Source organism: Macaca fascicularis, chromosome 20, assembly GCF_037993035.2.
Source record: "Macaca fascicularis isolate 582-1 chromosome 20, T2T-MFA8v1.1".
In the NCBI taxonomy this organism is placed as follows: Eukaryota; Metazoa; Chordata; class Mammalia; order Primates; family Cercopithecidae; genus Macaca; species Macaca fascicularis.
The window spans coordinates 3685196-3746143 of NC_088394.1; the positions used below are offsets into that span (position 1 = coordinate 3685196).

General features: G+C 51.4%; 1 protein-coding gene and 1 long non-coding RNA gene across 22 annotated transcripts; one reads left to right on the plus strand and one right to left on the minus strand.

Moving 5' to 3' along the window:
- Positions 1–919: 919 nt before the first annotated feature.
- Positions 920–4855, minus strand: LOC135968806 (uncharacterized). The gene is made up of 3 exons (XR_010583769.2): positions 4105–4855; positions 2019–2159; positions 920–1316 (listed from the first exon to the last, which is right to left on the minus strand). It is a non-coding gene; the product is annotated as an uncharacterized lncRNA (long non-coding RNA).
- On the plus strand, positions 4145–57671 carry FLYWCH1 (FLYWCH-type zinc finger 1). Of its 21 annotated transcripts, none has more exons than XM_005591006.4 (11): positions 4145–4366; positions 6708–6822; positions 26278–26528; positions 32301–32723; positions 33132–33614; positions 36415–36879; positions 37015–37278; positions 41718–41981; positions 42806–43078; positions 44289–44349; positions 56926–57671. In XM_005591006.4, exons 4-11 carry the CDS (start codon positions 32399–32401, stop codon positions 56963–56965), a joined length of 2175 nt encoding a protein of 724 aa, XP_005591063.3. In that variant the 5' UTR covers positions 4145–4366; positions 6708–6822; positions 26278–26528; positions 32301–32398; the 3' UTR covers positions 56966–57671. The 21 variants fall into 21 exon arrangements, with proteins under 21 accessions (XP_005591063.3, XP_073884751.1, XP_073884749.1 ...); XM_074028650.1 differs by having other exon boundaries at positions 44289–44343; XM_074028648.1 differs by having other exon boundaries at positions 33135–33614.
- Positions 57672–60948: the final 3277 nt, after the last annotated feature.

Here is a 60948-nt window from a genome sequence, read left to right on the forward strand (position 1 = left end):
GCAGGGGATGTGGACGGACTCAGGGAAGGAAGGGCTCCCAGAGAGGACGCGGGCGGCTGCAGAACACAAGAGGTGCGGGACGCAGGAGGCCGTGGGTCGTGCGGGAACCCAGGGCACCTGGACATGGACCCACCAGACCTGGGGCTCCTCCAGCGGCCGCTTTAGAGTGAGAGGAGATGGGCAGGCAGTGAGGCGGGGGCGCGGGGTCTCCCAGGGTGGAGCGGCGCCCTCCGCGAGCCAGCGGATGACGCGCAGCCAGAGGGAGGCTTGGGCGGGGAGAAGGGTGCAAGCGGACGGTGATGACCCCGGGATGATAGGAGAGCCGCAGTGAGCCCAGGGCGCGGTGCTGGGGCCGCTCTGGCCGCCGCCGCCAAGCGTCACAGGAAAACAGTAACCAGGACCCTGCGGCTCCTCGCACTTGGAGTCAACCCGGTACCGCACCGCGTTGCTGGAGAATGCCGAGTGTATTCTCCTTGCTGGAGAATGGCGCGTGGTGGGCCAGGGACGCGCAGCGGCGAGGGCGGGGCCTGTGGGTGGGGGTGGGACCAATGGGCGAGGGGTGAGCCAATGGTCGAGGGCTAAACCAATGGGCAAGGCCTGGACCAATGGGAGAGTGCTGGACATCAATGGACGGGGGCTGAACTAATGGGTGGGGCGGGGCCAAAGGGGGGCTGAGCCAATAGAAGGGAGCGGAACCAATGGGTGTAGGGCGGGGCTGAACCAATGGGCGGGGCTGGACCAATGGGCGAGGGATGGGCCGGGGCTGAACCAATGGGCGAGGGTTGGACCAACGGGAAAAGCAGGCTTTCACCTCGTGGAATGCTCGGGGGATGAAGGGAGTATTTCCTTTGTCCAGCTTCTACTTTGACATAATTTCTCACCTACAGAAAAGTTGCAAGAATCCCAAAAGGAGGCTGACTGGAGTGGCTCACGTCTGTTTTCCAGTGCTTCGGGAGGCCAAGGCGAGAGAATCGCTTGAGCTCAGGAGTTTGAGACCAGCCTCGGGAATAGGGAGACTACGTCTCTAGTAAAAATTGAAATTAAAATTAAGACCGGGCAGGGTGGCTTATGCCTGTAATCTCAGCACTTTGGGAGGCCAAGGCGGGCGGATCACTTGAGGTCGGAAGTTCAAGAACAGCCTGACCAACATGGAGAAACCCCGTCTCTGCTAAAAATACTAAACTAGCCAGGCGTGGTGGCGCCAGCTACTCGGGAGGCTGAGGCAGGAGAATCGCTTGAATCCGGGAGGCGGAGGTTGCGGTGAGCCGAGATCACGCCATTGCACTCCAGCCTAGGCAAGAAGAGCGAAACTTCGTCTGAAAAAAAAAAAATTAAAAAAATTAAAAACTTAGACGTGGCGGTGGTGCACACCTGTAATCCCAGCTACTCGGGAGCCTAAGGTGGAAGAATCGCTTGAACCCGGAGGCAGAGTTTGCAGTAAGCCGAGATCGCACTATTGCCCTCCAGCCTGGACAACAAAGCGAGACTCTGCCTCAAAATAATTATAATAATAATAATTGCAGTGGTCTCAATGATGTAAAATTAAAGGTAGTGATTCATTTTCACAAAGATTGACAAGAAAGATGACAACTAGAAACTCAAGAGACCCAGAGGTGGCAAAAATATTGAAAAGGAATAACAGGCAGATTGCAGTGGTTCATGCCTGTAATCCTAGCACTTTAGCAGGTCGAGGCGGGTGGATCACCTGAGGTCAGGAGACCATCCTGGCCAACGTGGTGAAACCTCGTCTCTACTAAAAATACAAAAATTAGCAGGGTGCTGTGTTGTGCACCTATAGTGCCAGCTAGTTTGGAGGCTGAGGCAAGAGGATCAATGGAACCCAAGAGTTTGATTGAGGCTGCAGTGAACTGTGATCTCACCACTGCACTCCACCCTGGACGACAGAGGGAGATTCTGTCTCAAAAACAAAACAAATAAACAAAAACAGCATCCTGGCCAGGCATGGTGGCTCATGCCTGTAATCCCAGCACTTTGGGAGACCAAGTCGGGCAGATTACCTGAGGTCAGGAGTTCGAGATCAGCCTGGACAACATGGTGGAACCCCGTCTCTCCTAAAAATACAAAAATCAGCCAGGCATGGTGGCGCAGGCATGTAGTCCCAGCTACTGGGGAAGCTGAGACAGGAGAATCGCTTGAACCTGGAAAGCAAAGGTTGCAGTTAGCCGACATAGCACCATTGTACTCCAGCCTGGGTGTGGCAGTCAGACTTCTCTCAAAAAAAGCTGGGCGTGGTGACAAGTGCCTGTAATCCCAGCTGCACAGGAGACTGAGGCAGGAGAATCGCTTGAACCCGGGAGGTGGAGGTTGCAGTGAGCTCAGATCGTGCCACTGCACTCCAGCCTGGGCGACAGAGCAAGACTCCATCTCAAGAAGAAAAAAAAACAAGTAATTAAGTTCTGCCACTTTTTTTTTTTTTTGAAAAACAGGGTCTTGCTCTGTCGCCCAGCCTGGAGTGCAGTAGCATGAGCGCAGCTCACTGCATCCTCAAACTCCCAAGCTCAAGCAATTCTTCCACCTCAGCCTCCTGAGTAGCTTGGACTACAGCGCATCACCACATCCAGTTAATTTTTTCTTGTTCCTCTTTTTTTTTTTTTTTTTCTGTAGAGAAAGAGTCTCACTGTGTTGCCTATGCTGGTCTCAAACTCCTGGGCTCAAACGATGCTCCTGTCTCAGCTTCCCAAAGTGCTGGGATTACAAGCACGAGTCACTGTACCTGGCCACCATGGATGAACTTTGAAAGTGCTATGCTAAGGCTAGGTGAAAGAAGTCAGTCACAAGAGACCACATATTTGTTGCATGATTTCATTTATACGAAATGTGCAGAATACGCAAATCTATAAAGACAAAAAATAGATCATATTACTTACGGCTGGGGTGATTAGCAAATTGGAGGGTGATGGCTAAAGGTTTCTTCTTGGAGTGATAAAAGGTTTTAAAACTGACTATGGTGCTGCTTGCACAACTCTGTGATTATACTAAATATCATTTAATTGTACACTTTAAATGGGAGAAATGTATGGTATGTGAATTATATTTCAATAAAGCTCTTACTAAAAAAAAAAACAAAACAGTAAACTGATTGTTAACATAACATAGTTTTATGGAAAACTACAATATTTTTCCAAAGAAATTTAGAGAGAACAGTGACATAGTTTTACATTTTTGCAAATATCTTTGTTGCTGGCGTAACAGAAGACTACTGGCTGTCATATCTGCTTCTACATTCTATGTGTTACATCACTCGTCATGCAGCCTTTGTAATACTATGTAATATTTCTGCTTTTATTTTTTATTTTTTATTTTTTTGACACAGTCTCACTGTTGCCCAGGCTGGAGTGCAGTGGCGCCATCTCAGCTCACTGCAACCTCCGCCTCCCGGGTTCAAGTGATTCTCCCGCCTCAGCCTCACGAGTAGCTGGGATTACAGGCGCCCACCACCACACCCGGCTAATGTTTGTATTTTTAGTAGAAACGGAGTTTCACCATGTTGACCAGGCTGGTCTTGAACTACTGACCTCAGGTGATCCACCCGCCTCGGCCGCCCAAAGTGCTGGGAATACAGGCAGGAGCCACCGCGCCCGGCCCAGGTATTTTTTTTTTGTTAGCTTTCTGATGTAAGAAAGAACTGTCCCTTCTCCCGCATTGACTTATTTCCTTCAGTTTGGACTCTTATTGTAGTCAAGGTTATAATCCGTTGCTATCGCTGTTTATTTGAATATCACACTGGCTCCGCTCTGGGGTAGGGTCACTGGGGGCGTCAATGAGATGCATGAGAATCGCCTTTCCACGGGCTCAGGAAACTGACAGACCCAAGGGTGCATCTCAGCAAGCGCTCCGCTTCCTGCGGGCATCCTCAGATCCTGGGGACCGTCCTGGGGTCTCAATTAAGCGCCCCCTACTCCAGCAACTTTACGCCAAGAGCGTCCCATCCAGCACCCCCATCCTAGCTCCGCCCCTGGACGCCGGCGTCCAATCTCGGGATGGCCCCGCCTTTTCAGTGAGTTTCGTCCCCGCCCCCATGCATTGATAGGCCAGGCCTGCGGCTCGGCGACGCGCAGGGAAGACCCGGAGGAGCGGATTTACCTGAGGAACGGGCCACGCGGTCTTGCTGCGCATGCTCGGAAGGAGCTCGCCTGGGCGTTCCGCAAGGCCGGCTGCCCGGCGGGGTCGCGCGCGCGGTCACGGGGCTCGCTCCCGCGGGGCAGGTCCGGGCTGGGAGCGGGCGCCGGGGTCGGCGTGGCGGCGACTGCCTGGGCCGCGAGGTCGACCCCCGCTGCTGCAGCGGCAGAGGCTGAGGGACCCGCCGCGGCGCTGTCGCCGGAGAGGGAGGGCCCCGCTGCCGTCGGTGAGGACGGGCCCCTGCGGGCCGGGAGAGTCCCGCGTCCCCGGCGTGGACGCGCCCCCGGCCCGGCTCTCCCGGGGGTCCCGAGGGCTGCGGGTGCTGGGGAGGGGTCTGCGTCCCGGCGCTCAGCCGCCTCCTGTGGGGTGTCCCGCGATTCCCCCCTTGCTCCTCGCCCCTCCTTCCTCACCCCACCCCCGTCCCCTGGCCTAAGCCCGACACCCCCACTTCAAGGACCCCAGCACTCGCCCTCCGTTCCCTGGCGGTGTCCGCCCCGCCCAGCGCTGCCTTCCTGAACCCGCAGCACCAGCCCCGTCCCACGGTTGCAGCTCGGGCGGTCCCAGTGACCTTGCACTTTTGCGGATCTGGACGCACCCCGCTCCGGCTTCTGACTCTATAGATCTCTGGTGACGGCTTTCGAACTTTGCTGACCCACAGCCGACACTGAGAAATGCCTTTTACGCGTGTACACTGCGCCTGTGGGTCTGGATGACTGAAGCACAAGTTTAAAGGGAGACGCTTGTTTAAGCTCACATGACGCAGCTGGATCTGTTCGGATTCAATTCCGTTCCATTCTCTTCCACCCGGTTCCAAAAGGCCGCGGCTAACCCATGGAGCCTGCACATAACGGGTCTGACGTAGTTGAAACTCTCGCTCGAAACCCTGCCCGTTGTTCCCTTTATTCCTTGTCCTGGGAGGAAACTGAACTTCTATAGTCAGATAATCATGTGCGAACTCCAATTCCGAAGAAACGGCTTATTTTTATTTTCATATTTCTGCTTTCCAGGGTCAATATGATTTCCAGGGCTTGATCTAGATTTTCTCGTGTGATTCTATCATGTTTCTCTTATTCCTCTCCCAAATGCTACTGGCGGCACGTGTGGAAGGAACAAGGCTGAGGTTGGGACTACATTGTGGAGCGTTTATGACACCCAGCTGATGATGCACTAAAGCTGGAGATGGAGATGATTTAACTGGGGAGAGACAGGCTGAAAGTTAAGCTTTAGGAAGAGTGGCCTGTCAGCACCCTATAGGGAGAATTGGAGTGGCTGCTTGCCAGAGCTGGCAAGATCGTTCAGAGGCTTTGGCTTGGGCTAAAGAGGTTGTGGTAAGGGATGATGTCCTGAGGTGGTGGGAATGGAAAGGAGAGGGAAGATGGGTATATCAGGCATAAAGGGAGAGAGATTTGAGGATGCATTAAGCTATGGGAAGGAGTAAATAAACTTCGCTAAGATTATGATGGAGGGTGATTGGGGAATACCCGGCTGGGGGGGGTCTCATTGGCCAAGCTCTCCCTTTCGGTGCCCTCTGATTTCTAAGTTGCTTTGGAGCTGTGGCTCTTGGGCAGTTTTGCACCCCAGGGAACATTCTGCAATGCTGATGGTCACAACGTGTGGTAAGGCATGACACTAGGATCTGGCAGGTAGAGACCGGGGATGCTGCTGAACACCCCACGCTGAACAGCACAGCCTCCCACAGCAGAATCATCCGGCCCAAAATGTCAACAGTGCTGAGATTGTGAAGCTCATTTTGAGTCAATTTTAATTATCTGGGCATCTCTGCCACCTTCAGCCTCTCCAGGAGGAAGGTCTGTGTGCACCCACTGAGCGTGTGCTATCACCATAGGGGTTCATGTCCAAGGCAAGTGCACCTCCAATGCTCATGGCTCAGTAGTGGGTAGGTGGGAGGTGGGTAGACATTGGAGTCTTCCAGGAGCGCTTTTTTTTTTTTAATTTTGTAGAAATGGTGTGTGTGGAGGGGTGGTCTCGAACTCTTGGGCTCAAACAGTTCTCTCACCTGAGTCTTTCAAACTGCTGAGATGACAGGTGTGAGCCACCTTGCCACCAGCCCATTCAGAAGCTTTTTTTTTTTTTTTTTTTTTTTTTTTTTTTTTTTTTTTTTTTTGAGACGGAGTCTCGCTCTGCCGCCCAGGCTGGAGTGCAGTGGCCGGATCTCAGCTCACTGCAAGCTCCGCCTCCCGGGTTCATGCCATTCTCCTGCCTCAGCCTCCCGAGTAGCTGGGACTACAGGCGCCCGCCATCTCGCCCGGCTAGTTTTTTGTATTTTTTAGTAGAGACGGGGTTTCACCGTGTCAGCCAGGGTGGTCTCGATCTCCTGACCTCGTGATCCGCCCGTCTCGGCCTCCCAAAGTGCTGGGATTACAGGCTTGAGCCACCGCGCCTGGCCCAGAAGCTTTTTAAACAAAGCGCCTTCCCTCCTCCTGCTCCTATCCCTCAGCACCCCTGCTGCACCTGGATGCAGAATGCCTTGTTCTTCTGTAACACTCGACAGTGCATGGAATAATTTCACTTGCGATATTTCATTTGCCACTTTTCTTTCTTCACAGGTGAAACCAGCCCAGAGAAGTTACGGGATTTTCCCCCGGGGTCTCCTGCCCAGCAAGCCAGTGCCGTGACCCAGGTGTGGGAGATGATGGTGGCGTCTCTCACTCACGTGTAAAGGTAATTCTGTTGCTCCTTCAGCTGCCAAAAGAGCCTCCTGGTTTTCCAGCCTTACTGATTAGAGTTTGGACCTGCTGGTGTCTGAAAGACACCTGACAGTTGCTGACATGTGACCCTTAGGTCTATACTGAGCCCTTGTGGCCACCAGCAGGACCTCAGTGTCCCAGCAGGCTACACTGAGCCCTTGTGGCCACCGGCAGGACCGCAGTGTCTCAGCAGGCCATCTGGCATTGCACTCAAATTGCTCCGCACCCACAGTTCTGGGAGATGGGGAGAGAGGATAAGAGTGATGCACCATAAACTGAGACTTTGGAGCTTTCCGTGCACATCTGCCAGCCCGTGCTCCATTCACTTAAGAAATCTGTACTGAGTGCGGCCAGGCATGGTGGTTCGTGTCTGTAATCCCAGCACTTTGGGAGGCCGAGGCGGGCAGATCACCAGAGGTCAGGAGTTTGAGACCAGCCTGGCTAATATGGTGAAACCCCGTCTCTACTAAAAATACAGAAAATGTAGCTGGGCGTGGTGGCGGGTGCCTGTAATCCCAGCTACTCAGGAGCCTTAGGAGCAGAATCGCTTGAACTCAGGAGGCAGAGGTTGCAGTGAGCTAGAATCGAGCCACTTCACTCCAGCCTAGGTGACAGAGTGAGACTGTCTCAAAAAAAAAAAAAGGCCGGGCGCGGTGGCTCAAGCCTGTAATCCCAGCACTTTGGGATGCCGAGACGGGTGGATCACGAGGTCAGGAGATCGAGACCATCCTGGCTAACACGGTGAAACCCCATCTCTACTAAAAAAATACAAAAAAATAGCCGGGCGAGGTGGTGGGCGCCTGTAGTCCCAGCTACTCGGGAGGCTGAGGCAGGAGAATGGCGTGAACCCGGGAGGTGGAGCTTGCAGTGAGCTGAGATCCGGCCACTGCACTCCAGCCTGGGCGACAGAGCGAGACTCCGTCTCAAATAAAAAAAAAAAAAAAAAAAAAATTTGTACGAATGAAGATTGAACATCACAAAAGAAACACATTAGGGCCCCTGTATCTACCACACAACATATCCACTGTAGAAAAAAAAAAAAAAAAAGTAACAAAAGTTTCATAAAATATACTTGTTTTTTGTTAAATGCACTGAAAATTTCTTTTTTTTTTTCCCCCTGAGACAGAGTCTCATTTTGTTGCCTAGGCTGGAGTGCAGTGGTGCGATCTTGGCTCACTGCAACCTCCTTCTCCCAGGTAGGTTCAATCAGTTCTGCCTCAGCCTCCTGAGCAGCTGGGATTACAGGCACGCACCACACTCGGCTAATTTTTTTGTATTTTTAGTAGAGACAGGGTTTCACCATGATGGCCAGGCTGCTCTCGAACTCCCGAGCTCCGGCTCACTGGCTCTTTAACAATAAGTGAAATCTTTAACATGTGTTTGTTTTACATGAGTATAAAACAGTTTTATTTCCTTTTTTTTGGTCTAGGGCACTGTTTTTCAAACTGCTTAGTCATTGGTGTTAAAATCATTAGGTTCCAGTCAGCAATTTTTAAAATTACATGGGCTGGTCGTGGTGGCTCATGCCTATAATCCCAGCACTTTGAGAAGCCAAGGTGGGCAGATCATGGGAGGCACAGGCAGGAGAATGACTTGAGCCCAGAAATCGGAGGTTGCAGTGAGCTGAGATATAGCCACTGCTCTCCAGCCTGGGAGACAGAAGAAGACTCTGATGGGGGGAAAAAAAAAAAAGAGAATCCAGAGAATAATCTGGAAGATTCTAGATCAGGAATATTGAAGTGAATGTGCAAATGGAGGCAAAACTGGCCTCTTCCACAGTGGGGGAATTTATTTACATGTCTGTATTTATTTTATTTATTTATTTATTTATTTATTTATTGAGACAGAGTCTTGCTCTGTTGCCCAGTGCAGTGCAGTGGTACGATCTCAGCTCACTGCAAGCTCTGCCTCCCAGGCTCACGCCGTTCTCCTGCCTCAGCCTCCCAAGTAGCTGGGACTACAGGTGCCCACCACCATGGCCGGCTAATTTTTTTGTATTTTTAGTAGAGACGGGGTTTCACCGTGTTCACCAGGATGGTCTCGATCTCCTGACCTCGTTATCTGCCCACCTTGGCCCCCCAAAGTGTTGGGATTACAGGTGTGAGCCACTGCGCCCGGCCGTATTTATTTAAATAGAAAAAGAGAAGCCAGGCCTGGTGGCTCACACCTGTAGTCTCAGCACTTCAGGAGGTCGAGGTGGGAGGATCGCTTGAGCCTGGGAGTTTGAGGCTGTAGTGATTGCACCACTGCACTCCAGCCTGGGCAGCAGAGCTAGACCCTGTCTCCTATATGCTAGAATTACTTTGCATTTTTCTCAGCTGTTCACAATTTACAGAGTTGTACAAATAGCTCAAAGAGGAGAATAAGATAATCTGGAAAGATGTGTTCTAAACAATGTATCATTTTCCACTGAAGCACACATTTTTCTTTTGATCTCATAATCAAGGAAAATTTTTTTTTTTTTTTGGAGACGGAGTCTTACCCTGTCACCTAAGCTGGAGTGTGGTTGTGTGATCTTAGCTCACTGCAACCTCCGCCCCCTGGGGTTCAAGCAATTCTCCTGCCTCAGCCTCCCAAGTAGTTGGGATTACAGGCACACACCACCACACTCAGCTAATTTTTGTATTTTTTTTTTTTTTCAGTTCTAATTTTTGTATTTTTAGTGGACACGGGGTTTCACCAAGTTGGCCAGGCTGGTCTCAAACTCCTGACCTCAAGTGATCTTCCCGCCTCGGCCTTCCAAAGTGCTGGGATTACAGGCGTAAGCCACTGTGCCTGGCCAAGGAAACGTATTTTTGATAATAAGGCTGATCTCATTAGATTTGGCCCGATTATGTAGTACTCATTTACCAGATAAGCTCACCTGAATTTGCCTTGCTGGAAGTCTCCATAAGGAACCTTAGACTTTTGAAAGTCTGTTGTTTCGGCCAGGTGCCGTGGCTCACACCTGTAATCCCAGCATTTTGGGAGGCGAAGACGGGCCAATCACTTGAGGTCAGAAGTTCGAGACCAGCCTGGCCAACATGGTGAAACCTCGTCTCTACTAAAAACAAAAATTAGCTGGGCGTGGTGGTCCGCGCCTGTAATCCCAGCTACTCAGGAGGCTGAGGCAGGAGAATTACTTAACCTGGGAGGTGGAGGTTGCAGTGAGCTGAGATCATGCAACTGTACTCCAGCCTGGACAACAAAGTGGGACTCCATCTCAAAATGAAAAGAGAGGCCAGGCGTGGTGGCTCACGCCTGTAATCCCAGCACTTTGGGAGGCCGAGGCGGGCAGATCAGGAGGTCAGGAGATCGAGACCATCCTGGCTAACCCTGTCTCTACTAACAAAATACAAAAAATTAGCCAGACGTTGTGGCGGGCGCCTGTAGTCCCAGCTACTGGAGAGGCTGAGGCAGGAGAATGATGTGAACCCGGGAGGCGGAGCTTGCAGTGAGCCGAGGTCGTGCCACTGCACTCCAGCCTGGGGGACAGAGCTTGACTCTGTCTCAAAAAAAAAAAATAATAATCTGTTGTTTGATATCCTGAGACACAGAAGGCAAGCCCAAGATGCCTTCTCCATCAGATTTTGCCTGTAGTACTTAAAATTTGAGCAAATTCCTCTCTTCTTGAGGTTCCCCCCCAATACCCGTAAGGCTCCTGAAACTTGTTAAATTGCTGATACTTTCAAAAAAGAGGAACTCAGCCAGGCGCGGTGGCTCACGCCTGTAATCCCAGCACTTTGGGAGGCCGAGATGGGTGGATCATGAGGTCAGGAGTTCGAGACCAGCCTGGACAACATGGTGAAACCCTGTCTCTATTGAAAAAATACAAAAATTAGCCAGGCGTGGTAGCGCACACCTGTAATCCCAGCTATTTGGGAAGCTGAGGCAGGACAATCGCTTGAAACCAGAAAGCGGAGGTTGCAGTGAGCTGAGATCATGCCACTGCACTCCAGCCTGGGTGAAAGAGTGAAACTCTGTCTCAAAAAAAAAAAATAAAATAAAATAAAAAGTAAAAGGAAAAAAGGAAGCCATGACTTTCCCAATGATACAAAGTAAGCATGTTACATTTTTTTTTTTTTTTTTTTTGAGGCTGAGTCTCGCTCTGTCGCCCAGGCTGGAGTGCAGTGGCGCGATCTCGGTGCACTGCAAGCTCCGCCTCCCGGGTTCCCGCCATTCTCCTGCCTCAGCCTCCCGAGTAGCTGGGACTACAGGCGCCGCCACCACGCCCGGCTAATTTTTTTGTATTTTTAGTAGAGACGGGGTTTCATTGTGTTAGCCAGGATGGTCTCGATCTCCTGACCTCGTGATCCGCCCGTCTCGGCCTCCCAAAGTGCTGGGATTACAGGCTTGAGCCACCGCGCCCGGCCTTTTTTTTTTTTTTTGCAACGGAGTTTGGCTCTTGTCACCCAGACTGGAGTGCAATGGTGGGATATCCGCTCCCTGTAAGTTCCACCTCTGGAGTACAAGCGATTTTTCTCCCTCAGCCTCCTGAGTAGCTGGAGTTATAGGCATGTGCCACCATGCCCAGCTAGTTTTTTTTCCTTTCCTTTTTTTTTTTTTTTTTTTTTTTTGAGACAGAGTCTCGCTCTGTTGCCCAGGCCAGAGTGCAGTGGCACGATCTCTGCTCACTGCAGCCTCGGCCTCCCGAGTAGCAGGGATTACAAGCGCCTACTACCACGCCCAGCTAATGTTTTTGTATTTCTAGTAGAGATGGGGTTTCACCATGTTGGCCAGGCTGGTCTTGAACTTCTGACCTCGTGATCCGCCTGCCTTGGCCTCCCAAAGTGCTGGGATTACAGGTGTGAGCCACCGCACCCGGCTAGTTTTTGTATTTTCAGTAGAGACGGGGTTTTGCCATGTTGGCGTGACTGGTCTCAAACTCCTGGCCTCAGATGATCCACCTGCCTCGGCCTCCCAAAGTGCAAAGATTACGCGTCCAACTTTTTTTTTTTTTTTTTTGAGACAGAGTTTCACTTTTGTTGCCCAGGCTGAAGTGCAATGGTGGGATCTCGGCTCACTGCAACCTCTATCTCACGGGTACAAGCAATTCTCCTGCCTCAGCCTCCCGAGTAGCCGGGATTACAGGCGCTCACCACGACGCCCAGCTAATTTTGTATTTTTAGTAGAGACAGGGTTTTGCCATGTTGGTCAGGCTGGTCTCGAACTCCTGACCTCAGGTGATCCACCACCTCAGCCTCCCAAAGTGCTGGGATTACAGGTGTGAGCCACCCCACCTGGCCGTTAACGATTTTATGCAACATTAATGAGGAAACCTGTATGATATTAAAGATTAAATGAGATGATGTAGATAAAATACTTGAGGTGTTTTAGTGCCCAGGACAAAGCAAACCTCGTGTGTGTCTTAGGCTTGTCACTTTAGCCACAGTCATCTTTTTCTCAAGGGCATCTATTCTAGTGTTTGTCAAAGTCTGGTTCATAGTCTATCAGTTATCAGGAGTATTTGCTAAAAATCTAGATTCTTGGCTGGGCGCGGTGGCTCAAGCCTGTAATCCCAGCACTTTGGGAGGCCGAGACGGGCGAATCAAGAGGTCAGGAGATCGAGACCATCCTGGCTAACATGGTGAAACCCCGTCTCTACTAAAAAATACAAAAAACTAGCCAGGCGAGGTGGCGGGCGCCTGTAGTCCCAGCTACCCGGGAGGCTGAGGCAGGAGAATGGCGTAAACCCAGGAGGCGGAGCTTGCAGTGAGCTGAGATCTGTCCACTGCACTCCAGCCTGGACGACAGAGCCAGACTCCGTCCCCAAAAAAAAAAAAAAAAAAAAATCTAGATTCTTGTTCCTGCCTCTTCCCCGATCCTCTCCCCACCGCCCGAAATCTGGAGTCTTTTTTCCTTTCCCCCTACCCGCGAGACGGAGTCTCACTCTGTCGCCTAGGCTGGAGTGCAATGGCGCGATCTTGGCCCACTGCAACCTCCACTTCCCGGGTTCAAGCAGTTCTCCCTGCCTCACCCTCCAGAGTAGCTGGGATTACAGGTGCCCGCCCCCATGCCCAGCTAATTTTTGTATTTTTTATAAGAGATGGGGTTTTGCCATGTTGGCCAAGCTTGTCTTGAACTCTTGACCTCAAGTGATCCACCCGCCTCGGCCTCCCAAAGTGCTGGAATTAGAGGCATGTGCCACCATGCCTGGCCTTGGATTCTTCTTGAATCCCTCTCTAGAACCTCAGCTAGAATTTTAGATGTGAAATCCTGGAATCTACATTTTTATCAAATGTTCCACGTAATTCTTATATAGACTAGAATTATATGTAAAAATAATTGAAATAAAAGCTTCATGGACCAGTCGTGGTGATATCTTTGCTCACTGCAGCCTCAACCTCCCGGGCTCAAGCAATCCTCCCATCTCAGCCTGCTGAGTAGCTGGACCGCAGGCACCCGCCATCACGCCAAACTTTTTGTAGAGACAGGGTCTCACAGTGTTGCCCAAGTTGGTCTCAAACTCCCGGCCTCAAGAGATCCTCCTGCCTCACCGTCCCAAAATGCTAGGATTACAGGCATGAGCCATCACACCTAGCCCCTACAATAGGGATTTTAATATCCTCAATTTAATTAATTCCTCTGTTCTACTTGATATTACTCTTGATCCTCCTGCATAACATTAAATTACTACTCAGGAGATGCGGCCTGTCTTAAACTTGTTTAATATTTTCCCACTGTAAAAAGAGTTTGTGCACATGGGAAACCGTTTTGAGAACAAGAAATTCAAGAAAAAAATCAATACTCTTCCTACTTTTAATATTTCAATATATCTCTTACTAGTTATTTAACTTTTTTTTGTTTTTGTTTTTGAGATGGAGTTTCGCTCTTGTTACCCAGGCTGGAGTGCAATGGTGCAATCTTGGCTCACCGCAAACTCTACCTCCTGGCTTCTAGTGATTCTCCTACCTCAGCATCCTGAGTAGCTGGGATTACAGGCATGCACCACCACACCCAGCTAATTTTTATATTTTTAGTAGAGATGGGGTTTCTCCATGTTGGTCAGGCTGGTCTCAAACTCCTGACCTCAAGTGATCCTCCTGCCTCGGCCTCCCAAAGTGCTGGGATTAGAGGCGTGAGCCACCGCGCCTGGCCTTAAATGTTTTTAAGTTATAAACATGTAAAATAAAATTCACCAATGAATAACAAATATGACCAGAGTAGAAAGGAAATAAGAAGGACCAGTGGATTGAGAACTAGAAGGTAGCGTCTTCTCTAAGTAATATTTTGGTCTTTCTTGGAAAAAAAAAAAAAAAAAAAAACATGTTTAGAAAGATAGTCTTTACTGAATTTGTTAATTGGATTTTGCTTTCTTTTTTTTTTCTTTTTTTTTTTTGAGGCAATCTCCCTCTTTTGCGCAGGCTGGAGTACAGTGGCATGATCTCGGTTCACTTCAACCTCCAACTTCCTGATTTAAGCAATTCTTCTGCCTCAGCCTCCCAAGTAGCTGGGATTACAGGTGCACACCACCACTCCTGTCTAATTTTTTGTGTTTTACTAGATGTTAGCCAGAATGGTCTCGATCTCCTGACCTGGTGATCCACCTGCCTCGGCCTCCCAAAGTGCTGGGATTACAGGTGTGAGCCACTGCACCCAGCCGCTATAACTCTTACATATGTGTATATATTTATTCATTTATTTTAATTTTTTTTCTTTCTTTTTTTTTTTTTTTTTTTTTTTTGAGGCGGAGTCTCGCTGTGTCGCCCAGGCTGGAGTGCAGTGGCGCGATCTCGGCGCACTGCAAGCTCCGCCTCCCGGGTTCCCGCCATTCTCCTGCCTCAGCCTCCCGAGTAGCTGGGACTACAGGCGCCGCCACCACGCCCAGCTAATTTTTTTTGTATTTTTAGTGGAGACGGGGTTTCATTGTGTTAGCCAGGATGGTCTCGATCTCCTGACCTCGTGATCCGCCCGTCTCGGCCTCCCAAAGTGCTGGGATTACAGGCTTGAGCCGCCGCTCCCGGCCATTTTTTTTTTTGAGACAGAGTGTCGCTGTGTCTCCCAGGCTGGAGTGCAGTGGTGTGGTGTCGGCTTACTGCAACCTCTGCCACCTGGGTTGAAGCGATTCTCCTGCCTCAGCCTCCCGAGTAGCTGGGACCACAGGCATCCGCCACCACGCCCAGCTAATTTTCCTATTTTTAGTAGAGACAGGGTTTCACCATGTTGGCCGGGATGGTATGGATCTCTTGACCTCGTGATCCGCCCACCTCGGCCTCCCCGAAGTGCTGGGATTACAGTCGTGAGCCACCGCGCCCGGCCTAGTTTTTGTTTCTTGAGTTGGGGTCTTGAGATGTCGCCTAGGTTGGCTTCAAACTCCTGGGCTCAAGCCATTTTCCTGAGGCAACGTCCCAAGTAGCTGGGACTACAGATACGCACCACCATGCCCAGTTCTAAGTAATACTTTTTGTAAACACAACATTTTGGAAATCCTCTTGAATTTTTTTTTCCAACTTGGAAAAATTTCCAAATTCTTGTATGAAAACTGCCAGCCGTGTGACTTTACCAAGACAATAAGAACATTTCAGGAGCAACACCACCATCTTGTGGCCATGTCGAGTATTGCTGCTGAGGATTTAAATTGGCGCTTTCTCATTAAGGGTGGTCCTGCCTCATGCAATGGTCTTTTAGAAAGATTCCAGGTGGCCTCGGGTGGGGGCTTCCTACTCTCGAGAGGGATGCAGTAGCAGACATGATTGAACGCTGTGTGTGCTACAGAAAAGGAAGTGTGTTAAAGGCATTAATTCAACAATGGAAGTAGTTGTGCATTTGAGTGGCAGGATTGGGGTAATTTAGTATTATAGTCTTAACATTCTGAAATGGTTTCTATATATTTTTAGAATATGATATTAGATCTTAGAAAATTTCACAACATATAATGCATGCCACCCCTTCTTTGATGAGTAAAGCAAACCCAAGAACAAGAAGCTTCTGCTGTTCAGTAGAGCGCCTGTAATCCCAGCATTTTGAGAGGCAGGTAGGTAACTAGAGGCCAGGAGTTCGAGACCAGCCTGGCCAAAATGGTGAAACCCCGTCTCTACTAAAAATACACAACAAAATTTAGCCACGCGTGGTTGCGGGTGCCTATAATCCCAGCTACTCAGGAGGCTGAGGCCTAAAAATCGCTTGACCCCAGGAGGCGGAGGTTGCAGTGAGCTAAGATGGCACCACTGCACTCCAGCCTGGGTGACAGACTCTGTCTGAAAAAAAAACAGAAAAACTTTTTCACCAAGAGACCCTTGGGATGTGAGTCATTCTGACCGTTATTTTTTTGTTTGCTTTGTTGTTGTTGTTGTTTGAGATGGAGTTTTGCCCTTGTTGCCCAGGCTGGAGTTCAATGGCGCGATCTCCTGCCTCAGCCTCCCGAGTAACTGGGGTTACAGGCATGCGCCACCACGCCCAGATAATTTTTTTTTTTTTTTTTTTTTTTTTTTTTTTTTTTTTGAGACGGAGTCTCGCTCTGTCGCCCAGGCTGGAGTGAAGTGGCACAATCTCGGCTCACTGCAAGCTCCGCTCCGCCTCCCGGGTTCACGCCATTCTCCTGCCTCAGCTTCCCAAGTAGCTGGGACTATAGGCGCACGCCACCACGCCCGGCTAATTTTTTGTAATTTTAGTAGAGACGGGGTTTCACCATGTTAGCCAGGATGGTCTCGAACTCCTGACCTCATGATCCACCCGTCTCGGCCTCCCAAAGTGCTGGGATTACAGACGTGAGCCACCGCGCCCTGCCAATTTTGTATTTTTAGTAGATACCAGGTTTCTCCATGTTAGTCAGGCTGGTCTCGAACTGCCGACCTCAGGTGATCTGCCCGCCTCGGCCTCCCAAAGTGCTGGGATTACAGGCGTGAGCCACTGCGCTCAGCCGCTCTAACTCTTATATATGTGTATATATTTATTCCTTTGTTTTAATTTGTTTTTTTTTCCTTTTTTTAAAATTTGTTTTTTGAGATGGAGTCTCTCTCTGTCTCCCAGGCTGGAGTGCAGTGGTGTGGTCTCGGCTCATTGCAACCTCTGCCCCCTGGGTTCAAGCGATTCCCCTGCCTCAGCCTCCGGAGTAGCTGGGACCACGGGCACCCGCCACCACGCCCAGCTAATTTTTGTATTTTTAGTAGAGACGGGGTCTCACCATGTTGGCCTGGGATGGTCTCGATCTCTTGACCTCGTGATCCACCCACCTCAGCCTCCCGAAGTGCTGGGATTACAGGCGTGAGCCACCGCGCCCGGCCTAGTTTTTGTTTCTTGAGTTGGGGTCTTGTGATGTCGCCTAGGTTGGCTTCAAACTCCTGGGCTCAAGCCATTTTCCTGCGGCAACCTCCCAAGTAGCTGGGACTACAGATACGCACCACCATGCCCAGTTCTAAGTAATACTTTTTGTAAATATAACATTTTGGAAATCGTCTTTTTTTTTTCCAACTTGGAAAAATTTCCAAATTCGTGTTTGAAATCATTGCCACCCGTGTGACTTTACCAAGGCAATAGGAACATTTCCGGAGCAACATCACCATCTTGTGGCCATGTCGAGTATTGCTGCTGAGGATTTAAATTGGCGCTTTTAAGGCAGGACCATTAAGGGTGGTCTTGCCTCATGCAATGGTCTTTTAGAAAGATTCCAGGTGGCCTCGGGTGGGGGCTTCCTACTCTCGAGAGGGATGCAGTAGCAGACATGATTGAACGCTGTGTGTGCTACAGAAAAGGAAGTGTGTTAAAGGCATTAATTCAACAATGGAAGTAGTTGTGCATTTGAGTGGCAGGATTGGGGTAATTTAGTATTATAGTCTTAACATTCTGAAATGGTTTCTATATATTTTTAGAATATGATATTAGATCTTAGAAAATTTCACAACATATAATGCATGCCACCCCTTCTTTGATGAGTAAAGCAAACCCAAGAACAAGAAGCTTCTGCTGTTCAGTAGAGCGCCTGTAATCCCAGCATTTTGAGAGGCAGGTAGGTAACTAGAGGCCAGGAGTTCGAGACCAGCCTGGCCAAAATGGTGAAACCCCGTCTCTACTAAAAATACACAACAAAATTTAGCCACGCGTGGTTGCGGGTGCCTATAATCCCAGCTACTCAGGAGGCTGAGGCCTAAGAATCGCTTGACCCCAGGAGGCGGAGGTTGCAGTGAGCTAAGATGACACCACTGCACTCCAGCCTGGGTGACAGACTCTGTCTGAAAAAAAAACAGAAAAACTTTTTCACCAAGAGACCCTTGGAATGTGAGTCATTCTGACCGTTGTTTTTTGTGTTTCCTTTGTTGTTGTTGTTGTTGTTTGAGATGGAGTTTTGCCCTGTTGCCCAGGCTGGAGTGCAATGGTGCGATCTCCTGCCTCAGCCTCCCGAGTAGCTAGGGTTACAGGCATGCGCCACGACGCCCAGCTAATTTTGTATTTTTAGTGGAGACCAGGTTTCTCCGTGTTGGTCAGGCTGGTCTCGAACTCCCGACCTCAGGTGATCTGCCCGCCTCGGCCTCCCAAAATGCTGGGATTACAGGCGTGAGCCACTGCGCTCAGCCGCTCTAACTCTTATATATGTGTATATATGTATTCCTTTGTTTTAATTTGTTTTTCCTTTTTTTTTGGAGACAGAATCTCGCTTTGCCTCCCGGGCTGGAGTACAGTGGTGTGGTCTCCACTCACTGCAGCCTCTGCCCCCTGGGTTCAAGCGATTCTTTTGCCTCAGCCTCCTGAGTAGCTGGGACCACGGGCACCCGCCACCTCGCCCAGCTAATTTTTGTATTTTTAGTAGAGACGGGGTTTCACCATGTTGGCCTGGGATGGTCTCCATCTCTTGACCTCGTGATCCGCCCACCTCGGCCTCCCGAAGTGCTGGGATTACAGGCGTGAGCCACCGCGCCCGGCCTAGTTTTTGTTTCTTGAGATGGGGTCTTGAGATGTCGCCTAGGTTGGCTTCAAACTCCTGGGCTCAAGCCATTTTCCTGAGGCAACGTCCCAAGTAGCTGGGACTACAGATACGCACCACCATGCCCAGTTCTAAGTAATACTTTTTGTAAACACAACATTTTGGAAATCCTCTTGAATTTTTTTTTCCAACTTGGAAAAATTTCCAAATTCTTGTTTGAAAACTGCCACCCGTGTGACTTTACCAAGGCAATAGGAACATTTCAGGAGCAACACCACCATCTTGTGGCCATGTCGAGTATTGCTGCTGAGGATTTAAATTGGCGCTTTCTCATTAAGGGTGGTCCTGCCTCATGCAATGGTCTTTTAGAAAGATTCCAGGTGGCCTCGGGTGGGGGCTTCCTACTCTCGAGAGGGATGCAGTAGCAGACATGATTGAACGCTGTGTGTGCTACAGAAAAGGAAGTGTGTTAAAGGCATTAATTCAACAATGGAAGTAGTTGTGCATTTGAGTGGCAGGATTGGGGTAATTTAGTATTATAGTCTTAACATTCTGAAATGGTTTCTATATATTTTTAGAATATGATATTAGATCTTAGAAAATTTCACAACATATAATGCATGCCACCCCTTCTTTGATGAGTAAAGCAAACCCAAGAACAAGAAGCTTCTGCTGTTCAGTAGAGCGCCTGTAATCCCAGCATTTTGAGAGGCAGGTAGGTAACTAGAGGCCAGGAGTTCGAGACCAGCCTGGCCAAAATGGTGAAACCCCGTCTCTACTAAAAATACACAACAAAATTTAGCCACGCGTGGTTGCGGGTGCCTATAATCCCAGCTACTCAGGAGGCTGAGGCCTAAAAATCGCTTGACCCCAGGAGGCGGAGGTTGCAGTGAGCTAAGATGGCACCACTGCACTCCAGCCTGGGTGACAGACTCTGTCTGAAAAAAAAACAGAAAAACTTTTTCACCAAGAGACCCTTGGGATGTGAGTCATTCTGACCGTTATTTTTTTGTTTGCTTTGTTGTTGTTGTTGTTTGAGATGGAGTTTTGCCCTTGTTGCCCAGGCTGGAGTTCAATGGCGCGATCTCCTGCCTCAGCCTCCCGAGTAACTGGGGTTACAGGCATGCGCCACCACGCCCAGATAATTTTTTTTTTTTTTTTTTTTTTTTTTTTTTTTTTTTTGAGACGGAGTCTCGCTCTGTCGCCCAGGCTGGAGTGAAGTGGCACAATCTCGGCTCACTGCAAGCTCCGCTCCGCCTCCCGGGTTCACGCCATTCTCCTGCCTCAGCTTCCCAAGTAGCTGGGACTATAGGCGCACGCCACCACGCCCGGCTAATTTTTTGTAATTTTAGTAGAGACGGGGTTTCACCATGTTAGCCAGGATGGTCTCGAACTCCTGACCTCATGATCCACCCGTCTCGGCCTCCCAAAGTGCTGGGATTACAGACGTGAGCCACCGCGCCCTGCCAATTTTGTATTTTTAGTAGATACCAGGTTTCTCCATGTTAGTCAGGCTGGTCTCGAACTGCCGACCTCAGGTGATCTGCCCGCCTCGGCCTCCCAAAGTGCTGGGATTACAGGCGTGAGCCACTGCGCTCAGCCGCTCTAACTCTTATATATGTGTATATATTTATTCCTTTGTTTTAATTTGTTTTTTTTTCCTTTTTTTAAAATTTGTTTTTTGAGATGGAGTCTCTCTCTGTCTCCCAGGCTGGAGTGCAGTGGTGTGGTCTCGGCTCATTGCAACCTCTGCCCCCTGGGTTCAAGCGATTCCCCTGCCTCAGCCTCCGGAGTAGCTGGGACCACGGGCACCCGCCACCACGCCCAGCTAATTTTTGTATTTTTAGTAGAGACGGGGTCTCACCATGTTGGCCTGGGATGGTCTCGATCTCTTGACCTCGTGATCCACCCACCTCAGCCTCCCGAAGTGCTGGGATTACAGGCGTGAGCCACCGCGCCCGGCCTAGTTTTTGTTTCTTGAGTTGGGGTCTTGTGATGTCGCCTAGGTTGGCTTCAAACTCCTGGGCTCAAGCCATTTTCCTGCGGCAACGTCCCAAGTAGCTGGGACTACAGATACGCGCCACCATGCCCAGTTCTAAGTAATACTTTTTGTAAATATAACATTTTGGAAATCGTCTTATTTTTTTTCCAACTTGGAAAAATTTCCAAATTCGTGTTTGAAATCATTGCCACCCGTGTGACTTTACCAAGGCAATAGGAACATTTCCGGAGCAACACCACCATCTTGTGGCCATGTCGAGTATTGCTGCTGAGGATTTAAACTGGCGCTTTCTCATTAAGGGTGGTCCTGCCTCATGCAATGGTCTTTTAGAAAGATTCCAGGTGGCCTCGGGTGGGGGCTTCCTACGCTCGAGAGGGATACAGTAGCAGACATGATTGAACGCTGTGTGTGCTACAGAAAAGGAAGTGTGTTAAAGGCATTAATTCAACAATGGAAGTAGTTGTGCATTTGAGTGGCAGGATTGGGGTAATTTAGTATTATAGTCTTAACATTCTGAAATGGTTTCTATATATTTTTAGAATATGATACTAGATCTTAGAAAATTTCACAACATATAATGCATGCCACCCCTTCTTTGATGAGTAAAGCAAACCCAAGAACAAGAAGCTTCTGCTGTTCAGTAGAGCGCCTGTAATCCCAGCATTTTGAGAGGCAGGTAGGTAACTAGAGGCCAGGAGTTCGAGACCAGCCTGGCCAAAATGGTGAAACCCCGTCTCTACTAAAAATACACAACAAAATTTAGCCACGCGTGGTTGCGGGTGCCTATAATCCCAGCTACTCAGGAGGCTGAGGCCTAAGAATCGCTTGACCCCAGAAGGCGGAGGTTGCAGTGAGCTAAGATGGCACCACTGCACTCCAGCCTGGGTGACAGACTCTGTCTGGAAAAAAAAAAAAAAAAAACAGAAAAACTTTTTCACCAAGAGACCCTTGGAATGTGAGTCATTCTGACCGTTGTTTTTTGTGTTTCCTTTGTTGTTGTTGTTGTTTGAGATGGAGTTTTGCCCTGTTGCCCAGGCTGGAGTGCAATGGCGCGATCTCCTGCCTCAGCCTCCCGAGTAGCTGGGGTTACAGGCATGCGCCACGATGCCCAGCTAATTTTGTATTTTTAGTGGAGACCAGGTTTCTCCGTGTTGGTCAGGCTGGTCTCGAACTCCCGACCTCAGGTGATCTGCCCGCCTCGGCCTCCCAAAATGCTGGGATTACAGGCGTGAGCCACTGCGCTCAGCCGCTCTAACTCTTATATATGTGTATATATGTATTCCTTTGTTTTAATTTGTTTTTCCTTTTTTTTTGGAGACAGAATCTCGCTTTGCCTCCCGGGCTGGAGTACAGTGGTGTGGTCTCCACTCACTGCAGCCTCTGCCCCCTGGGTTCAAGCGATTCTTTTGCCTCAGCCTCCCGAGTAGCTGGGACCACGGGCACCCGCCACCTCGCCCAGCTAATTTTTGTATTTTTAGTAGAGACGGGGTTTCACCATGTTGGCCTGGGATGGTCTCGATCTCTTGACCTCGTGATCCGCCCACCTCGGCCTCCCGAAGTGCTGGGATTACAGGCGTGAGCCACCGCGCCCGGCCTAGTTTTTGTTTCTTGAGATGGGGTCTTGAGATGTCGCCTAGGTTGGCTTCAAACTCCTGGGCTCAAGCCATTTTCCTGAGGCAACGTCCCAAGTAGCTGGGACTACAGATACGCACCACCATGCCCAGTTCTAAGTAATACTTTTTGTAAACACAACATTTTGGAAATCCTCTTGAATTTTTTTTTCCAACTTGGAAAAATTTCCAAATTCTTGTTTGAAAACTGCCACCCGTGTGACTTTACCAAGGCAATAGGAACATTTCAGGAGCAACACCACCATCTTGTGGCCATGTCGAGTATTGCTGCTGAGGATTTAAATTGGCGCTTTCTCATTAAGGGTGGTCCTGCCTCATGCAATGGTCTTTTAGAAAGATTCCAGGTGGCCTCGGGTGGGGGCTTCCTACTCTCGAGAGGGATGCAGTAGCAGACATGATTGAACGCTGTGTGTGCTACAGAAAAGGAAGTGTGTTAAAGGCATTAATTCAACAATGGAAGTAGTTGTGCATTTGAGTGGCAGGATTGGGGTAATTTAGTATTATAGTCTTAACATTCTGAAATGGTTTCTATATATTTTTAGAATATGATATTAGATCTTAGAAAATTTCACAACATATAATGCATGCCACCCCTTCTTTGATGAGTAAAGCAAACCCAAGAACAAGAAGCTTCTGCTGTTCAGTAGAGCGCCTGTAATCCCAGCATTTTGAGAGGCAGGTAGGTAACTAGAGGCCAGGAGTTCGAGACCAGCCTGGCCAAAATGGTGAAACCCCGTCTCTACTAAAAATACACAACAAAATTTAGCCACGCGTGGTTGCGGGTGCCTATAATCCCAGCTACTCAGGAGGCTGAGGCCTAAAAATCGCTTGACCCCAGGAGGCGGAGGTTGCAGTGAGCTAAGATGGCACCACTGCACTCCAGCCTGGGTGACAGACTCTGTCTGAAAAAAAAACAGAAAAACTTTTTCACCAAGAGACCCTTGGGATGTGAGTCATTCCGACCATTGTTTTTTTGTTTGCTTTGTTGTTGTTGTTTGAGATGGAGTTTTGCCCTTGTTGCCTGGAGTGCAATGGTGCGATCTCCTGCCTCAGCCTCCCGAGTAACTGGGGTTACAGGCATGCGCCACGACGCCCAGCTAATTTTGTATTTTTAGTGGAGACCAGCTTTCTCCGTGTTGGTCAGGCTGGACTCAAACTCCTGACCTCAGGTGATCTGCCCACCTTCGCCTCCGAAAGTGCTAGGATTACAGGTGTGAGTCACCATGCCTGGCCCTGTTTTTTGTTTTTTTTTGGTTTTTTTTTTTGAGACGGCTTCTCTCTCTGGCCCAGGCTGGAGTGCAGTGGCGCCATCTCGGCTCACTGCAACCTCCACCTCCTGGGTTCAAGCAATTCTTTTGTCTCAGCCTTCCGAGTAGCTGGGACTATAGGCACCTGCCACCATGCCCAGCTAATATTTGTATTTTTAGTAGATATGGGGTTTCGCCATATTGGCTGAGCTGGTCTCGAACTCTTGACCTCATGATCCATGTGCCTCGGCCTCCCGAAGTGCTGGGATTACAGGCGTGAGGCACCGTGCCCAGCCAGGGATTGCTTTTCAGTAACCTTTTTGAGGTATAACTTACATACCATACAATTTCTCCATCTAAAGTCTACAATTCACTGCTTTTAATATATTCAGAAAGTTGTACAAGCATCACTACCATCAGTGTTAGGACTTTTTTTTTAGACAGAGTCTCGCTGTGTCTCCCAGGCTGGAGTACAGTGACGCGATCTCGGCTCACTGCAAGCTCCACCTCCTGGGTTCAGGCCATTGTCCTGCCTCAGCCTCCGGAGTAGCTGGGACTACAGGCACCTGCCACCACGCCCAGCTAATTTTTTGTATTTTTAGAGAGACGGGGTTTCAACCGTGTTAGCCAGGATGGTCTCGATCTCCTGACCTGGTGATCTGCCTGCCTCAGCCTCCCAAGGTGCTGGGATTACAGGCATGAGCCATCGTGCCCAGCTAATTTTAAGACATTTTTATCACCCTAGAAAGGAACCCCAGACCCCTCAGCCATCACTCCCAATCTCTCGGTCCCTCCCAGCCCTAGGCATCTATCCGTCAGCTTTCTGTCTCCATAGATTGGCCCATTCTAGACACTTCATGTCAGTTGAATCGTGTGACACTGGATCTTTGTGACTGGCTGCGTGTAACGTGTATCAGAACATCATTTCTTTTTAATTTGCTGAGTAATATCCCACTGTTTGAATAGACCCACATTTTGGGTTGTGTCGCCTCACACAGAGGACTCTCTTCCCTGAAGGCCAGCCCCAGGCTGGAGCAGGTGTGTGTGAGGGAGATTGTGACTGGTGGAATGACCAAGCTGGTCCCACCTGCACGGTGGCTTCAGAGGAGCATGATGTCAGTAGAGCTGGGGGCAGCCCGAAGGCGGCCGAGGTGAGAAGGAAGTGGCGTGCTGCACGTTTGGGTGGCTGAGGGAGGGAGGAGTTTTTGTCAGATCTCCTGTGTCCTAAAAAAAATAACCTAAGTACCTTGACAAGCCCAGTGGAAGTAAAAGAGCAGACGAACAATAGCTCTGGAGACAGGGAAGCAAAACAGGGAGGGGTGCATCGGGGAGCTGGTAGACACCCTTCTAAAGCCAGAGGGAGGACGGATGCTCCCTTTCCCTGGACAGGGAAGAGGATGAGAAGAGCTTATAAAGGCATCCATCCTGTGCTTGGGAGGCTGAGCTGGGAGGATCGCTTGAGCCCAGGAGTTCAAGACCAACCTGGAAACATAGCAAGACCTTGTTGCTACCAAAATTTTTTTTTAATTTAAATTAAAAAACCAGGCTGGGCAACATGATAAAACCCCATCTCTACAAAGAGTACAAAAATTAGCCAGGCATGGTAGTGTGTGCCTGTAGTCCCAGCTACTCTGGATGCGGAGGTGGGAAGATGGTTTGAACCTGGGAGGCAGAGGCTGCAGTGATCGCGCTACCACACTCCAGTTTGGGCCATAGTGAAATCCTGCCACTAAAATAAAAAGCAAAAGGTGTCCATTCTGGCTGGGCACAATGGTTCACACCTGTAATCCCAGCACTTTGGGAGGCCAAGGTGGGCAGATCGTGAGGTCAGAAGTTCGAGACCAGACTGGCCAATATGGGGAAACCCCATCTCTACTAAAAAATACAAAAATTAGCTGGACGTGGTGGCACGCGTCTGTAGTCCCAGCTACTCAGGAGGCTGAGGCAGGAGAATCACTTGAACCCGGGAGGCAGAGGTTGCAGTGAACTGAGATCGTGCCACTGCACTCCTGCCTGGGCGACTGGGCGACAGAGTTCAAAAAAAAAAAAAATCCATCCTAAATGGGTAAATTTTGAATCAGATAAAAATCATATGATTCTGAATCATAGAGGGATAACTTTAGTTACTAGAAAATCTACCTTGTATGGAGAACCTTGTTCACTGATAATGTTAGGGAAATGGGGTGTTTTGCGTATAGTTTGTTACAGATGGCTCGTGTGTGTGTGTGGTAAAATATACATGATGTAAAATTTACCATATTGGTCATTCATGTAAATTGCATCCTGCAACCCTTGGTCTTTGTGAGCAGCTGCTCTCACTGAGCTCGATGTTGAAGTGTTCAGGTCAGTGGTGTACATTCATTGTGCAGCCGTCACCACTGTTCATCTCCAGAACCTTTTCATCTTCCCCAACTTCTGCTCTGTCCTCGTGAAACATTCACTCCTCATTCCCCGGCCCCTGGCACCCCCATTCTATTTTCTGTCCCCATGAGTTTGACCGCGATGGGGACCTCATACAAGTGGAATCGGACAGTGTTTGTCCCCTTGTGGCTGGCATGTCATATGTTGCAGTTTTTTTTTTTTTAATGGTGAAAAGATATACATATATTTAGAATTAACTGGCTAGACTCAGTTTAGATGATCTCAGTTTTGTTGGCAACACCCAAAGCAACGTAATCAGGAGCCAGTTGAACACATGCCTTCTCTCCATCAGGCCGAATCGGGGTGTTGACTGTGGCCACATCCATATCCCAGAGCTGCTTCACAGCCTGTGTGATCTGGCGCTTGTGAACTTGAACATCCACAGTGCACACAGTGTGTTGTTGTCTTCTGTTTTCTTCGTGGCGGACTCGGTGGTCAGTGGAAAATTGATGATCGCAGAGTGGTCAAGCTTGTTTCTCCCGGGGGCTCTTCCGAGGATATCTGGGCTGCCTCTGGAGTCGCAGCGTCTTGGGCTGCCAGAAGGTGGGTGATCTTTTTTTTGGTGGCTGTGGACACCTTTCAACCCTGCCTTCTTGGTCTCTAAAGCCTTCGCTTTGACTTTGGGTTTACGAGGGGCAGAGCTTCCTTCTTTGCTTTCGGCGCCATCTTGTGAAAAGGCTGCTTTATTTTTATTTTTATTTTTGAGCTGGAGTCTCGCTCTGTTGCCCAGCCTGGAGTGCAAGGGTGTGATCTCTGCTCACTGCAACCTCCGCCTTCTGGTTCAAGCGATTCTCGTGCCTCAGCCTCTCGAGTAGCTGGGATTAGAGGTGCCTGCCACCACGCCTGGCTCATTTTTGTATTTTTAGTAGAGACGGGCTTCTCTATGTTGGCCAGGCTGGTCTGGAACTTCTGACCTCAGGTGATCTGCCCGCCTCGGTCTCCCAAAGTGCTGGGATTACAGGGGCAAGCCACCACGCCTGGCCAGTGGAGATGTTTTAAAATGCATAATTCTCCTTTGCTGTCCCTTCTACTTCATATTTTTGTTTCCTTCGTTACTAGCCCTTTATATGCACCCATCTGGGGGATGTGGCATTTGTGTAGCGTAGCATGGCATTCGAGCTCACAAATGGTTTTATGTCAGATATTTCATAACCGTTTGTATTATTCCATCTATCAAAAAGCCAGAATTGGCCGGGTGTAGTGGCTCACATCTGTAACCCCTGCACTTTGGGAGGCTGAGGCGGGTGGATCACTTGAGGTCATGAGTTTGAGACCAGCATGGCCAACATGGTGAAACCCCATATCTACCAAAAAATACAAAAGTTAGCCAGGCATGTTGGCAGGCAACTGTAATCACAGCTACTTGGGAGTCTGAGGCAGCAGAATAGCTTGAAACCCAGGAGGTGGAGGTTGCAGTGAGCTGAGATGGTGCCACTGCACTTAGCCTGGGCAACAGAGCGAGACCCTGTCTCAAAAAAGTAAAAAGCCGGAACCCACTAGAGTCACTTACTTGCCAAGCGTATCCGCTATTGTTGTGTAGCATACGACGCATGATCTTACTGGCTTAAAATAATAGGAGTTCCCCGGTGATCAGGTTCTGTGGGGTCCCCCGGTTCCTTCGTGTCTGCAGGCAGTTAATAGACTGCTGGGCTGGAGGGTACAAGGTGGTCTCCCCGAATGTGGTGGTGCCCTGCACGTGGCCTCTCCTACAGCTGCCTTCCCTGCAGACTCAGGGCCCTGGCCCGTGAAGTGTGGGAATGTGGACCCTGCGCTCCTGCCACACTGTTGGTCAGGCAAGCCGCCCCAGGCCAGTCAAGGTTCAGGCAGGTGGAGACAAAACCCGGTTGCCAAGGGGCCTGTGGACTTTAATGGGCGGAGTGGTGCTGGGTCAGGATCTACCACCCAAGAGCTTAAAAGGGCAAGAGTGGGAAGGGGTCTTCAACCTTCCACAAGCCGATGGCCAGGGCCTTTTCTTGTATTGGAACTTTTTCCAGATGTGTTGAAGCACATGGGTCTTGGAAGCCCTGTAAACAGAAGTGGGAAGTGTTCGCCCGAGGGATTGGCCCTCCTGGTACCTGTGATTTCCTGGGGACGGAGCCTTAATGGAGTTAAGGAGCCACTCTCCTCTATGTTGTCCCTGGAACCGACCAGGCCTTCCAGAGCGGAATGTGGGGCCCCAGGCCAGGGAACTTTGGAGCAAAGTGGGAGACCCGTGGGAATTGGAACTGTAACATGTGAGGTGGGGGTGAGGACGCTAAAAATGTCAGGGGACTGCAGTCTCAATTCGAGGCTGAGGTGGGAAAGACCCCACCATCTGCCCACACTCGGTTGCCCCAAAGAGCCCACCCCACACCATGACTGCCCCTGACTGCCCCCAGGCTCCCACCCTAGCCCTGCCCGGTTCCTCATTATCTGCCCGTTCTGCCTCTCCAGGCACCCATGGTGACTTAGGGGTTCAGTTAGAGCCTCTGCAGAAAATCTAATTATGCTCATTCAAACAATAGAACAATTCCTCATTATCTGCCCGTTCTGCCTCTCCAGGCACCCATGGTGACTTAGGGGTTCAGTTAGAGCCTCTGCAGAAAATCTAATTATGCTCATTCAAACAATAGAACAATTCTGCCCATGGTTTCCAGAACAAATTTAGATCTAAAAGATTGGGGGAAAAATTGGCAAAGAATTAAAACAAGCAAATAGGAAAGGTAAAATAACCCCACTTATAGTATGGAATGATTGGGCCATTATTAAAGCAGCTTTAGAACTGCTTCAAACAGGAGAAGACAGCATTTCAGTTTCTGATGCGCCTGAAAGCTGTGTAATAGATTGTGAAGAAGAGGCAGGGACAGAATTCGAGAAAGGAATGGAAAGTTCACATTGTAAATATGCAGCAGAGTGTAATGGCTCGTGAACGCAAAATGTTGACTTAAACAAGTAAGAGTGATTTGCCTCAGGGCCTGGGAAAAAATTCATGGAACCAGGAACCACCTGCCTATCTTTTAATTCAATTAGACAAGGCTCTAAAGAGCCCTACCCTGGCAAGATTGCAAGATACCGCTCAAAAATCTACTACAGATGATAACGCCCAAAAGGCCATTGTAGAATTAATGGCCTATGAAGATACAAATCCAGAATGTCAATTGGCTATAAAGCCATGTTGACTACAATCAACTACAGGAGGTAATATATCCTGAATCATCAAAATTGGGGGGAAAGCTCCAGAATCACTGGGGCCATCAGGGTCTAAACCACGATGGCCAACTCTTCCTCCCGCGGTTCAGATACCTGTAACATTACAACCTTAAATGCAGGTTAGACAAGTCCAAACCCCAAGAGAAAATCAAGTAGAAAAGGATAGAGTCTCTGTGTCAGCAGAGCCAATCCAGACACGGTATCCACAGTGTCAGCCAGTAGAAAATAAAACCCAACCGTGGCTCGCTTATGAATACTGGCAACCAGCCGAGCCTCAGTTTTGGCCGCCTCCAGAGGTTCAATACAGATCTCAAGCGGTGTGTCCCACGCCAAATAGCACGGCATCATCCAAGCAACCCACGGCAGTGGTGGTTTGTCCATCAGCACCACAGGGCGCGGCACTGTATCCTCAGCCGTCCACTATGAGACTTAATCCACCAGCACCACCTAGTGGACACGGTAGCACACTGCATGCGGTCTTTGATGAAGTTAGAAAACGGAGGTCTTGAGGCATGGCAGTTCCTGGTAGTTTTACAATGGGTACTGGCCGGGGAAGGGGCTCCAGCAGGAGCACCTGCGGTGGCTAATGCTAGATATGAACCTTTCACCATGAAAATGTTAAAAGACATGAAGGAAGGAGTTAAACAATATAGACCCAACTCCCTTTATATGAGAGATGAGATTCCAGTGCTCAGCAGGAGTTGATGTAATTACAGAGTAAGTGAAGGCTTGTAATAGGACTGGAGGAGCCATGCATAAGGCTATGCTAATGGCTCAAGCAATGACTGGAGTCATTTTAGGAGAACAAGTTAGAACATTTAGGGGAAAATGTTATAATTGTTGCCAAATTGGTCATCTAAAAAAGAATTGCCCAGCTAGCTCAGTAGAGTATGCGACTCTTAATTTCAGGGTCATGGGTTTGTGCCCCACATTGGGTGCCAGGTGAAGGAGGCCTGCCCCTCCACACCTGTGGGTATTTCTCATCAGGTGGAGATGAGAGACTGAGAAAAGAAATAAGACACAGAGACAAAGCATAGAGAAAGAACAATGGGCCCAGGAGATGGGCACTCAACGTGCGAGGACCCACACTGGCGGTGGTCTCCGAGTTCCCTCAGTATTTATGGATCACTATTTTTACTATCTTGGTGAGGGGAGTGTGGCAGGGCAACAAGATGATGGTGGGGAGAAGGTCAGCAGGAAAACATGTGAGCAAAGGAATCTGTATCATGAATAAGTTCAAGGAAAGGTACTGTGTCTGGATGTGCACGTAGGCCAGATTTATGTTTTGCTTTACATGAACATCCCAGTGTAGCAAAGAGTAACAGCAGTATTACAGCCAGTGTATCTCGCTTCCAGCCACTGGGCGATTTTCTCCTATATCAGAATAGAATGAATGGTCGGCTTTACACCGAGATATTCCATTCCCAGGGATGAGCAGGAGACAGAAACGTTCCTTTTATCTCAACTGCAGAGAAGTCTCCCTCTCACTATTCCTCCTCAGCACAGACCCTTCACAGGTGTTGGGCTGGGGGAATGTAAGGTCTTTCCTTTCCCACGAGGCCACATCTCAGGCTGTCTCAGTGCGGGGAAACCTTGGACGATACCTAGGCTTTCTTGGGCAGAGGTCCCTGCGGCTTTCCACAAAGCATTGTGTCCCTGGTTAATCAAGAATGGAGAATGGTGATGACTTTTACCAGGCACGCTGCCTGCAAACATATTGTTAACAAGGCATATCCTGCACAGCCCTAAATCCCTTAAACCTTGATTCAATACACCACATGTTTCTGTGAGCACAGGGTTGGGGTTAAAGTTACAGATTAATGGCATCTAAAAGCAGAACAATTTTTCTTAGTACAGATCAAAATGGAGTTTCTTATGTCTTCCTTTTCTACATAGACACAGTAACAATCTGATCCCTCTTTTCCCCACACAAAAAGCCCCACCCCACACTGTGACTGCCACTGACTGCCCCCAGGACCCCCCTCCAGCCCTGCCCGGTTCCCCATTATCTGCCCTTTCTGCCTCTCCAGACTGGAACCCGTGGTGACCTGGGGATTCTCCAGACACCACCGCAGCCCCGTCCCCGACCAGCCGAGGCAGCAACTGCAACAGCTCGGGCACAAGGTGGCTGCCACATTGGGGCCCTGGTATCTCCCGAAGCAGGGGTGGCCTGGGGCCTCCAGGACAGGATAGGGACTGGGTCTGCCCGAGCCCAGAAAGGGCTTTTTGCCTCCCAGGCCAAGGTGCAGCACTGTCCTCTGGAAGGGCTCTGTGTGCGAGGCCCACACTCCGGAGACAGGTGCCCGGTGTCCTGGTGAAGCGCGTGGTTTCCAAAAAGGTCCTAGCAAGTCCTTGGGCATCCGAGCAGAAACGGGTCTCAGCTTTCCGCCTCCCACAGTTGTCTGTGCCTCACTGTCGTCATCTATAACTGGGTCAGTAAGAATGTCCTGGGCCGAGTGCGGTGGCTCAAGCCTGTAATCCCAGCACTTTGGGAGGTTGAGGTGGGCAGATCACGAGGTCAGGAGATCGAGACTATGCTGGCTAACGCGGTGAAACCCCATCTCTACTAAAAATACAAAAAAATTAGCCGGGCAAGGTGGCGGGCGCCTGTAGTCCCAGCTACTTGGGAGGCTGAGGCAGGAGAATGGAGTGAACCTGGGAGGCGGAGCTTGCAGTGAGCCGAGATCCAGCCACTGCACTCCAGCCTGGGCGACAGAGAGAGACTCCGTCTCAAAAAAAAAAAAAAAAAAAAAAAAGAATGTCCTGCCGTCATAATGTAGGGGCTGGAGAGGGTACTGGAAATGCAGGTGGAAACCCTTCTTCTATGCTCAGAACGTGGGAGGCCCATCGGTAGTGGCTGGGCTCTTAGTCCATTAGTCACTCTGATGGCCCCTTGTGGAGACTGTTTACTGTGCACATTTTCCAGATGGGGTTAGATGGGGGTGACATATCCAAGGCTGCCAGGAGAGGAACTGGCAGAACAGAAGCCTAGTTCCATCAGGGCCCCCGCCAGCCTTGGCTCCAGCGAGCAGTGAGGCAGCCCCATCTGCCCACCTCCCTCCCAGAGTGGTGTCTAGAGCCCCCCAAGGGCTTCCTCCACTGACGGGATTTTGCTTCCTTCCTTAGGACGGAACCGCTGAACTCCAGGTTGCTTGCCTGGGAGTAGGAGAAATCCACCTGCTGGGGGCTGAGCGTGGCCTGAGGGACAGGCCGTGGGTCCCGGGATGCCCCTGCCTGAGCCCAGCGAGCAGGAGGGTGAGAGTGTGAAGGCTGGCCAGGAGCCATCCCCCGAGCCAGGCACAGAAGTCGTCCCGGCAGCCCCCAGGAAGCCCAGAAAGTTCTCCAAACTGGTCCTGCTCACAGCCTCCAACCAAGATGAGGATGGGGTGGGCTCCAAGCCCCAGGAAGTGCACTGCGTCCTTTCCCTGGAGATGGCTGGCCCTGCCACCCTCGCCAGTACCTTGGAGATCCTGCCAGTCGAGGAGCAGGGAAGGGTGGCCCAGCCAGCCCTGCAGATGCCTGAACAGAAGTGCAGCAAGCTGGACACAGGTGAGGTGTGGCCTGCTGCCCCTGCCCAGCCACCCTGTGGGTTCCAGTGCTCACAGCAGGCCCTGCACACCCCACTTCTAGCACAGTGTCTTGTCCTTGCTCCCAGCTGAGCCTCCTGGTCTCTGATCCTGAGCCTGTCCCAGGCTGGTGTGAAGATCACAGTCAGGTACCAGGGCCTCCTGGAGCTCATGGGAGTTGCAGTGATGTGCAGAATTCCTTCAGCTCCCTAAAAACATCCACTACCACCCCCAAAATAAAAACCAGCCCTGAGAGTCTGGGCTTCTTGCTTGGGAGCAGGAGAAGGCACCCGCCACACTCAGAACCCCCACGTCCTCCCTGGCTCTCCTCTGTGCCTGCGACCTGGAGCTTGGCTTTAGGTTGGCTAACCCCGCCCTCCCCTTCCCCCAGCAGCCCCTCAGTCCCTGGAGTTCCTGAGGACACCATTCGGGGGCCGCCTCCTGGTGCTGGAGTCCTTCCTGTACAAGCAGGAGAAGGCTGTGGGGGACAAGGTGTACTGGAAGTGCCGCCAGCATGCTGAGCTGGGCTGCCGGGGCCGGGCCATCACCCGAGGCCTGCGGGCCACAGTGATGCGGGGCCACTGCCATGTGCCCGATGAGCAAGGCCTGGAGGCCCGGCGCCAGAGAGAGAAGCTGCCCAGCCTGGCCCTGCCAGAGGGCTTGGGAGAGCCCCAGGATCCTGAGGGCCCTGGAGGCCCAGTGGAGGAGCCACTGGAGGGGGTGGGCCCGTGGCAGTGTCCTGAGGAGCCAGAGCCAGAGCCAGAGCCCACTCCTGGGCTGGTGCTGAGCAAGCCAGCCCCGGAGGAGGATGAGGGACCCCGAGCCCTGTCACTGCTGAGCCTGCCGCCCAAGAAGCGTTCGATCCTGGGGCTGGGTGAGTACAGTCCACCCCCCTGCCATGTCCACTTGGGGCAGGGGACCCAAGGGCCCTTCCTGAGCCCAAATAGAAATGTGGGGTCCCACGGGGTCTTTTAAAATGTACTCGAAGCTAAAATGACTTTTAAAAATATAAATGTGGCCGGGCGCAGTGGCTCATGCCTGTAATCCCAGAACTTTGGGAGGCCAAGGTGGACAGATCATGAGGTCAGGAGTTCGAGACCAGCCTGATCAACATGGTGAAACCCCGTCTCTACTAAAAATACAAAACTTAGTGGGGTGTGGTGGTGGATGCCTGTAATCCCAGCTACTCGGGAGGCTGAGGCAGGAGACTTACTTGAACCCAGGAGGCAGAGGTTGCGGTGAGCCCAGATAGCTCCACTGCATTCCAGCCTGGGTGACAGAGCGAGACTTCATCCTTAAAAAAAAAAAAAAAAAAGGCCGGGCGCGGTGGCTCAAGCCTGTAATCCTAGCACTTTGGGAGGCCGAGACGGGTGGATCACGAGGTCAGGAGATCGAGACCATCCTGGCGAACACCGTGAAACCCCGTCTCTACTAAAAAATACAAAAAACTAGCCGGGCGAGGTGGCGGGCGCCTGTAGTCCCAGCTACTCGGGAGGCTGAGGCAGGAGAATGGCGTAAACCTGGGAGGCGGAGCTTGCAGTGAGCTGAGATCCGGCCACTGCACTCCAGCCCGGGCTACAGAGCGAGACTCCGCCTCAAAAAAAAAAAAAAAAAAAAATTATGTATGTATATAAAAATGTGACTGGGTGCAGTGGCTCACACCTGTAATCTCAGCACTTTGGGAGGCCCAGGCAGGTGGATCACCTGAGGTCAGGAATTCGAGACCAGGCTGACCAACATGGTCCAACATGACCACCTCTACTAAAAATAAAAAATTAGCCAGGCGTGGTGGCAGATGCCTGTAATCCCAGCTATTCGGGATGCTGAGGCAAGAGAATCGGTTGGACCCGGGAGGCAGAGGTTGCAGTGAGCCAAGATTGTGCCACTGCACTCCAGACTGGGCGACAGAGCAAGACTCTGTCTCAGAAAAAAAAAAGAAAAAATAGATATATGTAAATGTGGGCTGGGCACAGTGGTCATGCCTATAATCCTAGCACTTTGGGAAGCTGGGGGCAGGAGGATCTCTTGAGCCCAGGAGTTCAAGACCAGCCTGGCCAATACAGTGAGACCCCATATGTACAAAAAATCAGCCAGCTGTCGTGGTGCGCCTGTGGTCCCAGCCACTTGTGAGACTGAGGTGGGAGGATCACTTAAGCCAGGGAGATTGAGGCTGCAGTGAGCCAGAATCACACCACTGCCCTCCAGCCTGGACAAGAGAGTGAGACCCTGTCTCAAAAACAAATCAGAATTTTATCTGGTTCTCGGGCGATTCTGGTGTCCATTAAGTTCAGGAAAAACACCTAGGCCGGGTGCGGTGGCTCACGCCTGTAATCCCAGCACTTTGGGAGGCTGAGGCGGATGAATCATGAGGTCAAGAGATCAAGACCAGCCTGGCTAACATATTGAAACCCCATCTCTACTAAACATACAAAAAATTAGCTGGGCGAGGCTGGGCGCAGTGGCTCACGCCTATAATCCCAGCACTTTGGGAGGCTGAGGTGGGCATATCACGAGGTCAGGAGATTGAGACCATCCTGGGTAACACGGTGAAACCCCGTCCCTACTAAAAAATAAAAAACTAAAAAATCAGCCGGGCGTGGTGGTGGGCACCTGTAGTCCCAGCTACTCAGGAGGCTGAGACAGGAAAATGGCATGAACCTGGGAGGCAGAGCTTGCAGTGAGCCGAGATCGTGCCACTGCACTCCAGCCTGGGGGACAGAGTGAGACTCCATCTCAAAAAAAAAGAAAAAAAGAAATTAACTGGGCATGGTGGCGGGCGCCTGTAATCCCAGTTAGTCGGGAGGCCAAGGCAGACGAATCGCTTGAACCCGGGAGGCAGAGGTTACAGTGAGCCAAGATCACGCCACTGTACTCCAGCCTAGGTGGTGGGGCGAGACTCTGTCTCAAAAAAAAAAAAAAGTCTGGTGGGAGAGTCTTGGGTTTTGGGTCATAGGTTCGAATTCCAGCCCCACCTGATGGTAGCTCTGTAGCCTTAGAAAATTGACCTCATTTCTGGAGTTTCAGGAGTTTTATCTTAAGCTGGCTGTGATAACCTAGATTGCTGTGTAAATTGCACATTTGGGGCTTAGCAAGTTGCAAATGGGAGTTCTGGCTGTTTTATTACCAGTAACTAGGAGATGGGCTTGGGTTCAAGGAGGCTAGCTGCCTCCTGACACAGCTTTAAGGATCTGAGGTGGCCCCTGCCCTGGGCACCTGGGGCGGGAAGGGAAGGGCAGGGAACAGGGAGACTTATTTTTCACTGTGATCTTTTGGAACCATTTGACTGTATTATAACTTGTGTGTTTTATTCAAAAATGGGTAGATTATGTAAACAAACCCTAAAAAAAAAAACCATGAGCAGGAGTGATAGACAGCAGAGGCCACTGAGTCCGAGTCCAGGTTGGCCCCTCCAGGTGTGATCTTGATGCAACATTTAACAGGCCTGAGCTGGGGCGGCCTCACTGGCTGCTAGGAGAGGAATGAGACTCCCCTCCGGGTTGCTTGGTGTAGGGGTTCCATGGGAATGGGCTCTAGCATATCTGGCTCAGGAAGCCAGGGTAAATTTCAGCCTTAAAGGAGAAAGGCCCATGTCAGCCCCCAGAGTCTGCAGTGGCTGCCACTCCTGGGCTTCTCCCCACCCCTGGTGGCTGTGACCACTTGGGTCCCTCCTCCAGGACAGGCCCAGCCCCTCGAGTTCCTGAGGACGTGCTACGGGGGCAACTTCCTGGTACATGAGTCATTCCTCTACAAGCGGGAGAAGGCTGTCGCGGACAAGGTGTATTGGACCTGCCGGGACCACGCACTGCACAGCTGCCGGAGCCGGGCCATCACCCAGGGACAGCGGGTGACCGTGATGCGTGGCCACTGCCACCCTCCCGATATGGAGGGCCTGGAAGCCCGGCGGCAGCAGGAGAAGGCCACGGAGACACTGCAGGCTGGGCAGGACGGCCCTGGGAGCCAAGTGGACACGCTGCTCCGAGGTGTGGATAGTCTGCTGTACCACAGGGGTCCTGGTCCCCTGACTCTCACCACGCCCCGGCCCAGAAAGCGAGCGAAGGTCGAAGACCAGGAGCTGCCAACCCAGCCGCAAGCCCCGGAAGGATCCCCGGACGAGGACCAGGATGTGGATGCAGACCCTGGTGAGCCGCCTTCCTCTGGGGCTCGCTGGCCCTGCCTTGACTCTTTAGCCATCAGAGGCCCAGGGAGGGAAGGGAGTGGGATCAGGCCTGCCCAGCCCCTGCCTCCTCTCCTAACTGCCTCCCGAACCTCCCCAGGAGGCCCTGAGTTCCTGAAGACGCCCCTAGGGGGCAGCTTCCTGGTGTACGAGTCCTTCCTCTACCGGCGGGAGAAGGCAGCCGGGGAGAAGGTGTATTGGACCTGCCGAGACCAGGCCCGCATGGGCTGCCGCAGCCGCGCCATCACCCAGGGCCGACGGGTGACTGTGATGCGTGGCCACTGCCACCCACCCGACCTGGGGGGCCTGGAGGCCCTGAGGCAGCGGGAGAAACGCCCCAACATGGCGCAGCGGGGGAGCCCAGGTACCTGGGGTTGGGCGGGGAGCTGGGCCGCAGAAAGCAGGCAGGAGGCCCCACACTGCCTTTCCCTCTCCACCCTGCGCGTCCCGCTGGCAAACGTCCTCTTCCCTTCTGTGAACGTCCTAGAAGGAGCCATGGCCCTGTCCTCCTCCTCCTCTTCCCCGCCGTGCTGCTTTCAATGGGCGCTACCTTCCTGCTCAGCCTGGCCTCACCCGTCCAGCCCGACCTGCCCCACAGCGGCAGCAGGAGGGATAGACCTCCCTGCCCTCCTCCTCCTCCTCTTCCTCCATTTGTCTTAAGAGTTCATAGGATTAATAGAGGGCGTTTGGCCGGGCGCGGTGGCTCAAGCCTGTAATCCCAGCACTTTGGGAGGCCGAGACGGGCGGATCACAAGGTCAGGAGATCGAGACCAGCCTGGCTAATACGGTGAAACCCCGTCTCTACTAAAAAAATACAAAAAACTAGCCAGGTGAGGTGGTGGGTGCCTGTAGTCCCAGCTACTCAGGAGGCTGAGGCAGGAGAATGGCGTAGACCCAGGAGGCGGAGCTTGCAGTGAGCTGAGATGCGGCCACTGCACTCCAGCCTGGGCGACAGAGCGAGACTCTGTCTCAAAAAAAAAAAAAAAAAAAAAGAGGGCGTTGACTGCACATGGTCAGTCTCGTTGCTATGGTGTGAGCCTGTCTAAAGGTCTGAGCGGTTAAGGATTGAGGAGGTGATATAGCCGGGCGCGGTGGCTCAAGCCTGTAATCCCAGCACTTTGGGAGGCCGAGACGGGTGGATCACGAGGTCAGGAGATCGAGACCATCTGGCTAACACGGTGAAACCCCGTCTCTACTAAAAAATACAAAAAACTAGCCCGGTGAGGTGGCGGGCACCTGTAGTCCCAGCTACTCCGGAGGCTGAGGCAGGAGAATGGCGTGAACCCGGGAGGCGGAGCTTACAGTGAGCTGAGATCTGGCCACTGCACTCCAGCCTGGGCGACAGAGCAAGACTCTATCTCAAAAAAAAAAAAAGGATTGAGGAGGTGATATTTACATGCAATCAGTTTCTCCTCTCGGCCAGTGGTTCCATAGACACCCATAATGTACTGAAACGCTGGCCTGAGGAGGGTCACGGCTGTCTCCATCTTTATCTACACGGTCGGCCCCCCGCAGCACCTGGTGTTTTGACTTCATGACCACAGTGGCGTACATGTCCCCATCCCGTCTGGCTGAGGAGCCATTTCAGCGCGGCCTCCTCCACTCACCTGCTCTTCATGGCCCTGAGGTGCTGGCCTCTCTTTCCAGTGGCTCTTCTCCATCCTGCAGCTTTGGGTCAGCTGAGTTGCCTAATGGCCCTAAAGTTTTCTGACTTGAGAGCTGTGGTTTTTTTTGTTCCATCTCCAGGGAGATGGTGCTACAAGGTAATGCAGCTGCCCCTTCCTCGTCCTCACCCCCGCTCCTGCCCCACAAATAACTGCTCTGAGCAATTTTTATTTTTTATTTTTATTATTATTATTATTTTTTTTTTTTTTTTTTTTTTTTTTTTTGAGACGGAGTCTCGCTTTGTCGCCCAGGCTGGAGTGCAGTGGCCGGATCTCAGCTCACTGCAAGCTCCGCCTCCCGGGTTTACGCCATTCTCCTGCCTCAGCCTCCCGAGTAGCTGGGACTACAGGCGCCCACCACCTCGCCCGGCTAGTTTTTTGTATTTTTAGTAGAGACGGGGTTTCACCATATTAGCCAGGATGGTCTCGATCTCCTGACCTCGTGATCCGCCCGTCTCGGCCTCCCAAAGTGCTGGGATTACAGGCTTGAGCCACCGCGCCTGGCCAATTTTTATTTATTATTATTTATTTTTTTGAGGCAGAGTCTCCCAGGCTGGCGTGCAGTGGCACCATCTCGGCTCACTGAAAGCTCCACCTCCCGGGTTCAAGCCATTCTCCAGCCTCAGCTTCCCGAGTAGCTGGGACTACAGGAGCCCGCCACCAAGCCCAGCTAATTTTTTTTTTTTTTTTTTTTTTTTGTATTTTTAATAGAGACGGGGTTTCACCGTGTTAGCCAGGGTGGTCTCGATCTTCTGACCTTGTGATCCGCCCGCCTCGGCCTCCCAAAGTGCTGGGATTACAGGCGTGAGCCCCCACGCCTGGCCTCTAAGCAATTGTTTCTTAGGGTCTTGGCTGTCCCATTCCCTAAAATGTGCCACCACTACTGTTAATCAGTGTTTCCATTTCTTTGTCAGCTACTCAGTGCACTTTTGCACAGGTGTTTTGTGTGTGTGACGCAGTCTCGCTCTGTCACCCAGGCTGGAGTGCAGTGGTACAATCTCGGCTCACTGCAACCTCTGCCTCCCAGGTTCAAGCGATTCTCCTGCCTCAGCCTCCTGAGTAGCTGGGATTATAGGCGCCCGCCACCTCACCCAGCTATTTTTGTATTTTTATTAGAGACATGGTTTCACCATGTTGGCCAGGCTGGTCTCAAACTCTGACCTTAGGTGATCCGCCTGCCTTGGCCTCCCAAAGCGCTGGGATTACTGACGTGAGCCACTGCACCCGGCCACGTTTGGTTTTCCCTTAGCCTAGAAACCTGCTCGCGGCTGACGGGGGGTTGCTCTGTGGTCCCATCTTCTAACACAGCTCTGTCTTCTCTGTGCAACGGCAGCTGCTGCGTTTGTTTGCCTGGTTTTGTGTGTCCAGGTCGACCCCACCTGGATCCGATCATCCACAACCCCAGGTTGCTGGAGCTGCCAGGGAGCCTCGTGCCAGTGCAGCCTGATCTGGGAACAGAGGCTGGGCCCAGCTGTCCCTCGGGGTTCACTGTGCCAACTCTCTGCTTCTGGGCCTGCCTTTCTCTTTCTTGGTTTTCTTCATGGTGTTGTGGTTTGGAGAAGTCCTCCTGCCTCCGGTTGTTTCCTGAGCCGGTCCCAGGAGGTAGCACGCTGAGGCCTTGCAGGTGTGAAATGTCTGTAGCCTCCCTCCGCCGAGGGGCAGCCTGGCCTCCCTGGTGTCACAGGTGCAGAGCCTGCCCTTGAACTGTGGCTTTTGTGTGACTGATCCTGTGTGTGCAATCGGATTTGCTTGAGGTTTTAGGGTCTCTGCTCCCTGCCAGCTGCACTGGGCTGTGCTGGGGGCACTAGGGGCCTTTTTAGGCCTCGGGCTTGTGGCCTTCATGGTGGGGTCATCCTCTCGTGCTCTCTGTTAACTTCCCCATCATCGTCCCTTTCTTTTGCTCCTGTTAATCAGATGTTGGTCCTCCCAGATGAGGGGTCGGTCTTCTTTTTTTTGAGACAGTTTCACTCTTGTTGCCCAGGCTGGAGTATAGTGGTGTAGTCTTGGCTCACTGCAACCTCCGTCTCCCAGGTTCAAGTGATTTTCCTGTCTCAGCCTTCTGAGTAGCTGGGATTACAGGTGCACGCCACCACACCCAGCTAATTTTTTATATTTTTTTAGTAGGGATGGTGTTTCACCATGTTGGTCAGGCTGGTCTCGAACTCCTGACCGGGTGATCCACCCACCTCAGCCTCCCAAAGTGCTGGGATTACAGGCATGAGCCACTGCGCCCAGTCCCTTGCTGGCGTTTGCATCCATGTGGAAGGGATGAAGCGTGCCCCATGGTCACACCACCCCCTCCTGTGGTTTGGGGTCCCCACCTTCCTCCTGACCTGTTCTGTCTTGCGGTCCCCAGGCTTCTGTGCTGCTGTACCCCGCAGGGTCCTCCTGCCTCCCGAGCCTCCCCAATCCACATGGCCCCTGCCCAGCCCGCTCCATCCCTCTTGAAGGTGGTTCCACAGCCAGACACCGCCCCCTCCGGCCTCTCCTCTAGGGCTTGCTACCCACCCCCATCCCCTGCTTCCACTGCCACCTGATGTGCCCACGACGCCCCAGGCTGCCTCCCCACCTCTGTGGCCCCTGAGCCTGCACGGAGGAAAGGGTATTCTCTGGGCCAGGCACTGCCACCCCACAGGGTCCTCCCTCTCACCACATCCAGGACAGTGGACGCTGCTCCTACCTCTTCCTCACAGTCCTCGGGTCACCTCTCCACCTGCCCAGCTCTCGGGGACCACCCCTCTCAGCCCCATCCAGCTCCCGAGCAGCTTTGTCCCCTGAGGGCCCTGGGTCATTCCTCTGACCCATCAGGCACAGTGCACCCTGCATGCGAGCCTGGGCGGACGCTGGGGACGGACACGTGACGCAGCAGACACTGCCTCCCTGAAGGCATCGCAGCGTGGGACGCTTGGCCTCCACCTGCAGGGGCCTCACCTCACCAGTCCCCAGCCTCAGGAGAGGGACCCCAGCAGCTGGAGCCCCAGTGGAGTTGGAGGGATGGTAGCATCTGTGTCCTGGGCTCCGGGGCCACCTCACTGTGAGGAGGGGGTGTAGGCATCGCGGGAGGTCTCACCTCAGGGCCATGCTGATCTTGGCTTTGAGAGCTGGTGTCCTCTGCTCCTCCCTTACCATTTCTCAACAGGAGGCCCAGAGTTCTTGAAGACGCCCCTGGGGGGCAGCTTCTTGGTGTACGAGTCCTTCCTCTACCGGCGGGAGAAGGCAGCCGGGGAGAAGGTGTATTGGACCTGCCGGGACCAGGCCCGCATGGGCTGCCGCAGCCGCGCCATCACCCAGGGCCGGCGGGTCATGGTCATGCGCAGACACTGCCACCCACCCGACCTGGGTGGCCTGGAGGCCCTGCGGCAGCGGGAGCACTTCCCCAACCTGGCACAGTGGGACAGTCCAGGTGCGTGCAGAGGGCGCTGGGCCAGGTGACCCTAGTCTCCCGGGACCCGTGCGCCACATGCTGGCTGCAGGCTGCCCGTGGGCTGCCGTGTGTGTTGCGCATGGGGGTCTGGCAGCCTGGGCCATAAACTCCCCAAGGGCAGGAGGCTCCATCTGCAGGCTCTGAGCTCCTGCAGCTGGTCTTCAGGGCAACAGGGACTGGCTGTCAGGGGTAGGAACCCACTCAGCTCTCTCAAGAAAGGGGATGGCGGCCACAGGTAGCATTGGCAGAGACTGCTTGGAATCTGCTGACGGGCCATACGGTGGATCCCGGACACTCTTAGTCTACGCCCCACGCCACCCACACAGCTTCTAGTCTCGTGGGGTTCTCTCCAGTCACAACATCATGTGACCTTTCAGTTCAGCTTGTTACAAGTCAGAGGCCAGATGGCTGCCAGCTGGCTGAGGGGTAGGTGGACAGGGAGCCAGGAGGCCCTGGTGACCGGTCCAGAATGGCTTCTCCCCAGCCCTGGGAGATGCGCCTGCAAGCATGAGGTCTGAGGGCTTGGGAGAGTCCTTCGGGAGTGTTCGTGGTCTAGTGGTTGCCAGGCCACCTGCCCAGGCATCACCAGAGCCCTTAGAAAGGGCCAGCCAGCGTGGAAGTCGGGGCTGGAGGGCCTGAGCTTCAGGCTTCAGGGCCCAGAGGGGAGGAGGGCAGTGTCCACCATGGGGCCTGCTAGGGGATTGCAGATTCCTGGTGGAGCCTGGCTTGGGGGACAAATTAGACCCCCAGCCCTGACACCCAGGCCCCTGTGGCCCTACTCACAGTGTCACTTTCCCTTTCAGAACCCCTCCGACCCCTGGAGTTCCTGAGGACTTCCCTGGGGGGCAGGTTCCTGGTGCACGAGTCCTTCCTCTATAGGAAGGAGAAGGCGGCCGGGGAGAAGGTGTACTGGATGTGCCGGGACCAGGCTCGGCTGGGCTGCCGCAGCCGCGCCATCACCCAGGGCCACCGCGTCATGGTCATGCGCAGCCACTGCCACCAGCCCGACCTGGCAGGCCTGGAGGCCTTGAGGCGAAAGGAGCGGCTCCCCAGCACGGCCCAGCAGGAGGATCCAGGTACAGACAGGGTGTGGGGCAGAGGCAGGGGTGTGGGTATCCTTATCTCTGCCAGCTCAGAACTGATGCCCCAGGCCAGGCACCCACTGACGAGACTTTGCTTTTGTGCACACACCAATTATTCACATCAACAGAATGTAAAACCAGTCTTTTTTTTTTTTTTGAGTTGGAGTTTTGCTCTTGTTGCCCAGGCTGGAGTGCAATGGAGCGATCTCAGCTCACTGCAACCTCCGCCTCCTGGGTTCAAGCGATTCTCCTGCCTCAGCCTCCCAAGTAGCTGGGATTACAGGCATGCACCACCACACTCAGCCAAAACCAATCTTTAGAAAGCATTGTGTGTCTCACTGTCATTCATGTGAATATTAAGGGCCATGCCCTGTAAAACAGTAACAAATCCAAGTTGGCCAGGCACAGTGACTCACGCCTGTAATCCCAGCACTTTGGGAGGCTGAGGCAGGTGGATGACCTGAGGTCAGGAGTTGGAGACCAGCCTCATCACCATGGAGAAACCCCATCTCTACTAAAAATACAAAATTAGCTGGGCATGGTGGCACATGCCTGTAATCCCAGCTGCTTGGGAGGCCGAGGCAGAGGAATTGCTTGAACCTGGGAGGCAGAGGCTGCGTTGAGCCAAGATCGCACCACTGCACTCCAGTCTGGGCAACAGGAGTGAAACTCCATCTCAAAAAAAAAAAAAAGAAGAAAACAGCCTGGCTAACATGGTGAAACCTTGTCTCTAAAAAAACTTATAAATCAGCTGGGCGTAGTGGTGCATGCTTGTGGTCTGAGCTCCTCAGAAAAGGGGAGGATCACCCGAGCCCAGGAGGTTGAGGCTGCAGTGAGCCATGCACTGCAATCCAGCCTGTGTGACAGAACAAGACCCCATCTTTACAAAAATTTTTTTGAAAAAAGGGCTTCTTTGAGAAAGCCACTAAATGAGCTTAAACAAAAAGTTGTGCTGGAGGCCTGGCCTCTTCTCTTTGATGTCTAGTTGACCCCCAGTACTTTCCATGACAGCAGCTGAAGATCGACTCTTAGGGGCTCTAGTAGCTCATGTTACTATAGAAAGTAATTGATGCATTGAATTCCCACTGGTTGTCTTTCTCCTCACAGCCTTGAGAGCATCGTTAAGAAGGTGTGCGTCCTTGGTTCTGTCAGCTTCAACAAGAGAAGAATTATTAATTCATGTTTTCAATTTTTTTTTCCCCAGAAAAGATTCAAGTTCAGCTGTGTTTCAAGACGTGTCCTCCCGAAAGCCAGCCGATGTATGGGTAATTGTATTAGTTATCTAATGGTGCATGACCAATTACAGCAAAACGTAGTGGGCTTAAAACAACAAATATTTGCTGTCTCGGCTTTTGTGGGTCAACATCATGGGAGTGGTTGGACTGGGTGGTTCTGACTCCTGAGGTTGAAGAGAATTTGTCAGGCAGTCATCTGAAGGCCCAAGTGAGGCTGGAGGCCCTGTTCCTCACCATGGGAACCCCTCCTTGGGCCCACTTGAGCATCCTTCACATGACAGACATGGGACAGAGAGAGAACAAGAGGGAAGCTGCCAGCAGCAGAATTCAGGTTCTTCTCAACCACAGCCAGGCCACAAAGCAAGAGTCCTTTTTTTTTGGAGATAGAGTCTCTCTGTTGCCCAGGCTGGAGTACAGTGGCATGATCTCAGCTCACTGCAAACTCTACCCTCCAGGTTCAAGCAATTCTCCTGCCTTAGCCCCCTGAGTAGCTGGGATTACAGGCATGTACCACCACGCCCAGCTAATTTTTATATTTTTAGTAGAAATAGGGTTTCATCATGGTGGCCAGGCTGAGTCTCAAACTCCTGACCTCATATGATCCGCCTGTCTCGGGTCTCCCAAGTGCTGGGATTACAGGCAAGAGCCATTGCGCCCAGCCTTGTTATTGATTTGGAATTACATCCCACTGTGGTCAAAGAACATACTTTGTATGATTTCATTCCTTTCACGCCTGGACTCAGTGGCTCATACCTGTAATCCCAGCACTTTGGGAGGCCAAGGCAGGCGAATCATTTGAGGTCAGGAGTTCGAGACCAGCCTGGCCAACATGGTAAAACCCCGTCTATACTAAAAATACAAAAATTAGCCAGGCGTGGTGGTACATGCCTGTAATCCCAGCTATTCAGGAGGCAGAGGTTGCAGTGAGCCAAGATTGTGCCACTGCACTCCAGCATGGGTAACAAAAACCAAATCAAAAGCAGAAAAATTTGGGAAACCCATAAATATGAAGAAATTAAGACACTCATAAGAAACCAGTGAGTGAGACTGGGCACGGTGGCTCATGCCTGTAATCTCAACACTCTGGGAGGCGGAGGCAGGAGGATCACTTGAGCCCAGGAGTTTGAAATCAGTTGGCGCAACAGAGCATGATGCTGTGTGTAATTTTAAACAAACAGTGAGCCAAAGAAGATAATTATAAAATACTTTGAAATAAATGAAAATGGAGACACAACATAACAAAACTTATGGGATGCACTGAAAGTCATGCTTAGAGGGAAATCTATAGTGAAAGGAAGAAGCCGGCCAGGCACGGTGGCTCACCCCTGTAATCCCAGCACTTTGGGAGGCCAAGGCGGGCGGATCATGAGGTCAGGAGATCGAGACCATCCTGGCTAACACGGTGAAACCTCGTCTCCACTAAAAAATACAAAAAGAAAAAAAAACTAGCCGGGCGTGGTGGCAGGTGCCTGTAGTCCCAGCTACTCCGGAGGCTGAGGCAGGAGAATGGCGTGAACCCAGGAGGTGGAGCTTGCAGTGAGCCAGCTGAGATCGCACCACTGCACTACAGCCTGGGTGACAGAGCTAGACTCCGTCTCAAAAAAAAAAAAAAAAGAAGCCTGGGCAACATGGTGAGACTTTGTCTCTACCAAAAAATCAGCCATACTCCCAGCGTTGCTGGGAGGATCGCTTGAACCTGGGAGGTCGAGGCTGCAGTGAAGTGTGATCGTACCACTGCACTCCAGCCTGAGAGACAGAGCAAGATCCCGTCTCTAAATGAATAAACAGGGCCAAGCACAGTGGCCCACACCTGTAATCCTAGCATTTTGGGTGGCTAGGGTGGGAGAATCGCTTGAACCCAGGAGTTCCATACTAGCATGGGCAAGACCTCATCTCCACAAAAAACATAAAAAAGAACTAAAAGACCAGGTGTGGTGGCTCACACCTGTAATCCCAGCATTTTGGGAGGCCTAGGCAGGTGGATCATGAGGCCAGGAGTTCGAGAACAGCCTGACCAACATGGTGAAACCCCACCTCTACTAAAAATACAAAAATTAGCCAGGCTTGGTGGCGGGTGCCTGTAGCAGGAGAATAGCTTGAACCCAGGAGGTGGAGGCTGCAGTGAGCCAAGATTGCAACACTGCACGCCAGCCTGGGCAACAGAGCAAGACTCGTCCCAAAAAAATAAATAAATAAAATAAAAGAACTAAAGTAGAAGGAAGGAAATAAATAGTAAATAAAACCTAAAGTTGGTTCTGTATAAGGATCAATAAAATTGACAAATATTTAGCTCTACCTAAAGATCAAAAAAATTGAAGAGCAAGAATACTGAAAATACTAAAATCGGGAATAAAGATGAGACCTTACTATGGACCTCATTCTGACAGTCTCACTCTGACACCCAGGCTGGAGTGCAGTAGCACCATCTCAGCTCACTGCAACCTTACCCTCCTGAGTAGCTGGGACTACACATACGCACCACCACACCTGGCTAATTTTTCTATTTTTAGTAGAAACGGGGTTTTGCCATGTTGTGCAGGCTGGTCTCCAACTCCTGGGCTCAATCAATCCACCTGCCTTGGCCTCCCAAAGTGCTGGAATTACAAACATGAGCCACAATGCCTGGCCCCAGCTCATTCTGTAAGACCAATATCACCCTGATACCAAAACCAAGCAGAGAAACACAAAGAGAAAACCACAGCCCAGTATTTCTCCAGAACATAGAATACCAGCAAACAGAATCCAGCAACATAAAAAATTATATACCATGACTCAGTAAGATTTCTCCCAGGAATGCATTAACATGAAAAACCAATTAATGTAACACAGTATCTGTACAGATCAGCCTTAACACGGCAGGCCCGAGACTGCTGCCCTAAGAACAGCCTGTGTGCAAGGTTCACCCTGGGCTGGCATCTGGGAAATTTTTTTTTTTTTTTTTTTTTTTTTTTTTGAGACGGAGTCTCGCTCTGCCGCCCAGGCTGGAGTGCAGTGGCCGGATCTCAGCTCACTGCAAGCTCCGCCTCCCGGGTTTACGCCATTCTCCTGCCTCAGCCTCCCAAGTAGCTGGGACTACAGGTGCCCGCCACCTCGCCCGGCTAGTTTTTTGTATTTTTTAGTAGAGACGGGGTTTCACCATGTTAGCCAGGATGGTCTCGATCTCCTGACCTCGTGATCCGCCCGTCTTGGCCTCCCAAAGTGCTGGGATTACAGGCTTGAGCCACCGCGCCCGGCGGAACTTTTTTTTGTTTTTTTTGAGATGGAGTCTCGCTCTGTCGCCCAGGCTGGAGTACAGTGGTGTGATCTCCACTCACTGCAAGATCACAGTGAGTGATCAGCCTCCCGAGTAGCTGGGATTACAGGTGCACACTACCACACCCAGCTAATTTTTGTATTTTTAGTGGAGACGGGGTTTCGCCATGTTGGCCAGGCTGGTCACGAACTCCTAACGTCACGTGATCTGCCTGCCTCAAACTCCTGAAGTGCTGGGATTATAGGCGTGAGCCACCATGCCCAGCTGGCATCTGGGAACTTGACCAGTAGAGTTCCTGCGTGAATACAATGCTATCCCCAAATAACAATTGCTCACTCTTTTCTGTACAAATCATGTGATATTTGCTGAACACTTTTCTTCTGAGCCTGGAATTTCGGTGCCATATTCACCCAGGCACAACGTACCTACATGACCAACCCCCAGAAAAACCCTGGCCTCCTAGGCTCAGGCAGGCTTCCCTGGTACAGAACACTTTGCACATGTCACAGCTCGAGGCTGGAGGATTCAGCACATTCTGCGGAACTCTGGGAGAGAGGACCCCAGGGGAGGGGGCTCCGGGGGAGAGGACTTGGGGGGCTTGTACCTGGTTTCCTCCGGCCCTCACCCCCAGTGCATTTTCCTGTTGCTAATTCCACGTCGCATCTTTTCACTGTAGTAAATCTCAACCATGAGCATGACGGTAGACCAAGTCCTGTGAGTCCTTCGAGCGCAGTCACCAAGACTAGTGTGTGGCGGGGATGCCTGCACACCAGATCAGTAGAGAAAAGGACAAAAACCATGTGACAACGTCCAGCACCCTTTCATGATAAAAACATTCAACAAACTAGGAATAAAAGGAGCTTCTTCAACCTGATCAAGAGCATCTGTAAAAACCCCAAAAGCAGGCCAGGCGCGGGGGCTCACACCTGTAATCCCAGCACTTTGGGAGGCCAAGGCGGGCAGATCACCTGAGGTCAGGCGTTCGAGACCAGCCTGGCCAACATAGTGAAACTCTGTCTCTACTAAAAATACAAAAAATTAGCCAGACGTGATGGCAGGCACCTGTAGTCCCAGCTACTCGGGAGGCTGAGGCAGGAGCATCCCTTGAACCCGGGAGGCGGAGGTTGCAGTGAGCCAAGATCACGACACTGCACTCCAGCCTGGGAGCAAGCCCCACCCCCGCCACCGCTGAAAAAAAAGAAAAAACAAACAAAAAGACTAGCCTGAGCAACATAGTGAGATGCCGGTTCTACAAAACATTTAAAAATTAGCTATGTGTGGTGTTGCATGCCCAGCCACTTGGAAGGCTGAGATGGAAGGGTCACCTGAGCCTGGGAGGTTGAGGCTGCAGTGAGCTGTGATCATGCAGCTACACCCCAGCCTTGGGGACAGAGAGAGAACCTGTCTCAAAAATAAAAGTAGAGCATGGCGGATCACAGGCGTGAGCACTTTGGGAGGCTGAGGCAGGTGGATCACCTGAGGTCAGGAATTCGAGACCAGCCTGGGAACATGGAGAAACCCGTCTCTACTAAAAATACAATAGCTAGGCGTGGTGGCATGCACCTGTAATCCCAGCTACTTGGGAGGCTGAGTCAGGAGAATCACTTAAACCTGGCAGGTGGAGGTTGCAGTGAGCTGAGATTGTGCCATTGCACTCCAGCCTGGGCAACAAGAGCAAAACTCCGTCTCAAAAGAGAGATCACATACAATTATGTATAGTACATAATATTTGATCATGATAATAAATGACTATGTTACTAGATTATATATTTAGTATACTTTTTATCATTACTTTAGAATATACTCCTATTTAAAAAGTCAACTATAGGTCAGCCACAGCGTTGGCTCACACCTGTAATCCCAGCACTTTGGGAGGCCGAGGCAGGCAGATCACCTGAGGGCAGGAGTTCGAGACCAGCTTGGGAAACATGGTGAAACCCGTCTCTACTAAAAATACAAAAATTAGCCAGGCATGGTGGCAGGCACCTGTAATCCCAGCTACTTGGGAGTCTGAGGCATGAGAATCGCTTGAACCTGGGAGGTGGAGGTTGCAGTGAGCTGAGATTGTGCCACTGCACTCCAGCCTGGGCAACAGAGTGAGACTCTGTCTCAAAAAAAAAAAAAAAAAAAAAGTTAACTGTAAAACAGCCTCAGGCAGGTCCTTCAGGACTTTTTGGAGGTATCCGGAAAAGGCACTGTCGTCATAGATGACAGCTGTAAGTGTTACTGCCCCTGAAGACCTTCCAGTGGGACAAGATGTGGAGGTGGAAGATGATGACATGGATGACCCTGACCCAGTGCAAGCCTAGGCTAGTGTGTGTCTTAATTAAAAAAAAAAAAAAAAAAAAAAAATCCTTGGCTGGGCGCAGTGGCTCACACCTGTAATCCCAGCACTTTGGGAGGCTGAGGTGGGTGGATCACTTGAGGTCAGGAACTCAAGATCAGCCTGGCCAACATGATGAAACTCCATCTCTACTACTAAAAATACAAAAATTAGCCAGGCACAGTGGCTCACACCTGTAATCCCAGCACTTTGGGAGGCCAAGGCAGGCAGATCACAAGGTCAAGAGTTCGAGACCAGCCTGGCCAACATGGTGAAATCCCATCTCTACTAAAAATATAAAAATCAGCTAGGCATGGTGGCACGTGCCTGTAATCCCAGCTACTTGGGAGGCTGAGGCAGGAGAATCACTTGAACCAGAGAGTCGGAGGTTGCACTGAGCTGACATTCACGCCACTGAACTCCAGCCTGGTGAGAGCGAGACTCCATCTCCAAAAAAAACAAAAAACAAAACAAAAAAAAGCCGGGCATGGTAGCACACACCTGTAATCCCAGCTACTTGGGAGGCTGAGGCTGCAGTGCACTGAGATAGTGCCACTGCACTTCAGCCTGGAAGACTCCATCTCAAAAAAAAAAAAAAAAAAACTAGGCCGGGCGCGGTGGCTCAAGCCTGTAATCCCAGCACTTTGGGAGGCCGAGACGGGCGGATCACGAGGTCAAGAGATCGAGACCATCCTGGCTAACACGGTGAAACCCCGTCTCTACTAAAAAAAAAAAAAAAAAAAAAACTAGCCGGGCGAGGTGGCGGGCGCCTGTAGTCCCAGCTACTTGGGAGGCTGAGGCAGGAGAATGGCGTGAACCCGGGAGGCGGAGCTTGCAGTGATCCCAGATCGCACCACTGCCCTCCAGCCTGGGCAACAGAGCGAGACTCCATCTCAAAAAAAAAAAAAAAAAAAAAAACCTGTCTCAAAAAATTGAAGTCCAACTTAAAAAAAATTTTAAATTCCTGAAAAATAAAAACTTATACAATGAGGTTCTAAAGAAAATATTTTTGTGCTGCTGTACCATGTATTTGTATTTTAAACCAAGCGTTATTACAAAAGAAGCTAAAAGTTACATCAAGTTACAGTAAGCTTAGGTTCATTTATTACTAAAGAAAATTTTAAAAAATGAGCATAGCAGGCCGGGCGCGGTGGCTGAAGCCCGTAATCCCAGCACTTTGGGAGGCCGAGACGGGCAGATCACGAGGTGGGCAGATCACGAGGTCAGCAGATCAAGACCATCCTGGTTGGCCGGACCGGTGGCTCAAGCCTGTAATCCCAGCACTTTGGGAGGCCGAGGCGGGTGGATCACGAGGTCAGGAGATCGAGACTATCCTGGCTAACATGGTGAAACCCCGTCTCTACTAAAAATACAAAAAACTAGCCGGGCGTGGTGGCGGGCGCCTGTAGTCTCAGCTACTTGGGAGGCTGAGGCGGGAGAATGGCGTGAACCCGGGAGGCGGAGCTTGCAGTGAGCCGAGATCACACCACTGCACTCCAGCCTGGGAGACACAGTGAGACTCCGTCTCAAAAAAAAAAAAAAAAAAGACCATCCTGGTTAACACGGTGAAACCCCATCTCTACTAAAAAATATTTTAAAAATTAGCCGGGCGAGGTGGCGGGTGCCTGTAGTCCCAGCTACTTGGGAGTCTGAGGCAGGAGAATGGCATGAACCCCGGAGGCGGAGCTTGCAGTGAGCCGAGATTGCGCCACTGCACTCCAGAATGGGCGACAGAGCGAGACTCTGTCTCAAAAAATAAACACAAAAATATTAAAAAAAAAAAAAAAAAAAAAAAAAAAAAATGACCGGGCGCGGTGGCTCACGCCTGTAATCCCAGCACTTTGGGAGGCCGAGGCGGGTGGATCACAAGGTCAGGAGATCGAGACCACGGTGAAACCCCGTCTCTACTAAAAATACAAATAATTAGCCGGGCGCGGTGGCGGGCGCCTGTAGTCCCAGCTACTCAGGAGGCTGAGGCAGGAGAATGGCGTAAACCCAGGAGGCGGAGCTTGCAGTGAGCCGAGATCGCGCCACTGCACTCCAGCCTGGGCGACAGAGCGAGACTCCGTCTCAAAAAACAAACAAACAAAAAAAAAACAGAAAAAAAAAAAAAATGAGCGTAGCCTGAGTGTTGAGTGTTGTACATTAAGTCTGCAGCATACACAGTAATGCTTTAGGCCTCCACATTCACTCACCCACAGCAACTTCCCCCCCGCAAGCTCCATTTGTAATACATGTCCTGTATAAGTGGACCGTACCTTTTTTTTTTTTTTTTTTTTTTTGAGGTGGAGTCTTGCTCTATCTCCAGGCTGGAGTGCAGTGGTGCAATCTCGACTCACTGCAACCTCCGCCTCCCAGGTTCAAGTGATTCTCCTGCCTCAGCGTCCAGAGTAGCTGTAGCTGGGATTACTGGCACACTGCAGTGCACCTGGCTAATTTTTGTATTTTTAGTAGAAATGGGGTTTGACTATATTGGCCAGGCTGGTCTTGAACTCCTGGCCTCAAGTGATCCAGCCACCTCAGCCTCCCAAAATGCTAGGATTACACGCGGGAGCCACCGCTCCCAGTCAGCTTTCTTTTTTTGAGACAGTCTTGCTCTGACACCCAGGCTGGAGTACAGTGGTATGATCTCAGCTCACCACAACCTCCACATCCTAGATTCAAGCAATTCTTCTGCCTCAGCCTCCTGAGTAGCTGGGATTACAGGCACGCACCACCACTCCCGGCTAATTGTTTTGTACTTTTAGTGGAGACAGAGTTTCACCATGTTGGCCAGGCTGGTCTCGAATTCCTGACCTCAGGTGATCCACCCACCTTGGCTTCCCAGAGTGCTGGGATTACAGGTGTGAGCCACTACACTGGACAAGACAAAAGTTTTTAGATAGGATGCCAAAAGCATATGCAATCAAAGAATAAATTGGACTTTATCGAAGTTAAAAACTTTTATGCTTCAAATAACACTATCAAGAAAGTAAACAGGCTGGCCATGGTGGCTCATGCCTGTAATCCCAGCACTTTGGGAGGCCGAGGCAGGTGGATCACCTGAGGTCAGGAGTTCAAGACCAGCCTGACCAACACAGTGAAACTCTGACTCTGCTAAAAATACAAAAATTAGCTGGGCGTGGTGGCGGGCGCCTGTAATCCCAGCTACTCGAGAGGCTGAGGCAGAATTTCTTGAACCCAGGAGGCAGAGGTTGAGGTGAGCCGAGATTGCACCACTGTACTCCAGCCTGGACAATAGAGCAAGACTCTGTCTCAAAAGAAAAAAAAGAAAGTCAAAAGATGAAAAGACAACCCACAGAATTATTTGCAAATCATATACCTGATAAGGAACTTGTATCCAGAACATATTCAGCCTCCCAAGTAGCTGGGATTACAGGCACCTGCCACCACACCTGGCTAATTTTTTGTGTTTTTAGTAGAGATGGGGTTTCACCATGTTGGTCAGGCTGGTCTCGAACTCCTGACCTCAGGTGATCCACCCACCTCGGCCTCCCAAAGTGTTGGGATTATAGGAGTGAGCCACTGTGCCTGGCCCAGAATTCATACAATGAAAAGACAACCCAATTAGCAAATGGCCAAAGAACCTGAATAAACAGTTTCCCATAGAAGATTTGATTTCTGCGATGAATTCAAAGATATGCAAATTGTCAATAGGGATAAAGATTCTCAACATCATCAGTCTCAGGGAAATGCACATCAAGACCACTGTGAGGCCGGGCGCGGTGGCTCAAGCCTGTAATCCCAGCACTTTGGGAGGCCGAGACGGGCGGATCACGAGGCCAGGAGATCGAGAGACGATCCCGGCTAACACAGTGAAACCCCGTCTCTACTAAAAAATACAAAAAAACTAGCCGGGCGAGGTGGCGGGCGCCTGTAGTCCCAGCTACTCGGGAGGCTGAGGCAGGAGAACGGCGTAAACCCGGGAGGCGGAGCTTGCAGTGAGCTGAGATCCGACCACTGCACTTCAGCCTGGGTGACAGAGCAAGACTCCGTCTCAAAAAAAAAAAAAAAAAAAAGAGACCACTGTGAAATACCACTTCACACCCACTGCGATGGCTATTTAAAAAGACAGCCAACAAGTGTTGGTGAGGACGTGGAGAAACTGGAACCCTTATACTCTCTTGCTGACGATGCAAAATGGTGCAGCCACTTTGGAAAACACTCTGGGAGTTCATAATGTTCAACGTAGAGTCACCGTATGACCCAGCAGTTCCACTCCTAGGTGTGCGCCCAGGAGAACTGAACACACATGTCCACACAAAAATATACACAAATGTCCATGTCAGCATTACTTCTAATAGGCAAAAATTGAAAGCTCAAAATGTCCGTCAATGAAATACAGTCGATTTATACAATGAAATATTGTCCATAAAACGGAACGAAGTACTGATGCATGCTACAATGAGGATGCACCTTGAAAACACCATCTTTAAGGGCCGGGCGCAGTGGCTCAAGCCTGTAATCCCAGCACTTTGGGAGGCCGAGACGGGCGGATCACGAGGTCAGGAGATCGAGACCATCCTGTCTAACACGGTGAAACCCCGTCTCTAATAAAAAAAAAAAAACAAAACAATTAGCCGGGCGAGGTGGCGGGCGCCTGTAGTCTCAGCTACTCGGGAGGCTGAGGCAGGAGAATGGCGTAAACCCGGGAGGCGGAGCTTGCAGTGAGCTGAGATCCGGCCACTGCACTCCAGCCCGGGCGACAGAGCAAGACTCCGTCTCAAAAAAAAAAAAAAGAAAACACCATCTTCAATGAAAGAAGCCAGTCACAAAGCACATGGAGTCTATGTAATTCTGTTCATATGAAGTGCCCAGAATAGGCACATTTAGAGAGACAGAAAGATTAGTGGCTGCCTGGGGCAAGGGAAGTTGAGGAGGGACACTAAGGATTTGAGGTTTCTTTTGATGGGGAGTGAAATGTTCTAAATGTGATTGCAGTGATGGTTGCACGACTCTGAATTGTACACTTAACGGATTTTATGGTATGTGAATTATAGCTCAGTAGAGCTCTTAAACAAATATCCGTGGGGGGATGGGGAGGATAGTATTAGGAGATATACCTCATGTAAATGACAAGTTAATGGGTGCAGCACATCAACATGGCACATGTATACATATGTAACAAACCTGCACATTATGCACATGTACCCTAGAACATGAAGTATAAAAAACAAAAATCCCAGCCAGGTACAGTGGCTCACGCCTGTAATCGCAGCACTTTGGGAGGCTGAGGCAGTCAGATCATCTGAGGTCAGGAGTTTGAGACCAGCCTGGCTAACATGGTGAAAACCCATCTCTACTAAAAATACAAAAAATTACCCGGGTGTGGTGGTGGGTGCCTGTAATCCTAGCTACTCGTGAAGCTGAGGCAGGAGAATCGCTTGAACCTGGGAGGCGGAAGTTGCAGTGAGCAGAGATTGCGCCACTGCACTCCAGCTTGGGGCAACAAGAGCGAAACTCCGTCTCAAAAAAAAAAAAAAAAAAAATCCCTTACAGTACTAAAAGAGAACCTGATCACATGAGTTCAGGAGTTCAAGACTAGCTTGAGCAACACAGGGAGAACCCCATCTCCACCAAAAAAAATTTTGTTTAATTAGCCAGACGTGGTGGCATGTACCTGTGGTCCCAGCTACTTAGGAGGCTGAGGTGGGAGGATCACTTGAGCCCAGGAGGTCGAGGCTGCAGTGAGCTGTGATGGCACCACTGCACTCCAGCCTGGGTGGCAGAGTGAAACCATATCTCAAAAAAGAAAATTATTAAAGGAGAACTCTGTGTTTCTTGATGAAGAACCTTGAGGAGGCTCGGAGTGATGCCCCTGTGACTTCCAGGGCAGGAATTGCAACGTTTTGGAGGTGTTGGGTGGTTCTCCCCCGAACATGCTGGTGTAGGAAGCAGGGAATTCCCCAAGTGTTTGTCATGGAACAACCTCATGTTGTAAAGGTATCGATACGGATGGATGGATGTGTGTGTAAAAATGATCAGCCAGGTGAGGTAGCTCATGCCTGTAATCCCAGCCCTTTGGTAGATGGGCGGATCACCTGACATCAGGAGATCGAGACCATCCTGACCAACATGGTGAAACCCCGTCTCTAATAAAATACAAAAAAAAAAAAAAGTAGCCGGGCATGGTGGCATGCGCCGGTAATCCCAGCTACTCAGGAGGCTGAGGCAGGAGAATCACATGAACCCGGGAGGCAGAGGTTGCAGTGAGCCGAGATCACGCCACTGCACTCCAGCCTGACAACAGAGTGAGACTCCACCTTAAAAAAAAAAAAATTATCTAGCTGGCCGGGCATGGTGGCTGACGCCTGTAGTGCCAGCACTTTGGGAGGCCAGGGTGGGTGGATCACTTGAGGTCAGGAGTTCGAGACCAGCCTGGCCAACATGGCAAGATCCCATCTCTACTAAAAATACAAACAATTAGCTGGGCTTGGTGGTAGGTGCCTGTAATCCCAGCTACTAGGGAGGCTGAGGTGGGACAATTGCTTGAACCTGGGAGGCCGAGGCTGCAGTGAGCGACGATCACACCACTGCACTCCAGCCTGGGGGACAGAGCAAGACTCTATCTCATAAATAAGTGATCTAGCCTGTGATATCCCCAGGAAAAAGGATTCCAGGAATCCTGAACTTTCTGTGTTATCTATTTCCACCATGTTTTGATGTGTGTAAAGAACATGTGTCTCTTGGCCGGGCGCGGTGGCTCACGCCTGTAATCCCAGCACTTTGGGAGGCCGAGGCGGGCGGATCACAAGGTCAGGAGATCGAGACCACGGTGAAACCCCGTCTCTACTAAAAATACAAAAAATTAGCCGGGCGCGGTTGTGGGCGCCTGTAGTCCCAGCTACTCGGGAGGCTGAGGCAGGAGAATGGCGTGAACCCGGGAGGCGGAGCTTGCAGTGAGCCGAGATCGCGCCACTGCACTCCAGCCTGGGCGACAGAGCGAGACTCCGTCTCAAAAAAAAAAAAAAAAAAAAAAAAAAAAAAAAAAAAAAAAAAAAAAAAAGAACATGTGTCTCTTTGTAATTAGGGACATCAAAGACGTCAGACTGGACGGCGAGTCCCAGTGAGCTGATACTGGCAGAGGAGCTCTGAGCCGCCCACCTGAGGTGGCTTCCCATCCATACGGGTGCTTCCCAGACACCGGTTTGCTTGGCAGAAACTTCTTTTCATTCTTCCAAAGCATCGATGGTCTTCGCATCTTCTCAGGGTGTCCCCTGGGAGGAATTCTTGGATGGTGTCCTTGTGTCGGCGGAGAACAGTGCTCAGAGCTGGCGCTTGCAGACTCGGGTGTCGTGGGGCAGGGCGGTGGCACCTTCCTGACCTTTGAAGGTGGTGACACAGTTGCTTGGACACGGACGCCCCTGCTCTCCGGCCACAGCACCCCTGGGTTTGCAGAGCAAGCAGCCTTCCTAGGGCTTTCCACCTGGCGAGGCCGCGCTCTGCTCAGCAACGTGAATGCCTGGGCAGCAGAGGCGCCTCCCCTTCTGTCAGGAAGCTGCACAGCGCGGCTTCAGCAGTCAGAGGGAGCAGTCCGGAGAAGCAAGATGACCCCACCGGGACTGCAGAGCCTCCTGCTTACTAACAAGGACCCGTCCTCAGCCGCGAGGTCCCTCACTCCCACCCTGTAATTGTGGGGGGAGTGCCAGCAATAGGTCTGTCCCCTGGCAGGTTGGCCACGGAGCCCACCATCCATTGCAAGGCTGTGACAGCCCGGGCACCCCCGCTTCTCCTCTGCTTGTACGGTTCCCCCAATAAATCCTATTTTCCATCTCACCGTGTAGAGCTGGTGCTTGTTCACATCCCCCTTGCAGCAACAGTTGGCCACCGTGAAGTCACACCCCATCATGTCTCCATGCCAGTGCCCAGCAGGCGACTGCCCCACCATGCCTGGGTAGTTATGGTCACCTGGCCCAGATATAACCTGGACCAACAGTGGATGGGGACACCTGGAGTTGGGGCCTCTGGAGGGACTGCTGAGGGGCCAGCTGCAGCCCGTGGTCTCTCCCAGGCCCGATATGGCAGGTCATGTTGCTGAAAGAGGTGGGATGCTCTGCTCTGGCCATTAGCCTGAGTTCCCCCGGAGTCATTTGCATAAGCCTGGGCAAGTGGCACCCTTGGGCCAAGGGCAGACTTGCCCACCTGTCCATCCTTTGCCGATGGCAGAGGACATGGGACACAGTGGCTGCACTTCGGGCGGTGTTCGCGGCCCTGAAGCATCCTGCCCTGAGGCGGACCGAACTGCCCCCAGCTGGACTCGGGGCCAAGGCTACAGATCCAGTACTCCAATCCCGACTCTCACTGTGTGGTGCAAATGTGCACGCCCACAGGAGGCAGCCATGCCCGAGGAAGGCATCTGCTGAAAGACGCTCCAGCTCATGCCGCCACCAGCTGAACCTCTGGTCAGGCTCCCTGCAGAGGGGGAAGCTCCACACGTGCCCAAGATACGAGAGAAACGCCCGGGTCACAGCAGCCTGAGTCACTGCAGCCTCTGCACCTGTGGGCTGGTTGCCTCTGTGATGGGGCCTCCATGGCCAGCATCTTCCTGCCATGGTCACATCATGCCATGCCCTGTCACTTGGCTGGGCTCTAGGCATCCCTAAGCGAGTGTGAGACGAGTCAGAGGAAGGATATCAGCTTCTCTTCTCTTTTGGACATTTGCGTCATTGACCGGGGCTGGCCCACTCTTCTTCTGCCTCGCGTCTGCTTTGACCTCAGAGGAGAGATGGCAGCCTACGTTGCTGGGCTGAGACTCTCCAACGTACGTGAATTTGGATGATGCTGTTGCCTTGGGCAGGTTCACAGCCACCAACCTGCACCCTGGTGGCCACTCAGCCATGACAAGGACCTGACAGCCACTAAGTGAGCTTCAGAGCCTTCCTTTGGAAAGTGCCAGAGCCACCAGATGTCCCCTGCCCAGTCACTGTCACAGAGTTAAAGCGTGCGGGTGAACGCTGGCTGCAGAGTGTGCAGCCCAGCAGCGGCTCAGCGGGGCAGCTCCTGCTTCCAGCCCTGGCTCTGCTGGTGCTTCGCCCACAAACCCTGCTGTGTGCCATCTGCACCACGTGGTGTGTGTCGGTGCCCTTTGACGTGACAGTGCCAACAACGTCTCATGAAATTTAAAATAAATTCCCAAGGCATCAGAATGGTATCAACAAAGAACTCTAAGTTTGAAAATGGGGGTAGGGGCAGTGGCCAGCTCTGGGAGCCCCTGAACCCCCGGTCCCTGACCCACAGTCGTCAGGTGGGCCCCATCCCCCCGTGGTCCCAGCCTAGCCTCCTGTCCCACCTCCTCTGCCAAGTCAGAGTGGCACAGGACCCCTGCCACTAAGGCCAGCAGGTGTGTCTCTGAGCTGGCCGCAGGCACTTACTGCCCTCCCAGGTCCCCTCCAATGCCAGCTCCTCTGGCTTCCCCTCCCAGTCCCCTTCGTGAGCCCAACCTTGGAGTGGGGGTTAGTGATTTGGGAGCTGGACCTCAGCCCGCTTCTGCTCTGCCACGTTTGGGGTTCACGGTTTGTCAGTCAGCCCTCCCTTCTGCAAATGAGACCTGGGTGTCGTGTCCAGCTGCCTCCTGGGCCCTGCCCAGCATCTCCCGTGAGCACCAGCAATGCAGGCGGCAGAGGGGACTGTCCCCTGCCCTCTTGCCTGAGGGAGGAGACCACGGATGAGTGACAGTTATCCTCGATGCCCTGCCTGTCCTGCGTCCCATCAGTCATCAAGGGCTGCCACCTGCCTGCTTTGTCTTTTTTTTTTTTTTTTAAGATGGAGTCTTGCTCTCACCCAGGCTGCAGTACAATGGCGTGATCTAGGCTCACTGCAACCTCCGCCTTCCTGGTTCAAGCGATTCACCTGCCTCAGCCTCCTGAGTAGCTGGGACCACAGACGCCTGCCACCACGCCCGGCTAATTTTTGTATTTTTAGTAGAGACGGGGTTTCTCCATGTTGACCAGGAAGGTCTTGATCTCTGGAACTCGTGATACATCTGCCTCGGCCTCCCAAAGTGCCGGCCCATCAGTGACTTTTAATAAGTTCACAGGGTTGTGCATCTATCACAACTATCTCATTCCAGAACATTTTCATTACCCTGAAAAGCAGCCCCCTCCCCATTAGCAGTCCCTCTCCTCTGCCGTTTTTTTTTTTTTTTTTTTTTTTCTTAAGACAATCTCACTCTGCTGCTCAGGTTGGAGTTCAGTGGTGTGATCTTGGCTCACTGCAACCTCCACCTCCTGGGTTCAACCAATTCTGTTGCCTCAGCCTCCTGAATAACTGGGATTACAGGTGTGCACTCCCACACCCAGCTAATTTTTGTACTTTTAGAAGAGGCAGGGTTTCAAAATGTTGGCCAGGCTGGTCTTAAACTTCTGGGCTCAAGCAATCAGCTCCCCTCAACCTCCCAAAGTGCTGGGATGACAGGTGTGAGCCACACTCCCGGCCCCTCTGCCTGTTTCCTTCCCTCGTGTGCTAAGGGGCTGATGAGCCCCTTCCTCTAGAGTGTAATGCTGAGAGGATCTAGAGAATCCGGGGAAGGCACTAGGACAGCAAAGGAGACCCTTTCATGGGTCCCTGTATTCATAAACATTCCCATCCCTCAGTCCCTGACTCATGCAGGGCCCAGCCGATGGCAGGTGTGACCACAGCAATCTCCAAGCCTGTCTCCCTGCCTGCATTGTTCCTCTGCAAAACCTGGCCCCATCATAGCTCAGCGAGAACAGGGCACTTCCTCAGTGCACATCCCAGCACACGCACCTGCCCAGGCACACTTTCCCTGGCCTCTTTTCTGAAACAGTCTCACTCTGTCACCCAGGCTGGAGTGCAGTGATGCGGCCTTGGCTCACTGCAGCCTCCAACTCCTGGGCTCAAGCGATCCTCCCACCTCAGCTTACCAAAGAGCTGGGACCACAGGTGTGCACCACCACATCCAGCTAGTTTTTTAACTTTTTTTTTTTTTTTTTTTTTTGAGACAGAGTTTCGCTCTTGTTGCCCAGGCTGGAGTGTGGTGGTGTGATCTCGGCTCACTGCAACCTCCGCCGCCCAGGTTCAAGCGATTCTCCTG

What these genes read in the sequence shown, in the direction of transcription:
- FLYWCH1 (XM_074028646.1), top strand. Translation starts at nt 32,399, where the DNA reads ATGCCCCTGCCTGAGCCCAGCGAGCAGGAGGGTGAGAGTGTGAAGGCT. An exon ending in GTGCAGCAAGCTGGACACAG is followed by an intron (nt 32,724 to 33,131) that starts GTGAGGTGTGGC and finishes CCCTTCCCCCAG; the next exon opens with CAGCCCCTCAGTCCCTGGAG. An exon ending in GGATGTGGATGCAGACCCTG is followed by an intron (nt 36,880 to 37,014) that starts GTGAGCCGCCTT and finishes GAACCTCCCCAG; the next exon opens with GAGGCCCTGAGTTCCTGAAG.